Here is a 72,089-nt window from a genome sequence, read left to right on the forward strand (position 1 = left end):
AGTGGGATGCTTGTCCAAGTAAGGACAACACCCAAGTACCGGTCCACACACATATCAGATTATCAAAGTACCGAACGCGAATCATATGAACGTGATGAAAACTAGCTTGACGATAATTCCCATGTGTCCTCGGGAGCGCTTTACTTCATATAAGAGTTTGTCCAGGCTTGTCCTTTGCTACAAAAAGGATTGGGCCACCTTTCTGCACTTTATTTACTTTTGTTACTTGTTGCTCGTTACAAATTATCTTACCACAAAACTATCTATTACCTATAATTTCAGTGCTTGTAGAGAATACCTTGCTGAAAACCGCTTATCATTTCCTTTTGCTCCTTGTTGGGTTCGACACTCTTACTTATAGAAAGGACTACGATAGATCCCCTATACTTGTGGGTCATCAAGACTCTTTTATGGCGCCGTTGTCGGGGAGTGAAGCGCCTTTGGTAGTTGGAATTTGGTAAGGAAAAATTTATATAGTGTGCTAAAATTTACTGTCACTTGTTACTATGGAAAGTAATCCTCTGAGGGGCTTGTTCGGGGTATCTTCACCCCGACCAGTAGAGCAAAGAGTTGCTCCTCAACCTACTGAACCTACTGAAAATGAAAATGTCTCCATTGAAATTCCTTCGGTTATGATAGAAAAACTGCTAGCTAATCCTTTTGCAGGAGATGGAACATTACATCCTGATGAGCACCTAATATATGTGGATGAAGTTTGTGGATTATTTAAGCTTGCAGGTATGCCCGATGATGTTATCAAGAAGGTCTTGCCTTTATTTTTTAAGGGATATGCATTGACATGGTACAGGCGATGTGATAATATGGGATCATGGAACTACAAACGATTGAAATTGAAATTTCATCAGAAGCTTTATCCTATGCATCTTGTTCATCGTGATCGTAATTATATATATAATTTTTGGCCTCGCGAAGGAGAAAGCATCACTCAAGCTTGGGGGAGGCTTAAATCAATGTTATATTCATGCCCCAATCATGAGCTCTCAAGAGAAATGATTATTCAAAATCTTTATGCTCGGCTTTCTGACAACAATAGCACCATGCTCGATACTTCTTGTGCTAGCTCTTTTATGATGAAGACTATTGAATTCAAATGGGATTTATTGGAAAGAATTAAATTCAACTCTCAAGATTGGGATCCCGACAAAGGTAAGGAGTCAGGTATGACACCTAAGTTTGATTGCGTTAAATCTTTTATGGATACTGATGTTTTCCGTAAATTTAGCACTAAATATGGACTCGACTCTGAAATAGTAGCTTCTTTTTGTGAATCTTTTGCTACTCATGTTGATCTCCCTAAGGATAAGTGGTTTAAATATCATCCTCCCATAGAAGTAAAATTAGTTGCACCTATTAAAGTTGAAGAAAAGACTATCACTTATAATGATCTTATTATTCCTACTGCTTATGTTGAGAAACCACCTTTTCCTGTTAGGATAAAAGATCATGCTAAAGCTTCAACAGTGGTTCGTAAAATCAATATTAGAACCTATACACCTCATGAGCAAGTTAAAGTTGAACCTAATATTGCTATTATTAAGGATCTCTTGGCTGATAATATTGATGGGCATGTTATTTATTTCTGTGATGAAACTGCTAGAATTGCTAAACCCTATGCTAAAGATAAACATAGACCTGTAGTAGGCATGCCTGTTATTTCTGTTAAAATAGGAGATCATTTTTATCATGGCTTGTGTGATATGGGTGCTAGTGCTAGTGCAATACCTATTGACTTATACAAAGAAATTATGCATGATATTGCACCTGCTGAGTTAGAAGATATTGATGTCACAATTAAACTTGCCAATAGAGATACTATTTCACCAATTGGGATTGTTAGAGATGTTGAAGTCTTGTGTGGGAAAACTAAATATCCTGTTGATTTTCATGTTCTTGGTTCCCCACAAGATAGCTTTTGTCCCATTATATTTTGTAGACCCTTCTAAACACTGTTAATGCTAGGATAGACTACAAAAAGGACGTTGTTACTATTGGTTTAGGTGATATGTCTCATGAGTTCAACTTTTCTAAATTTCGTAGACAACACCGTGAAGAGGAATTGCCTAGTAAAGATGAAATTATTGGTCTTGCTTCTATTGCCGTACCTCCTAGTGATCCTTTAGAACAATATTTGCTAGACCATGAAAATGATATGTTTATGAATGAAAGAAGGGAAATAGATGAAGTGTTCTTTAAACAGGGACCTACTCTAAAACACAACTTGCCTCTTGAAATCTTAGGGGATCCTCCTCCACCTAAGGGTGATCCCGTGTTTGAGCTTAAACCATTGCCTGATACTCTTAAATATGCTTATCTTGATGAAAAGAAGATATATCCTGTTATTATTAGTGCTAACCTTTCAGAGAAGGAGGAAGAAAAATTATTGAAAACTCTGAAGAAGCACTGTGCTGCTATTGGATATACTCTTGATGATCTTAAGGGCATTAGTCCCACTCTATGTCAACACAAAATAAATTTGGAGAAAGATTCCAAACCAGTTATTGATCATCAACGACGGTTGAATCCTAAGATGAAAGAAGTGGTAAGAAAAGAAATACTAAAGCTCCTTGAGGCAGGTATAATTTATCCGTTGCTGATAGTTAGTGGGTAAGTCCTGTCCATTGTGTTCCTAAGAAGGGAGGTATTATTGTCGTTTCTAATGATAAAGACGAATTGATTCCGCAAAGAATTATTACAGGTTATAGGATGGTAGTTGATTCCCGCAAATTAAATAAGGCTACTAAAAAATATCATTACCCCTTACCTTTTATTGATCAAATGCTAGAAAGATTATCCAAACATACACATTTTTGCTTTCTAGATGGTTATTCCGGTTTCTCTCAAATACCCTGTCAGCTGATGATCAATCAAAGACCACTTTTACTTGCCCTTTCGATACTTTTGCTTATAGACTTATGCCTTTTGGTTTATGTAATGCACCTGATACCTTTCAAAGATGCATGATGGCTATATTCTATGACTTTTGTGAAAAGATTTGTGAGGTTTTCATGGACGATTTCTCTGTTTATGGATCCTCTTTTGATGATTGCTTAAGCAACCTTGATCGAGTATTGCAGAGATGTGAAGAAACTAACCTTGTCTTGAATTGGGAGAAGTGTCAATTTATGGTTAATGAAGGTATTGTCTTGGGGCATAAAATTTCTGAAAGGGGCATTGAAGTTGATAAAGCTAAAGTTGATGCTATTGAAAAGATGCCGTGTCCCAAGGACATCAAAGGTATAAGAAGTTTCCATGGTCATGTCGGCTTTTATAGGAGGTTCATTAAGGACTTCTCAAAAATTTCTCGGCCTCTGACTAATTTATTACAAAAAGATATACCATTCGTCTTTGATGATGATTGCGTAGAAGCATTTGAAATACTTAAGAAAGCATTGATCTCTGCACCTATTGTTCAGCCACCTAATTGGAATTTACCTTTTAAAATTATGTGTGATGCTAGTGATTATGTTGTAAGTGTTGTTCTAGGGCAAAGAGTTGATAAGAAGTTGAATGTTATCCAATATGCTAGTAAAACTCTAGACAATGCCTAGAGAAATTATGCTACTACTGAAAAAGAATTCTCAGCAGTTGTATCTCCTTGTGATAAGTTCAGACCTTATATTGTTTATTCTAAAGTAACTATTCACACAGATCATGCTGCTATTAAATATCTTATGGAAAAGAAAGATGCTAAACCTAGACTTATTAGATGGGTTCTCTTGCTACAAGAATTTGATTTGCATATTATTGATAGAAAGGGAGCTGAGAACCCTGTTGCAGATAACTTGTCTAGGTTAGAAAATGTTCTTGATGACCCACTACCTATTGATGATACCTTTCTTAATGAACAATTAAATGTCATAAATGCTTCTCATACTGCTCCATGGTATGCTGATTATGCTAATTACATTTTTTGCTAAATTTATACCACCTAGTTTCACATACCAGCAAAAGAAAAAGTTTTTCTATGATTTAAGACATTACTTTTGGGATGACCCACATCTCTATAAAGAAGGAGTAGATCGTGTTATTAGGCATTGTGTACCTGAGCATGAACAGGAACAGATCCTATGCAAGTGTCACTCCGAAGCTTATGGAGGACACCACGCTGGAGATAGAACTGCACATAAGGTATTGCAATCTAGTTTTTATTGCTACTCTCTTCAAGGATGCCCGTAAGTTTCTCTTATCTTGTGATGAATGTCAAAGAATTGGTAATATTAGTAGACGTCAAGAAATGCCTATGAATTATTCACTTGTTATTGAACCGTTTGATGTTTGGGGTTTTGATTATATGGGACCGTTTCCTGCCTCTAATGGATATACACATATTTTAGTTGCTGTTGATTACGTTACTAAGTGGGTAGAAGCTATTCCAACTAGTAGTGTTGATCATAACACCTCTATTAAGATGCTTAAAGAAATTATTTTTCCAAGGTTTGGAGTCCCTAGATATTTAATGACTGATGGTGGCTCACATTTTATGCATGATGCTTTCCGTAAAATGCTTGCTAAGTATGATGTTAATCATAGAATTGCATCTCCTTATCACCCACAGTCTAGTGGTCAAGTAGAATTGAGTAATAGAGAACTCAAATCAATTTTGCAAAAGACTGTTAATAGATCTAGAAAGAATTGGTCCAAGAAACTTGATGATGCATTATGGGCGTATAGAACTGCATATAAAAATCCTATGGGTATGTCTCCGTATAAAATGGTTTATGGAAAAGCATGTCACTTACCTCTCGAACTAGAACATAAGGCTTATTGGGCTATTAAAGAGCTGAATTATGATTTCAAACTTGATAGTGAGAAAAGGTTATTTGACATTATCTCACTTGATGAATGGAGAACCCAAGCCTATGAGAATGCCAAATTGTTTAAAGAAAAATTTAAAAGATGGCATGACAAAAGGATACAAAAGCGCGAGTTTAATGTAGGTGATTATGTATTGCTATACAACTCTCGTTTAAGATTTTTTGCAGGGAAACTTCTCTCTAAATGGGAAGGTCCTTACGTTATCGAGGAGGTCTATTGTTCCGGTGCTATAAAAATCAACAACTTCGAAGGCACAAATCCGAAGGTGGTGAACGGTCAAAGAATCAAACATTATATCTCAGGTAATCCTATAAATGTTGAAACCAATGTTATTGAAACCGTAACCCCGGAGGAATACATAGACACTGTCCGGGATGTTCCAGACTCCAAAAAGGAATAGGTATGTGGTACGGTAAGTAAACCGACTCCAAAACATTTCTAATGGCAATTTTTCTCCGTTTTGGAATATTTAGAAAAATAAGAAGCAGTCCGGGAAGGACACGAGGGCTCCACGAGGGTGGAGGGCGCGCCCCCTGCCTCGTGGGCACCTCGTGCACTCTCCGGGCTCCATTTTCTTGCACGTTACATATTTTGGTCGGTAAAAATTCATTATATAATCTCCCGGAGGTTTGGACTCCTGTATCACGCAAATATCTCTCGTCTTTGTTTCGAACTGTTTTTCCGACAGATCTAGGTCGTCTTGTCGTCTTCAAGTGCCCCCAAGGACAAGTTCTTCGAGAAGGTCATCAACCCCTACCTCGCGGAGGTGCTACAACACCCTCAAACCATTGAGATGTGTGAGGGGTTGTTGCACATCCGCGATGTTGAGGGACCAAGGAAGACCGGAAGCAGGAGGCAAGGCTCGAGGCATTGGAGCAACAAGTTTTCAAGTGTCAGGAGATGGCGGAGCGTGGACTCGACTCCAATCACATTATGATCACAGAGTTCACCAACAACCACAAGGTGGACGTCAAGGACATTGGGGAGGCTATCTTCAAGCTTCATGAGAAAATTTAGCACCTCCAAGCCCAGATCTATGACCTACAAAATCAAAACTGTGAGTATGAATATAGATTCAAAAGGATGAGTTTGGCTGCAGATTTGAGGACTCAGGAGACTTGATCATCCTTCTATGATGGTGAGCCTATGCCTTGGAAGAGGGACGACAAGCCTACATCATCAACAACTCCAACTCCTTCACCGGCAAAAGAGATATAATCACATGGGTATGGGCACTCCCCTTGGCAACTGCCAAGCTTGGGGGAGTGCCCCGGTATCGTATCATCATCACTTTTATCTTTACCGTTTTTCTTAGTTTGATCCTTTTAGCGATATCTTTATCTAGTAGAATAAATTTTTTGGTATGATCTAGTTTTGAGTTTTGCTTTATGATCCTTCTATGTAATTGAGCCCGTGAGCTATATAATAAAGATTAGTGTTGAGTGAAGGGTTTGATTATTTTGCCATGATCTTGAGTTAATAAAAGAAAAGAGAAAGAATAAAATAAATAAAAGAGATAATATGGATCTTATGGGGAGTAATAAGCTCACATATAAAGAGTATGATGAATAAACGTTGTTGAGAGTTGACAAACATAGTTTTGGTCATCGTTGCAATTAATAGGAAGTAATAAAGAAAGAGGGGCCTTCACATATAAATACACTATCTTGGACATCTTTTATGATTGTGAGCACTCATCAAAATATGACATGCTAAAGAGTTGACGTTGGACAAGGAAGACAAGTAATGGGTTATGTTTTCTTTCATCTGAGATAAATTATATTGTCATGGATCATCCAATATGATTGAGCTTGCCTTTCCCCCTCATTCTAGCCGAATTCTTTGCACCAAGTAGAGATACTACTTGTGCTTCCAAATACCCTTAAACCCAGTTTTGCCATGAGAGTCCACCATATCTACCTATGGATTGAGTAAGATCCTTCAAGTAAGTTGCCATCGATGCAAGCAATAAAAAATTGCTCTCTAAATATGTATGATTTATTAGTGTGGAGAAAATAAGCTTTATACGATCTTGTGATGTGGAAGAAATAAAAGCGACGGACTTCATAATAAAGGTCCATATCACAAGTGGCAATATAAAGTGACATTCTTTTGCATTAAGATTTTGTGCATCCAACCATAAAAGCGCATGACAACCTCTGCTTCCCTCTGCGAAGGGCCTATCTTTTACTTTTATCTCCCACCTTACATAAGAGTCATGGTGATCTTCACCTTTCCTTTTTACATTTTATCTTTTGGCAAGCACAATATGTTGGAAGGATCCTGGTATATATGGCTAATTGGATGTGAGTTTTCATGAACAATTATTGTTGACATTACCCTTGAGGTAAAACGTTGGGAGGCAAAACTATAAGCCCCTATCTTTCTCTGTGTCCGATTAAAACTTCATACCCATAAGTATTGCGTGAGTGTTAGAAATTGTGAAAGACTATATGATGGTTGAGTATGTAGACTTGCTGAAAAGCTCTTATATTGACTCTTTCCTATGTTATGATAAATTGCAATTGCCAAAATGACTGAGATTAGAGTTTGTTGGTTCTCAATGAAGTTTATGATTCACACTTGAAATTGTGATTGAATTGTTACTTTAGCATAAGAGATCATATGACAATAATTATATAAGCTGCCGTTCTAAGAATGATCATGATGCCCTCATGTCCGTATTTTATTTTTATCGACACCTCTATCTCTAAACATGTGGACATATTTTTTGATTTCGGCTTTCGCTTGAGGACAAGCGAGGTCTAAGCTTGGGGGAGTTGATACGTCCATTTTGCATCATGCTTTTATATCGATATTTATTGCATTATGGGCTGTTATTACACATTATGTCACAATACTTATACCTATTCTCTCTTATTTTACAAGGTTTACATAAAGAGGGAGAATGTCGACAGCTGGGATTCTGGGCTGGAAAAGGAGCAAATATTAGAGACCTATTCTGCACAGCTCCAAAAGTCCTGAAACTTCACGGAAGTTATTTTCAGAATATATAAAAAATATTGAGTGCAAGAAGTACCAGAGGGGGGCCACTCACCAGCCACGAGGGTGGGGGGCGCGCCCTACCCCCTGGGCGCGCCCCTACCTCGTGGCCCCCTGGTGGTCCTCCAATGCCCATCTTCTGCTATATGGGGTCTTTCGTTGAGGAAAAATGATAAGCAAGCTTTTAGGACGAGACTCCGCCGCCATGAGGCGGAACCTTCATGGAACCAATCTAGGTCTCCGGCGGAGTTGTTTTGCCGGGGAAACTTCCCTCCGAGAGGGGGAAATCATCACCATCGTCATCACTAATGATCCTCTCATCGGGAGGGGGTCAATCTCCATCAACATCTTCACCAGCACCATCTCCTCTCAAACCCTAGTTCATCTCTTGTATCCAATTCTTGTCTCTAAGTCTGGTATTGGTACCTGTAGGTTGCTACTAGTGTTGATTACTCCTTGTAGTTGATGCTAGCCGGTTTATTTGGTGGAAGATCATATGTTCAGATCCTATATGCATATTAATACCCATCTGATTATGAACATGAATATGCTTTGTGAGTAGTTACGTTTGTTCCTGAGGACATGGGAGAAGTCTTGTGATACATCCATTTTGCATCATGCTTTTATATCGATATTTATTGCATTATGGGCTGTTATTACACATTATGTCACAATACTTATGCCTATTCTCTCTTATTTTACAAGGTTTACATAAAGAGGGAGAATGCTGGCAGCTGGGATTCTGGGCTGGAAAAGGAGCAAATATTAGAGACCTATTCCGCACAGCTCCAAAAGTCCTAAAACTTCACGGAAGACGTTTTCAGAATATACAAAAAATACTCAGAGGAAGAGGTTCACCAGGGGGCCACACCCTGCCCACGAGGGTGGGGGGCGCGCCCTACCCCCTGGGCGCGCCCCCTACCTCGTGGGCCCCCTGGTGGCCCTCTGGTGGCCATCTTCTTCTGTATGAAGTCTTTCGATGGGAAAAAATAACAAGCCATCTTCTCGGACGAAACTCCGTCGCCACGAGGCGGAACCTTGGCAGAACCAATCTAGGGCTCTGGCGGAGCTGTTCTGCCGGGGAAACTTCCCTCCCGAAGGGGGAAATCATCGCCATCGTCATCACCAACGCTCCTCTCATCGGGAGAGGGAAATCTCCATCAATATCTTCATCAACACCATCTCCTCTCAAAACCTTAGTTCATCTCTTGTATCCAATTCTTGTCTCCAAGTCCGGGATTGGTGCTTGTGGGTTGCTAGTAGTGTTAATTACTCCTTGTAGTTGATGCTAGTTGTTTTAATTGGTGGAAGATCATATGTTCAGATCCTATATGCATATTAATACCCCTCTGATTATGAACATGTTTATGCTTTGTGAGTAGTTATGTTTGTTCCTGAGGACATGGGAGAAGTCTTGCTATTAGTAGTCATGTGAATTTGGTATTCGTTCGATATTTTGATGAGATGTATGTTGTCTCTCCTCTAGTGGTGTTATGTGAACGTCGACTACATGACACTTCACCATTATTTGGGCCTAGAGGATGGCATTGGGAAGTAATAAGTAGATGATGGGTTGCTAGAGTGACAGAAGCTTAAACCCTAATTTATGTGTTGCTTCGTAAGGGGCTGATTTGGATCCATATGTTTCATGCTATGGTTAGGTTTACCTTAATACTTCTGTTGTAGTTGTGGATGCTTGCAATGGAGGTTAATCATAAGTGGGATGCTTGTCCAAGTAAGGACAACACCCAAGTACCAGTCCACACACATATCAGATTGTCAAAGTACCGAATGCGAATCATATGAACGTGATGAAGACTAGCTTGACAATAATTCCCATGTGTCTTCGGGAGCGCTTTACTTCATATAAGAGTTTGTCCAGGCTTGTCCTTTGCTACAAAAAGGATTGGGCCACCTTGCTGCACTTTATTTACTTTTGTTACTTGTTGCTCGTTACAAATTATCTTACCACAAAACTATCTATTACCTATAATTTCAGTGCTTGCAGAGAATACCTTGCTGAAAACCACTTATCATTTCCTTCTGGTCCTTGTTGGGTTCGACACTCTTACTTATCGAAAGGACTATGATAGATCCCCTATACTTGTGGGTCATCAAGACTCTTTTATGGCGCCGTTGCCGGGGAGTGAAGCGCCTTTGGTAGGTGGAATTTGGTAAGGAAAAATTTATATAGTGTGCTGAAATTTACTGTCACTTGTTACTATGGAAAGTAATCCTCTGTGGGGCTTGTTCGGGGTATCTTCACCCCGACCAGTAGAGCAAAGAGTTGCTCCTCAACCTACTGAACCTACTGAAAATGAAAATGTCTCCATTGAAATTCCTTCGGTTATGATAGAAAAACTGCTAGCTAATCCTTTTGCAGGAGATGGAACATTACATCCTGATGAGCACCTAATATATGTGGATGAAGTTTGTGGATTATTGAAGCTTGCAGGTATGCCCGATGATGTTATCAAGAAGAAGGTCTTGCCTTTATCTTTTAAGGGAGATGCATTGACATGGTATAGGCTATGTGATGATATGGGGTCATGGAACTACAAATGATTGAAATTGAAATTTCATCAGAAGTTTTATCCTATGCATCTTGTTCATCGTGATCGCAATTATATATATATAATTTTTGGCCTCGCGAAGGAGAAAGTATATTTCAAGCTTGGGGGAGGCTTAAATCAATGTAATATTCATGCCCCAATCATGAGCTCTCAAGAAAAATGATTATTCAAAATTTTTATGCTCTGCTTTCCGATAACAATCGCACCATACTTGATACTTCTTGTGCTGGCTCTTTTATGATGAAGACTATTGAATTCAAATGGGATTTATTGGAAATAACTAAACGCAACTCTGAAGATTGGGACCTCGACAAAGGTAAGCAGTCAGGTATGACACCTAGGTTTGATTGTGTTAAATCTTTTATGGATACCGATGTTTTCCGTAAATTTAGCACTAAATATGGACTTGACTATGAGATAGTAGCTTCTTTCTGTGAATCTTTTGCTACTTATGTTGATATCCCCAAGGAGAAGTGGTTTAAATATCATCCTCCCATAGAAGTAAAAGTAGCTGCACCTATTAAAGTTGAAGAAAAGATTGTCACTTATAATGATCCTATTGTTCCTACTTCTTATGTTGAGAAACCACCTTTTCCTGTTAGGATAAAGGATCATGCTAAAGCTTCAACTGTGGTTCGTAAAAACAATATTAAAACTTATACACCTCATGAGCAAATTAAAGTTGAACCTGATATTGCTATTGTTAAAGATCTCTTGTCTGATAATATTGATGGGCATGTTATTCATTGCCTTGATGAGACTGCTAGAATTGCTAAACCTTGTGCTAAAGATAAAAACAGACTGGTGGTAGGCATGCCTGTTATTTCTGTTAAAATAGGAGATCATTGTTATCATGGCTTATGTGATATGGGTGCTAGTGCTAGCACAATACCTTATTCCTTATACAAAGAAATTATGCATGATATTGCACCTGCTGAGATAGAAGATATTGATGTCACAATTAAACTTGCAAATAGAGATACTATTTCACCAATGGGAATTGTTAGAGATGTTGAAGTCTTGTGTGAGAAAACTAAATATCCTGCTGATTTTCTTGTTCTTGGTTCCCCACAAGATAGCTTTTGTCCTATTATATTTGGTAGACCCTTCTTAAACACTGTTAACGCTACCATAGATTGCAAAAGGGATGTTGTTACTATCAGTTTAGATGATATGACTCATGAATTTAATTTCTCTAAATTTAGTAGACAACACCGTGAAGAAGAATTACCTAGTAAGGATGAAATTATTGGTCTTGCTTCTATTGCCGTACCTCCTAGTGATCCTTTAGATCAATATTTGCTAGACCATGAAAATGATATGTTTATGAATGAAAGAAGGGAAATAGACGAAGTATTCTTTAAATAGGAACCTATTCTGAAAAACAATTTGCCTGTTGAAATCCTAGGGGATCCTCCTCCACCCAAGGGTGATCCCGTGTTTGAGCTTAAACCATTATCTGATACTCTTAAATATGTTTATCTTGATGAGAAAAAGATATATCCTGTTATTATTAGTGCTAACCTTTCAGAGCATGAGGAGGAGAGATTATTGAAAACTCTGAAGAAGCACCGTGCTGCTATTGGGTATACTCTTGATGATCTTAAGGGCATTAGTCCCACTCTATGTCAACATAAAATTAATTTGGAAGAAGATGCTAAACCAGTTCGTGATCATCAACGACGGCTGAATCCTAAAATGAAAGAAGTGGTAAGAAAGAAAATACTAAAGCTCCTTGAGGCATGTATAATCTATCCCGTTGCTGATAGTCAGTGGGTAAGTCCTGTCCATTGTGTCCCTAAGAAGGGATGTATTACTGTCGTTCCTAATGATAAAGATGAATTGATTCCTCAAAGAATTATTACAGGTTATAGGATGGTAATTGATTTCCACAAATTAAATAAGGCTACTAAAAAGGATCATTACCCATTACCTTTTATCGATCAAATGCTAGAAATATTATCCAAACATACACATTTTTGCTTTCTAGATGGTTATTTTGGTTTCTCTCAAATACCTGTGTCAGCCAAAGATCAGTCAAAGACTACTTTTACTTGCCCTTTTGGTACTTTTGCTTATAGACGTATGCCTTTTGGTCTATGTAATGCACCTGCTACCTTTCAAAGATGCATGATGGCTATATTCTCTGACTTTTGTGAAAAGATTTGTGAGGTTTTCATGGACGATTTCTCCGTCTATGGATCTTCTTTTGATGATTGCTTGAGCAACCTTGATCGAGTTTTGCAGAGATGTGAAGAAACTAATCTTGTCTTGAATTGGGAAAAGTGCCACTTTTTGGTTAATCAAGGTATTGTCTTGGGGCACAAAGTTTCTAAAAGAGGTATTGAGGTTGATAAAGCCAAGGTTAATGCTATTGAAAAGATGACATGCCCCAAGGACATCAAAGGTATAAGAAGTTTCCTTGGTCACGCCGGATTTTATAGGAGGTTCATTATGGACTTCTCAAAAATTTCTCGGCCTCTGACTAATTTATTACAAAAAGATATACCATTTGTCTTTGATGATGATTGTGTAGAAGCATTTGAAATTCTTAAGAAAGCATTGATCTCTCCACCTATTGTTCAGCCACCTGATTGGAATTTACCCTTTGAAATTATGTGTGATGCTAGTGATTATGCTCTAGGTGCCGTTCTAGGGCGAAGAGTTGATAAGAAATTAAATGTTATTCAATATGCTCATAAAACCCTAGACAATGCTCAAAGAAATTATGCTATTACTGAAAAAGAATTCTTAGCAGTTGTATTTGCTTGTGATAAGTTCAGACCTTATATTGTTGATTCTAAAGTAACTATTCACACTGATCATGCTGCTATTAAATATCTTATGGAAAAGAAAGATGCTAAACCTAGATTTATTAGATGGGTTCTCTTGCTACAAGAATTTGACTTACATATTGTTGATAGAAAGGGAGCTGAGAACCTGCAGACAACTTGTCTTGGTTAGAAAATGTGCTTGATGACCCACTTCCTATTGATGATAGCTTTCCTGATGAGCAATTAAATATCATAAATGCTTCTCATACTGCTCCATGGTATGCTGATTATGCCAATTACATTGTTGCTAAGTTTATACCACCTAGTTTCACATACCACCAAAAGAAAAAGTTCTTCTATGATTTGAGGCATTACTTTTGGGATGACCCACATCTTTATAAAGAAGGAGTAGATGGTGTTATTAGACGTTGTGTACTTGAGCATGAACAGGAACGAATCCTACGCAAGTGTCACTCTGAAGCTTATGGAGGACACCATGCTGGAGATAGAACTGCACATAAGGTATTGCAATCTGGTTTTTATTGGCCTACTCTCTTCAAAGATGCCCGTAAGTTTGTCTTATCTTGTGATGAATGTCAAAGAATTGGTAATATTAGTAGACGTCAAGAAATGCCTATGAATTATTCACTTGTTATTGAACCATTTGATGTTTGGGGCTTTGACTATATGGGACCCTTTCCTTCCTCTAATGGATATACACATATTTTAGTTGCTGTTGATTACGTTACTAAGTGGGTAGAAGCTATTCCAACTAGTAGTGCTGATCATAACACTTATATTAAAATGCTTAAAGAAGTTATTTTTCCAAGATTTGGAGTCCCTAGATATTTAATGACTGATGGTGGTTCACATTTTATTCATGGTGCTTTCCGTAAAATGCTTGTTAAATATGATGTTAATCATAGAATTGCATCTCCTTATCACCCACAGTCTAGTGGTCAAGTAGAATTGAGTAATGGAGAGCTCAAATTAATTTTGCAAAAGACTGTTAATAGATCTAGAAAGAATTGGTCCAAGAAACTTGATGATGCATTATGGGCCTATAGAACTGCATATAAAAATCCTATGGGTATGTCTCCGTATAAAATGGTTTATGGAAAAGCATGTCACTTACCTCTCGAACTAGAACACAAGGCATATTGGGCTATTAAAGAGCTCAATTATGATTTTAAACTTGCCGGTGAGAAGAGGTTATTTGATATTAGCTCACTCGATGAATGGAGAACCCAAGCCTGTGAAAATGCCAAGTTGTTTAAGGAAAAAGTTAAAAGATGGCATGGTAAAAGGATACAAAAGTGTGAGTTTAATGTAGGTGATTATGTATTGCTATACAACTCTCGTTTAAGATTTTTTGCAGGAAAACTTCTCTCTAAATGGGAAGGTCCTTACGTTATCGAGGAGGTCTATCGTTCCGGTGCTATAAAAATCAACAACTTCGAAGGCACAAATCCGAAGGTGGTGAATGGTCAAAGAATCAAACATTATATCTCAGGTAATCCCATAAATGTTGAAACCAATGTTATTGAGACCGTAACCCAGGAGGAATACATAAGAGACACTTTCCGGAACGTTTCAGACTCCAAAAAGGAATAGGTATGTGGTACGGTAAGTAAACCGACTCCAAAACAGTTTTTAAGGCAATATTTCTCCGTTTTGGAATATTTAGAAAACTAGAAAAATAAGAAGCAGTCTGGGAAGGACACGAGGGCTCCACGAGGGTGGAGGGCGCGCCCCCTACTTCATGGGCACCTCGTGCACTTTCCGGACTCCGTTTTCTTACACGACACGTATTTTGGTCGGTAAAAATTCATTATATAATCTCCCGGGGGTTTCGACTCCCGTACCACACAATTATCTTCTGTTTGTGTTTCGAGCTGTTTCTGTTGCAGATTAGAGCAAGATGACTTCGCAAGAGTCAGTCGGGGAGAGCCGGGTGTCTCATCCGGCACTGAGATCAATGACAAACAACAATGTTGACCCCTTTGGGCTGGTAACAGAGGAAGAGATGGAGGTTGAATTGAAGAGGATAGATGCCATGGAAGAGGATCAAGAAGTCACTTCCCGCTTCCGAGCTGGATTCACAATGGGAGAACTTCAAAGCTCGGCTATTCCAAATTCGGTTATCCCTTCCAATGTTAGATTTCTTTCTTATGAGAATATGAAAAAGAGTGTCACTGGTTCTCCCGCAGCTATGCAGCACCCTTGGGTGGAGGGAGCTTTGGCTGTTACAAGAAAACTCCGAAAGGAAATAATGGACCTCAAGCAGCAAGTCAATAAGCTCGAGGAGGAGAATCGTATCCTGAGGGGCATCATCGCCAAGAATATCACATCACCATCCCCCAAAAGAGAAACATAATCACATGGGTATGGGCACTCCCCTTGGCAACTGCCAAGCTTGGGGGAGTGCCCCGGTATCGTATCACCATCACTTCTATTTTTACCGTTTTCCTTAGTTCGATCCTTTTGGTATTATCTTGATCTAGTATAATAAAGTTTATGGCATGATCTAGTTTTGAGTTTTGCTTTATAATTCCTCTATGTAGTCAAGTCCGTGAGCTATATAATAAAGATTAGTGTTGAGTCAAGGGCTTGATTATTTTGCCATGATCCTAAGGGAATAAAATAAAAGAGAAAGGAATAAAAAGAAATAAAGAGATCATGTGAGTCTTATGGAGAGTAATGAGCTCACATAGAAAAAAAGTATGATGAATAAAAGTTGTTGAGGGTTGAGAAACATAGTTTTGGTCATCGTTGCAATTAATAGGAAGTAATAAAGAAAGAGAGGTCTTCACATATAAATATACTATCCTGGACATCTTTTATGATTGTGAGCACTCATTAAAATATGACATGCTAATGAGTTGACGTTGGACAAGGAAGACAACGTAATGGGTTATGTTTTCTTACATCTGAGATAAATTATATTGTCATGGATCATCCAACATGGTTGAGCTTGCCTTTCTCCCTCATGCTAGCCAAATTCATCGCACCAAGTAGAGATACTACTTGTCTTCCAAATAGTCTTAAAACCAGTCTTGCCATGAGAGTCCACTATACCTACCTATGGATCGAGTAATATCCTCGAAGTAAGTTGTCATCGGTGCAAGCAATAAAAATTGCTCTCTAAATATGTATGACTTATTAGTGTGGGAGAAAATAAGCTTTATACGATCATGTGATATGGAAGAAATAAAAGCGACAGACTGCATAATAAAGGTCCATATCACAAGTGGCAATATAAAGTGCCATTCTTTCACACTAAGATTTTGTGCATCCAACCATAAAAGCACATGACAACCTCTGCTTCCCTCTGCGAAGGGCCTATATTTTACTTTTATCTCCCACCTTGCATAAGAGTCATGGTGATCTTCACCCTTCCTTTTTACATTTTATCCTTTGGCAAGCACAGTATATATGGCTAATTGGATGTGAGTTTTCATGAACTATTATTGTTGACATCACCCTTGAGGTAAATCGTTGGGAGGCAAAACTATAAGCCCCTATCTTTCTCTGTGTCCGATTAAAACTCCATACCCATAAGTGTTGCGTGAGTGTCAGCAATTGTGAAAGACTATATGATAGTTGAGTATGTGGACTTGCTGAAAAGCTCTTATTTATTGACTCTTTCCTATGTTATGATAAATTGCAATTACTCCAATGACTGAGATTATAGTTTGTTAGTTTTCAATGAAGTTTACGATTCATACTTGAAATTGTGATTGAATTATTACTCTAGCATAAGAAATCATATGACAAGAATTATATAAGTTGATGTTCTAAGAATGATCTTGATTCCCTCATGTCCGTTTTTTATTTTTATTGACACCTCTATCTCTAAACATGTGGACATATTTTTTGATTTTGGCTTTCGCTTGAGGACAAGCGAGGTCTAAGCTTAGGGGAGTTGATACGTCCATTTTGCATCATGCTTTTATATCGATATTTATTGCATTATGGGCTGTTATTACACATTATGTCACAATACTTATGCCTATTCTCTCTTATTTTACAAGGTTTACATAAAGAGGGAGAATGCCGGCAGCTGGGATTCTGGGCTGGAAAAGGAGCAAATATTAGAGACCTATTCTGCACAGCTCCAAAAGTCCTGAAACTTCACGGAAGATGTTTTCAGAATATACAAAAAATACTCAGCGGAAGAAGTTCACCAGGGGGGCCATACCTTGCCCATGAGGGTGGGGGGCGCGCCCTACCCCCTGGGCGCGCCCCCCTACCTCGTGGGCCCCCTGGTGGCCCTTTGGTGGCCATCTTCTGCTATATGAAGTCTTTCGATTGGAAAAAAATAACAAGCCATCTTCTCGGACGAAACTCCGCCGCCACGAGGCGGAACCTTGGCGGAACCAATCTAGGGGTCTCGCGGAGCTGTTCTGTTGGGGAAACTTCCCTCCTGGAGGGGGAAATCATCGCCATCATCATCACCAATGCTCCTCTCATTGGGAGAGGGCAATCTCCATCAACATCTTCATCAGCACCATCTCCTCTCAAAACCCTAGTTCATCTCTTGTATCCAATTCTTGTCTCCAAGTCCGGGATTGGTGCTAGTGGGTTGCTAGTAGTGTTAATTACTCCTTGTAGTTGATGCTAGTTGGTTTAATTGGTGGAAGATCATATGTTCAGATCCTATATGCATATTAATACCCCTCTGATTATGAACATGTTTATGCTTTGTGAGTAGTTATGTTTGTTCCTGAGGACATGGGAGAAGTCTTGCTATTAGTAGTCATGTGAATTTGGTATTCGTTTGATATTTTGATGAGATGTATGCTGTCTCTCCTATAGTGGTGTTATGTGAACGTCAACTACATGACACTTCACCATTATTTGGGCCTAGAGGAAGGCATTGGGAAGTAATAAGTAGATGATGGGTTGCTAGAGTGATAGAAGTTTAAGCCCTAGTTTATGCGTTGCTTCGTAAGGGGCTGATTTGGATCCATATGTTTCATGCTATGGTTAGGTTTACCTTAATACTTTTGTTGTAGTTGCAGATGCTTGCAATAGAGGTTAATCATAAGTGGGATGCTTGTCCAAGTAAGGACAGTACCCAAGCACCGGTCCACCCACATACCAAATTATCAAAGTACCGAACGCGAATCATATGAGCGTGATGAAAACTAGCTTGATGATATTCCCATGTGTCCTCGGGAGCGCTTTTCTCTATATAAGAGTTTGTCGAGGCTTGTCCTTTTCTACAAAAAGGATTTGGCCACCTTGCTACACTTTATTTACTTTTGTTACTTGTTGCTCGTTACAAATTATCCTATCACAAAACTATTTGTTACCACTTATTTCAGTACTTGCAGAGAATACCTTGCTGGAAACCGTTTATCATTTCCTTCTGCTCCTCGTTGGGTTCGACACTCTTACTTATCGAAAGGACTATGATAGATCCCCTATACTTGTGGGTCATCATCTTGCTATTAGTAGTCATGTGAATTTGGTATTCGTTCGATATTTTGATGAGATGTATGTTGTCTCTCCTCTAGTGATGTTATGTTAATGTTGACTACATGACACTTCACCATTATTTGGGCCTAGAGGAAGGAATTGGGAAGTAATAAGTAGATGATGGGTTGCTAGAGTGACAGAATCTTAAACCCTAGTTTATGCGTTGCTTTGTAAGGGGCTGATTTGGATCATTATGTTTCATGCTATGGTTCGGTTTACCTTAATACTTCTGTTGTAGTTGCGGATGCTTGCAATGGGGGTTAATCATAAGTGGGATGCTTGTCCAAGTAAGGACAGCACCCAAGCACCGGTCCACCCACATATCAAATTATCAAAGTACTGAACACGAATCATATGAACGTGATGAAAACTAGCTTGACGATAATTCCCATGTGTCCTCGGGAGCGCTTTACTTCATATACGAGTTTGTCCAGGCTTGTACTTTGCTACAAAAAGGATTGGGCCACCTTGCTGCACTTTATTTACTTTTGTTACTTGTTGCTCGTTACAAATTATCTTACCACAAAACTATCTGTTACCTATAATTTCAGTGCTTGCAGAGAATACCTTGCTGAAAACTGCTTATCATTTCCTTCCGCTCCTCGTTGGGTTCGACACTCTTACTTATCGAGAGGACTATGATAGACCCCCTATACTTGTGGGTCATCAATGCTCATGATCAAGTTGCTTAAAATTCATGATATCGTTTCTAAGAGAGATGATCTTAGCGGGAGGAAAATACTTAGAGATAAAAGCATCTTTGCACTTATTCCATGAATCAATACTATTTTTAGGCAAAGACGAAAACCAAGTTTTAGCACGATCTCTAAGCAAAAACAAAAATAGCTTCAATTTAACAATATCATTATCCACATCTTTCTTCTTTTGCATATCACATAAATCAACAAAGCTGTTTAGATGGGTAGCGGCATCTTCACTAGGAAGGCTAGAAAATGGATCTTTCATGACAAGATTCAGCGAAGCTGTATTAATTTCACAAGATTCAGCATCGGTAAGAGGAGCAATCGGAGTGCTAATAAAATCATTATTGTTGGTATTGGAGAAGTCACACAATTTAGTATTATCTTGAGCCATCGTGATAAACAATCAATCCAACACACAAGCAAACAAGAAGCAAGCAAAAAGAGACGGGCTGAAAAGAGGTGGACGGAAAAGAAGGTGAATAAAATGGCAAGGGTGAAGTGGGGGAGAGGAAAACGAGAGGCAAATGGCAAATAATGTAATGCGAGGGATAAGAGTTTGTGATGGGTACTTGGCATGTCTTGACTTGTGTGTAGATCTCCCCGGCAACGGCGCCAGAAATCACATGTTGGCGGGAGATCAAATCTTGACTTGACTTGGTGCAACCTCCCCAGCAACAGTGCCAGAAATCCTTCTTGCTACCTCTAGAGCTTGCATTGGTTTTCCCTTGAAGAGGAAAGGGTGATGCAACACAGTAGTGTAAGTATTTCCCTTAGTTTTTGAGAACCAAGGTATCAATCTAGTAGGAGACTACACGCAAGTCCCTCGTACCTGCACAAACAAACAAGAACCTCGCAACCAATGCAATAAAGGGGTTGTCAATCCCTTCACGGTCACTTACGAAAGTGAGATCTAATAGAGATAATAAGATAAATATTTTTGGTATTTTGTTGTATAGATTGGAAAATAAAGATTGCAAAATAGATATAGCAAGTTATAGGAAAATAATATGATGGAAGTAGACCCGGGGGCCATAGGTTTCACTAGTGGCTTCTCTCAAGATAGCAAATTCTACGGTGGGTGAACAAATTACTGTCGAGCAATTGATAGAAAAGCGCATAGTTATGAGAATATCTAGGCATGATCATGTATATAAGCATCACGTCCGCGACAAGTAGACCGAAACGATTCTGCATCTACTACTATTACTCCACACATCGACCGCTATCCAGCATGTATCTAGAGTATTAAGTTCATAAGAACAGAGTAATACATTAGGCAAGATGACATGGTGTAGAGGGATAAAATCAAGCAATATGATATAAACGCCATCTTTTTATCCTTGATGGCAACAATACAATACATGCCTTGCTGCCCCTGCTGTCACTAGGAAAGGACACCGCAAGATTGAACCCAAAGCTAAGCACTTCTCTCATTGCAAGAAATATTAGTCTAGTAGACCAAACCAAACAGATAATTCGAAGAGACTGCAAAGATATTTAAATCATTCACAAAAGATTTCAGAGAAGAATCAAATATTGTTCATAGATACTCTTGATCATAAACCCACAATTCATCAGATCTCGACAAACACACCGAAAAAATAATTACATCGAATAGATCTCCAAGAGAATCAAGGAGAACTTTGTATTGAGATCTAAAGAGAGAGAAGAAGCCATCTAGCTAATAAGTATGGACCCGAAGGTCTGTGGTAAACAACTCACACATCATCGGAGAGGCTATGTTGTTGATGTAGAAGCCCTCTGGCAGAGCGCCGGAAAAGGCCCCAAGATGGGATCTCATGGGTACAGAAGGTTGCGGTGATGAAAATAGGGTTTCGTGGTGCTCCTGGATGTTTTCGGGGTATTTGGGTATATATAGGAGGAAGAAGTATATCGGTGGAGCTGTGAGGGGCCCACGAGGGTGGCGGCGCGCCTACCCCCTAGGCACGCCTCCCTGCCTTGTGGCCTCCTATCTTATTTCTTGACGTCCACTCCAAGTCTCCTGGATCACGTTTGTTCCAAAAATAACTCTCCCAAAGGTTACATTCCGTTTGGATTCCGTTTGATATTCCTTTTCTTCGAAACACTGAAATAGGCAAAAAACAACAATTTGCACTAGGCCTTTGGTTAGTAGGTTAGTCCCAAAAATAATATAAAAAGGTATATTAAAGCCCATTAAACATCCAAAACAGATAATATAATAGCATGGAACAATCAAAAATTATAGATACGTTGGAGATGTATCAATGAGGTTGCAGGACGACATGAAAGCCTCTTTTGTCGGCGTCATCCGGCAACTAAATAAGAGAAATGCGAAGCTCCGGGCCGAGCGCGACCTACTGAGGGCCAAGATCGTCGGAAGTGCGGAGCAGCAGGAGGAGACCACTGCCTTGTTGACGAGGACCAACGTCATCGTCGAGAAACTTATGGACGAGAATGCCATGCTGCGCATCTGATACGTCTCTGACGTATCTATAATTTTTGATTGTTCCATGCTATTATATTATCTGTTTTGGATGTTTAATGGGCTTTAATATACCTTTTTATATTATTTTTGGGACTAACCTACTAAAGGCCCAGTGCAAATTGTTTTTTTGCCCATTTCAGTGTTTCGCAGTAAAGGAATATCAAACGGAATCCAAATGGAATGAAACCTTCGGGAGAGTTATTTTTAGAATAAACATGATCCAGGAGACTTGGAGTGGATGTCAAGAAAGAAGCAAGGAGGCCACGAGGCAGGAGGGCGCGCCCACCCTCGTGGGCCCCTCGCAGCTCCACCGACGTACTTCTTCCTCCTATATATACCCATATACCCCGAAAACATCCAGGAGCACCATGAAACCCTATTTCCACCGCCGCAACCTACTGTACCCATGAGATCCCATCTTGGGGCCTTTTTCGGCGCTCCGCCGGAGGGGGAATCGATCACGGAGGGCTTCTACATCAACACCATAGTCTCTCCGATGATGTGTGAGTAGTTTACCACAGACCTTCGGGTCCATACTTATTAGCTAGATGGCTTCTTCTCTCTCTTTGGATCTCAATAAAAAGTTCCCCTCGATTCTCTTGGAGATCTATTCGATGTAATTCTTTTTGAAGTGTGTTTGTCGAGGTCAGATGAATTGTGGGTTTATGATCAAGATTATCTATGAACAATATTTGGTTCTTCTCTTAAATCTTTTATGCATGATTTAATATCTTTTCAAGTCTCTTCGAATTATAAGTTTGGTTTGGCCTACTAGATTTATCTTTCTTGCAATGGGAGAAGTGCTTAGCTTTGGGTTCAATCTTGCGGTGTCCTTTCCCAATGACAGCAGGGGCAGCAAGGCATGTATTGTATTGTTGCCATCGAGGATAAAAGGATGGGTTTTATATCATATTGCTTGAGTTTATCCCTCTACATCATGTCATCTTGCTTAATGCGTTACTCTGTTCTTATGAACTTAATACTCTAGATGCATGCTGGATAGCGGTAGATGTGTAGTAGATGTAGAATCGTTTCGGTCTACTTGTCCCGGATGTGATGCCTATATACATGATCATGCCTAGATATTCTCATAACTATGCGCTTTTCTATCAATTGCTCGACAGTAATTTGTTCACCCACCATAGAATTTGCTATCTTGAGAGAAGCCACCAGTGAAACCTATGGCCCCTGGGTCTATTCTCCATTATATTATTCTCTCATCAACAAGCTATTTCTGTCGTCGTTTATTTTGCAATCTTTATTTTCCAATCTATACAACAAAAATACCAAAAATATTTATATTATTATCTCTATCAGATCTCACTTTCGTAAGTGACCATGAAGGGATTGACAACCCCTTTATCGCGTTGGTTGCGAGGTTCTTGTTTGTTTGTGCAGGTACGAGGGACTTGCGTGTAGTCTCCTACTGGATTGATACCTTGGTTCTCAAAAACTGAGGGAAATACTTACACTACTTTGTTGCATCACCCTTTCCTCTTCAAGGGAAAACCAACGCATGCTCAAGAGGTAGCAAGAAGGATTTCTGGCGCCGTTGCCGGGGAGATCTACGCACAAGTCAAGACATACCAAGTACCCATCACAAACTCTTATCCATCACATTACATTATTTGCCATTTGCCTCTCGTTTTCCTCTCCCCCACTTCACCCTTGTCTTTTTATTCGCCCTCTTTTCCATTCGCCCTTTTTCTTGCTTCTTGATTCCTGTGTGTCCGTGTGTTAGATCGTTGGTTTTGTTATCATGGCTAGTCCTTCTATCATTGTTAGTACTCCGATCATGAAGTTCTCAATTTTAAACAAAGGGAGGGAGAAAATTAAAAGATGCTCGGTATAGAATTTGCAATGCTCAGAATAGATCCACTAGGAAGCAATCCACTTCCGTTCTTCTTTGCAATTTTTATGTAGGCATCACCCCTTGGAATAGATATATTCTTGATACCATTATCGAAGGGAATTTCTTGGGTAGCCATACTTTTGATTCTTATAATTCTATGATAGATTTGTTTGGGCCACCACCTCTCTTGGTTAATGGAACTATTTTAACTTTGGAACATGTGATGCAAAGGCTTGAAATTATTGAAAATAAATTTGCCATCGTAGAGTTGATTGAGAATTTGGATAAAAGATCCACAACCAGATTACCCAATATGGATCTAAGGTAGGAGTTACTCTGAATTTTTTTAAAGAAAAAGAACCCATAGTTAATGAAAAGATAGATCAAGATTCCACAAGAATTGATAAACTTGAGGATATTATTACCAACTTAGGGTCTGACTTTTCTTCCGTGAAAAATACTCCAAATCCTCCTACTATTAGAGTTGCCAAGTTTATGTATGTGCCTAGAAATAAAAAGGGTGAATCTTCTAGTAAGGAAAATGCGGATCTCAAAGCAATAAGTGTTCATCCCAACTTTTTCGCTATCATTAAGGAACCTTTTGCTACAAATGAATTTGTTGATTTCTTACCTAGGAGTTTGATCATTAATAAAAATAAGGAAACTCCTAAGGGTTATAAGTGTTCTATTGAAGAATTGCCTCCCAAAGATGACAATACTTAGATCTATTCTTGTTTTTATGCCTAGCTAGGGGCGTTAAACGATAGCGCTTGTTGGGTGGCAACCCAATTTTATTTTCGTTTATTGTTTTTTGTTCCTGTTTAGTAATAAATAATTCATATAGCTTCTGATTATATGTGGTTTTATGTTTTTAATTAGTGTTTGTGCCAAGTAGAACCTTTGGGAAGACTTGGGGGAAGTCTTTGCGATCTTGCTGTAAAAAACAGAAACTTTAGCGCTCACGAGATTTGCTGCCATTTTTTACTGGAAAGTGCGATTAGGTTGATTCATTTTGTAGATGATTAATAGACAAAGTCCTCACGTCGACCAATTTATTTCAGAATTTTTGGGGTTACAGAAGTATTCGAAACCTATAGATTACTACAGACTGTTTTGTTTTTGACAGATTCTGTTTTTCGTGTGTTGTTTGCTTATTTTGTTGAATCTATGGCTAGTATCGGGGGTATGAACCATAGAAAAGTTGGAATACAGTAGGTTTAACACCAATATAAATAAAGAATGAGTTCATTACAGTACCTTGAAGTGGTGGTTTGTTTTCTTATACTGACGGTGCTCATGAGATTTTCTGTTGTAAAGTTTTCAAGTTTTGGGTAAAGATTTGATGGATTTTGGAATAAGGAGTGGCAAGGGCCTAAGCTTGGGGATTCCCAAGGAACCCCTAGGTAAAATTCAAGGACAACCAAAAGCCTAATAATGGGGATGCCCCGAAAGGCATCCCCTCTTTCGTCTTCGTCCATCGGTAACTTTACTTGATGCTATATTTTTATTCACCACATGATATGTGTTTTGCTTGGAGCGTCTTGTATGATTTGAGTCTTTGATTTTTAGTTTAACACAATCATCCTTGCTGTACACACCTGACACATATGAATCGGAATTTATTAGAATACTCTATGTGCTTCACTTATATCTTTTGAGCTAGAAAATTTTGCTCTAGTGCTTCACTTATATATCTTTAAGAGCACGGTGGTGGTTCTATTTTATATAAATTATTGATCTTTCATGCTTCACTTATATCATTTTGAGAGTCCTTTAGAACAGCATGGTAATTTGCTTTGGCTATAAAATTATTCCTAATATAATAGGCATCCAAGATGGGTATGATAAAAACTATCATAAAAGGTGCATTGAATACTATGAGAAGTTTGATACTTGATGATTGCTTTGAGATATGAAGATGGTGATATTAGAGTCATGCTAGTTGAGTAGTTGTGAATTTGAGAAATGCTTGTTCTAAAGTTTGTGATTCACGTAGCATGCACGTATGGTGAACCATTATGTGATGAAGTCGGAGCATGATTTATTTATTGATTGTCTTCCTTATGAGTGGCGGTCGGGGACGAGCGATGGTCTTTTCCTACCAATCTATCCCCCTAGGAGCATGTGCGTAGTACTTTGTTTCGATGACTAATATATTTTTGCAATAAGTATGTGAGTTCTTTATGACTAATGTTGAGTCCATGGATTATACGCACTCTCACCCTTCCACCATTGCTAGCCTCTCTAGTGCCGCACAACTTTCGCCGGTACCATAAACCCACCATAAACCTTCCTCAAAACAGCCACCATACCTACCTATTATGGCATTTCCATAGCCATTCCGAGATATATTGCCATCCAACTTACCGCCGTTCCGTTTGTTATGACACGCTTCATCATTGTCATATTGCTTGCATGATCATGTAGTTGACATCATATTTGTGGCAAAGCCACCTCTACAATTCTTTCATACATGTCACTCTTGATTCATTGCACATCCCGGTACACCGCCGGAGGCATTCACATAGAGTCATATTTTATTCTAGTATCAAGTTGTAATTTTTGAGTTGTAAGTAAATAAAAGTGTGACGATCATCATTATTAGAGCATTGTACCATGTGAGGAAAGGATGATGGAGACTATGATTCCCCCACAAGTCGGGATGAGACTCCGGATAAAAAGAAAAAAAAGAGGCCATAAAAAAGAGAGAGAAAAAGGCCCAAATAAAAAAATGAGAGAAAAAGAGAGACGGGAGAGAAAAAGAGAGAAGGGACAATGTTACTATCCTTTTACCACACTTGTGCTTCAAAGTAGCACCATGATCTTCATGATAGAGAGTCTCCTATGTTGTCACTTCCATATACTAGTGGGAATTTTACATTATAGAACTTGGCTTGTATATTCCAATGATGGGCTTCCTCAAAATGCCCTATGTCTTCGTGAGCAAGCGAGTTGGATGCACACCCACATAGTTTCTTTTGTTGAGCTTTCATACACTTATAGCTCTAGTGCATCCGTTGCATGGCAATCACTACTCACTCACATTGATATCTATTGATGGGCATCTCCATAGCCCGTTGATATGCCTAGTTGATGTGAGACTATCTTCTCCTTTTTGTCTTCTCCACAACCACCATTCTATTCCACCTATAGTGCTATATCCATGGCTCACGCTCATGTATTGCCTGAAGATTGGAAAAGTTTGAGAACATCAAAAGTATGTAACAATTGCTTGGCTTGTCATCGGGGTTGTGCATGATTAAATACTTTGTGTGATGAAGATAGATCATAGCCAGACTATATGATTTTGTAGGGATAACTTTCTTTGGCCATGTTATTTTGAGAAGACAAGATTGCTTTGTTAGTATGCTTGAAGTATTATTATTTTTATGTCCATATTAAACTTTCGTCTTGAATCTTTCAGATCTGAACATGCAAGCCACAATAAATAAAATTACATTGAGAATTATGCTAGGTAGCATTCCACATCAAAAATTCTGTTTTTATCATTTACCTACTCGAGGACGAGCAGGAATTAAGCTTGGGGATGCTTGATACGTCTCCAACGTATCTATAATTTTTGATTGTTCCATGATATTATATTATCTGTTTTGGATGTTTAATGGGCTTTAATATACCTTTTTATATTATTTTTGGGACTAACCTACTAACCAAAGGCCCAGTGCAAATTGTTGTTTTTTTGCCTATTTCAGTGTTTCGCAGAAAAGGAATATCAAACGGAATGAAACCTTCAGGAGAGTTATTTTTGGAACAAACGTGATCCAGGAGACTTGGAGTGGACATTAAGAAAGAAGCAAGGAGGCCACGAGGTAGGAGGGCGTGCCCAGGGGGGCCAGGCACGCCCCCACCCTCGTGGGCCCCTCATAGCTCCACCGACGTACTTCTTCCTCCTATATATACCCATATACCCCGAAAACATCCAGGAGCACCACGAAACACTATTTCCACCGCCACAACCTTCTGTACCCGTGAGATACCATCTTGGGGCCTTTTCCGGTGCTCCGCCGAAGGGGGAATCGATCACGGAGGGCTTCTACATCAACACCATAGCCTCTTTGATGATGTGTGAGTAGTTTACCACAGACCTTCGGGTCCATGCTTATTAGCTAGATGGCTTCTTCTCTCTCTTTGGATCTGAATACAAAGTTCTCCTCGATTCTCTTGGAGGTCTATTCAATGTAATTCTTTTTGCGGTGTGTTTGTCGAGATCCAATGAATTGTGGATTTATGATCAAGATTATCTATGAACAATATTTGATTCTTCTTTGAAATCTTTTATGCATGATTTAATATCTTTGCAAGTCTCTTCGAATTATCAGTTTGGTTTGGCCTACTAGATTGATCTTTTTTGCAATGGGAGAAGTGCTTAGCTTTGGGTTCAATCTTGCGGTGTCCTTTCCCAGTGACAGCAGGGGCAGCAAGGCAAGTATTGTATTGTTGCCATCGAGGATAAAAAGATGGGATTTATATCATATTGCTTGAGTTTATCCCTCTACATCATGTCATCTTGCCTAATGCGTTACTCTGTTCTTATGAACTTAATACTCTAGATGCATGCTGGATAGCGGTCGATGTGTGGAGTAATAGTAGTAGATGCAGAATTGTTTCGGTCTACTTGTCGCGGACGTGATGCCTATATACATGATTATGCCTAGATATTCTCATAACTATGCTCTTTTGTATCAATTGCTCGATAGTAATTTGTTCATCCACCATAGAATTTGCTATCTTGAGAGAAGCCACTAGTGAAACCTATGGCCCCCGGGTCTATTCTCTATTATTTTATTCTCCCATCAACAAGCTATTTCTGTCGCCGTTTATTTTTCAATCTTTATTTTCCAATCTATACAAAAAATACCAAAAATATTTATCTTATTATCTCTATCATATCTCACTTTCGTAAGTGACCGTGAAGGGATTGACAACCCCTTGATCGCGTTGGTTGCGAGGTTCTTGTTTGTTTGTGCAGGTACGAGGGACTTGCGTGTAGTCTCCTACTGGATTGATACCTTGGTTCTCAAAAACTGAGGGAAATACTTACACTATTTTGCTGCATCACCCTTTCCTCTTCAAGGGAAAACCAATGCATGCTCAAGAGGTAGCATCATCTAGTGCATAAGGCTAGTGGAGGAATCCGTGGATGCTCTCAAGCAGCATCTTGAGGACAAGAAAGAGCTCATCGCTGCTCACCGCCGAGACTAGTTCCCGCGGCCTGCAGCAACGTAGAGATCAGTGTGCCAGATCGTTGTCTTCCTTCTTCTTTTGCCCTTGTGTATTTCGGGTGTTGCCGCATGTGGCTTTTTTTAATTATGTTCCTAAATATGTAAGACAATTATTATCCACTGTCATCGTCCTTATATTCATCATGCTTGCTGAAAATCGCAGCCAATGCTATATAGGTCCATCAGATCTTACATCAAGATCCGTGGAAAACTTTCTTTTCAAATTTTCTTTTCTCTCTCTTAAATCTCAGTCCAGTGAGACATATAGCCACACCATAGAACAGGGGCCCGGGAGCCATTAATGGAGACGTTGGGAGGGAGGTGCGTGGCAGGTAGCGGTCAAAGGTCTCTCCTCCAGATGAGCACGCGCAGGGGTCTAATCGCACGCCTCCCGTACTCAAATAGCTACCCCGCACATCACCTCCTAGCCAATAAAAAAATGGGACGTGTGGCGGCACGTAATTGGTAAATAGAACGCCCACGTTTTCAATAATGCTTGTGTTTCCGATTTCTAACGTGACAGTGCTTGTTCCAAAACGACTTTGTTGATTGTTAATGTGTGTGCCTTCGCAAATCGGACAGAAAAATTACCACAACATGTTGGTGCCATGTCATGACAACATGCCAAGTTTCATGATTTTCAGGCATGTTTTGGATTTACAGGAATTAAAAAACCAAGTTTCTCAATCTTTCCGGCCGAGCCACGATGCCCAGATGTTTGAATTTCCTTCTCATTTCTGGTGTGGGACCTAGAAATTCACCCAAGGACACACATGCGATTTTTCAAACAACTTTGGTGCACTGGAGCCTGTGATTGTAGTTCAAATTTGAATTATGCACATTAAATGTGCAGAAACTCAATAAATGTATAAAAAAGGCCAAACGAATCCGGAATAATTCCAAAATTTAGCACGATACTTCTATTTGGTCTAATCTGCCTGTCTAAAATAATTAAGGCGGGAGAAGGCAGTGTACGTATGTCGTTTCACACACGGAGGTGACACGTTCCCTCTCGGAACCATGAGCCTTCTTGAGGAAAGCTTCGGTTTGCAAGAAGCTTACACCAAAGCTTGTCCCAATTCGGCCAAAAAATTACCGCAGCATGTTGGTGCCATGTCATGACACCATGCCAAGTTTCATGATTTTCAGGTGTGTTTTGGATCTACAGGAATTAAAAAACCAAGTTTTTCAATCTTTCCGACCGAGCCACGACGGCCAGATGTTTGAATTTCATTCCCATTTCTTGCATGGGACCTATAAATTCACCCAAGGACACACATGTGATTTTTCAACCAATTTTGGTGCACGGGAGCATGTGCTTGTAGTTCAAATTTGAATTATGCACATTAAATGCACATAAACTCAATTAATGTATAAAAAAGGCCAAACGAACCCGGAATAATTCCAAAATTTAGCACGATACTTCTATTTGGTCTAATATTCCTGTGTAAAAAAATTAAGGCGGGAGAAGGTAGTGTACGTATCTCGTTTCACACACGGAGGTGATATGATCCCTCTCAGAACCACGAGCCTTCTTGAGGGAAGCTCCGGTTTGCAAGAAGCTTACACCAAAGCTTGTCCCAATTCGGCCAAAAAATTTACTGTAGCATGTTGGTGCCATGTCATGACACCATGCCAAGTTTCATGATTTTCATGCGTATTTTTGATTTACAGGAATTAAAAAACCAAGTTTATCAATCTTTCCGCCCGAGCCACGACGCCCAGATGTTTAAATTTCATTCCCATTTCTTGCATGGGACCTAAAAATTTACCCAAGGACACACATGTGATTTTTCAACCAACTTTGGTGCACTGGAGCATGTGCTTGTAGTTCAAATTTGAATTATGCACATTAAATGTGCAGAAACTTAGTTAATGTATAAAAAAGGCCAAACGAACCCGGAATAATTCCAAAATTTAGCGCGATACTTCTATTTGGTCTAATCTGTCTGTCAAAAACTTAAGGCTGGAGAAGGCAGTGTACCTCTCTCGTTTTGCACACGGAGGTGACACGTTCCCTCTCGGAACCACGAGCCTTCTTGAGGGAAGCTCCGGTTTGCAAGAAGCTTACACCAAAGCTTGTCCCAACTCGGCCAAATTTTTTACCGCGGCATGTTGGTGCCATTTCATGACACCATGCCAAGTTTCATGATTTTCAGGCATGTTTTGGATTTACAGGAATTAAAAAACCAAGTTTTGGCCGAGCCACGATGCCAAGATGTTTGAATTTCATTCCCATTTCTTGCATGGGCCCTAGAAATTCACCCAAGGACACACATGTGATTTTTCAACCAACTTTGGTGCCCTAGAGCATGTGCTTGTAGTTCAAATTTGAATTATGCACATTAAATGCGTAGAAACTCAATTAACGTATAAAAAAGGCCAAACGAACCCGGAATAATTCCAAAATTTAGCACGATACTTCTATTTGGTCTAATCTGTCTGTGTAAAAAATTAAGGTGGGGGAAGGCAGTGTACGTATGTCGTTTTGCACACGGAGGTGACACGTTCCCTCTCGGAACCATGAGCCTTCTTGAAGGAAGCTCTGGTTTGCAAGAAGCTTACACCAAAGCTTGTCCCAATCCGGCCAAAAAAATTACCGCAACATGTTGGTGCAATGTCATGACACCATGCCAAGTTTCATGATTTTCAGGAGTGGTTTGGATTTATAGGAATTAAAAAAATCAAGTTTCTCAATCTTTCCCGCCGAGCCACGACGCCAAGATGTTTGAATTTAATTCCCATTTCTTGCATGGGACCTAGAAATTTATCCAAGGACACACATGTGATTTTTCAACCAACTTTGGTGCACTGGTGCATGTGCTTGTAGTTCAAATTTGAATTATGCACATTAAATGTGCAGAAACTCAGTTAATGTATAAAAAAGGCCAAACGAACCCGGAATAATTCCAAAATTTAGCATGATGCTTCTATTTGGTCTAATCTACCCGTGTAGAAAAATTAAGGCGGGAGAAGGCAGTGTACGTATATCGTTTCACACACAGAGGTGACATGTTCCCTCTCAGAACCACGAGCCTTGAGGGAAGCTCCAGTTTGCAAGAAGCTTACACCAAAGCTTGTCCCAATTTGGCCAAAAAATTTATCGCAACATGTTGTTGCCATGTCATGACACCATGCCAAATTTCATGATTTTCAGGCGTATTTTGGATTTACAGGAATTAAAAAACCAAGGTTCTCAATCTTTCCGGCCGAGCCATGATGCCCGGATGTTTGAATTTCATTCTCATTTCTTCCATGTGACCTATAAATTTAGCCATAGACACACATGTGATTTTTCAACAAACTTTGGTGCATTGGAGCATGTGCTTGTAGTTCAAATTTGAATTATGCACATTAAATGCCCAGAAACTCAATTAATGCATAAAAATGCCAAACGAATCCGGAATAATTCCAAATTTAAACACGACACTCATGTACTAGTTGCATGTTCACTGTACGTAAATGTCCTAGCAACTCAAACACCCTCCTTTCCCTCCATAACACCATTTTGTCTTTCAAAACATAATGAAAAAAATCAGGTATACCACAAACAATTTACTAGAAAGAATCGTGTGGGATGCGATATAAAATATCTTGGCGCACCGTCTTGTCTGGCTTACGCAGGAAGATTCGTCGTCTACAGTCCATCGCCCCCGCTTGAACCACACTTGCGCGCTAGTTTCTCGCGGCACCGAGCGAATTTTTTTGCCACCGCGGAAAATATCTATCTCCCCACCCACTCCCTCCTACCAAAAGCCACATTTCCACTGTTCCTCCTTGCTTTCCAAGTTCAAACCTTCACTACTGCCTACGGGCAGCTCAGCCTCCTCGCCGGCGACCCTTCCTCTTGCAGCGCTGCCTCCTCGCCGGCTACCCTTCTTCTTGCAGTGCTGCCTCCTCGCCGGCTACCCTTCTTCTTGCAGCGCCGCCTCCTCGCCGGCGACCCTTCTTCTTGCAGCGCCGCCTCCTCGCCGGCTACCTTCTTTTTGCAGCGCCGCCTCCTCGCCGGCGACCCTTCTTCCTGCAGCGTCGCCTCCTCGTCGGCGACCCTTCTTCTTGCTGCGCGGCCTCCTCGCCGCCGACCCTTCTTCTTGCTGTGCGGCCTTGTCGATATGGTCAGGTAATCCACACTCCACCCACACCATCCTCCTCCTTTCCCGTCCCACATGCCTCGACCGATGGCGCGACACCTTCCACCGAAATCACTGCCCCCTCCTCCAATTAAGCGCCGCCCACAACCATTTTGTGTTGGAAATATGCCCTAGAGGCAATAATAAAAGTATTATTATTATATTTCCTTGTTCATGATAATTGTCTTTTATTCATGCTATAACTGTATTATCCGGAAATCGTAATACACGTGTGAATACATAGACCACAATATGTCCCTAGTGAGCCTCTAGTTGACTAGCTCGTTGTGATCAACAGATAGTCATGGTTTCCTGGCTATGGACATTGGATGTCGTTGATAACGGGATCACATCATTAGGAGAATGATGTGATGGACAAGACCCAATCCTAAGACTAGCACAAAAGATCGTGTAGTTCATTTGCTAGAGCTTTGCCAATGTCAAGTATCTCTTCCTTTGACCATGAGATCGTGTAACTCCTGGATACCGTAGGAGTGCCTTGGGTGTATCAAACGTCACAACATAACTGGGTGACTATAAAGGTACACTACATGTATCTCCGAAAGTATCTATTGTTTTATGCGGATCGAGACTGGGATTTGTCACTCCGTGTAAACGGAGAGGTATCTCTGGGCCCACTCGGTAGGACATCATCATATGCGCAATGTGACCAAGGAGTTGATCACGGGATGATGTGTTACGGAACGAGTAAAGTGACTTGCCGGTAACGAGATTGAACAAGGTATCGGTATACCGACGATCGAATCTCGGGCAAGTAACATACCGCTAGACAAAGGGAATTGTATACGGGATCGATTGAGTCCTTGACATCGTGGTTCATCCGATGAGATCATCGTGGAACATGTGGGAGCCAACATGGGTATCCAGATCCCGCTGTTGGTTATTGACTGGAGAACGTCTCGGTCATGTCTGCATGTCTCCCGAACCCGTAGGGTCTACACACTTAAGGTTCGATGACGCTAGGGTTATAAAGGAAGCTTGTATGTGGTTACCGAATGTTGTTCGGAGTCCCAGATGAGATCCCGGACGTCACGAGGAGTTCCGGAATGGTCCGGAGGTAAAGATTTATATATAGGAAGTCCTGTTTCGGCCATCGGGACAAGTTTCGGGGTCATCGGTATTGTACCGGGACCACCGGAAGGGTCCCGGGGGCCCACCGGGTGGGGCCACCTGCCCCGGGGGGCCACATGGGCTGTAGGGGGTGCGCCTTGGCCTACATGGGCCAAGGGCACCAGCCCCTAGAGGCCCATGCGCCAAGATAAAGGAAAAAGGGGAGAGTCCTAAAGGGGGAAGGCACCTCCGAGGTGCCTTGGGGAGGATGGACTCCTCCCCCCTCCTTAGCCGCACCCCTTCCTTGGAGGAGGGGGCAAGGCTGCGCCTCCCCCCCTCTCCCCTGCCCCTATATATAGTGTAGGGGAGGGAGGGCATCCATACCTGAGCCTTTGGCGCCTCCCTCCCTCCCGTGACACCTCCTCCTCTCCCGTAGGTGCTTGGCGAAGCCCTGCAGGATTGCCACGCTCCTCCATCACCACCACGCCGTTGTGCTGCTGTTGGATGGAGTCTTCCTCAACCTCTCCCTCTCTCCTTGCTGGATCAAGGCGTGGGAGACGTCACCGGGCTGTACGTGTGTTGAACGCGGAGGTGCCGTCCGTTCGGCACTAGGATCATCGGTGATCTGAATCACGACGAGTACGACTCCATCAACCCCGTTCACTTGAACGCTTCCGCTTAGCAATCTACAAGGGTATGTAGATGCACTCTCCTTTCTACTCGTTGCTGGTCTCTCCATAGATAGATCTTGGTGTTACGTAGGAAAATTTTTGAATTTCTGCTACGTTCCCCAACATTTTGCACGCAGTATAACATGGAGCTCAGTAGCATGCGGCCGCACGCGTGCATGAGGACGCTATGGCTGCCATGCGTGTCGACCGCCAGATCTTGGAGGAGCACCTCGTCTTCGAGGCCACCGTCGACACCGCCACGTGGTTGTCTACTTTAAAATACAGTTCGTGTTGTTTTCTCGAGGCCACCGCCAGTGCCTTCTAGTGGTTTGTCCTCTGTAATATTAATACGCAATCTGATGTTCAGTTAACAGTTTGGTCCTCTGAAATGTAATGTTCAGTTAACACTTTGGTCCAACAATTGCTACATTTTGTAGTACTGTTCTCAAGCATTCTTTGTTTTGTTAACTGTCTTATATTCTAGTACATGTTTCTATTCTGCAATGTCGTGCTCAATTAACTATTTCGGTTCATTTGGTCTGCTGTCCATTTAACTATTTGGTTCGGTTCTCCAATTTGATTTTCATTTGCTGTGGGTACAATTTTGTATTGTTATGCATGTGACACCAATCGAATTTGGTTGTACTCAATACATATTCTACTGACAATATGACAACTCTCAGTTAACCTGATCAAGATCTTCCTTATGTGTGTTGCAGGGAAACAATGGGAGACACTGCGGTTTACCATCGAGGTTTGTTCAAGCAGGGTCCTTTGGCTAATAGCACATTATTGTGCAGTTGCAGGAATCATTCTAATATTTAGGTTTCTTACAATTTGGTCTTGCACATGTAGGTCCTGCTGTCAGAGGCTTAGACCCACTGTTTGACCCATTTTGCAAAATGAGATGTCCATGAATATCAGTCAAGTCAAGAAACTCAGAAAGATTGTTAGGATGAAGAAACTTGTGACGAATAACAACAAGATCTTTCTTTGCACAATGAAGAAGACATCAGTCCACTATAGGATGGTACCAACTCTTTTACCTTGTTTTTACCCCTTGCGCCATTTCAAAATTTACAACAGCGATTTATGCATAGCTTCATTTTCAGTACTTTTCAAAGCAGTTCACCGATGATTACCTCTCAAACCACCTGCATGGTCAAGAGGCGGTGAAGGTATTCATTCAACACCCACGGTACAATATTTAAGTCTTGCTAAAGAGGACGAAGGTTGGGCGGGCAATTATCCATAGCCACTGGCCTAAATTTGCAAGGACATTCAACATCATTGAAGGCTCAATATTTTCCTTCCGCTTCTGCAGTTTCCCAGATGAGATTCATCTATCTATTTACTGTGTATGATGCTACTTTCCAAAGGTTTTTGATGCTGCATGTGAAACTTGGTGCTGTTGTGTAATGGCGTAACTGAGTGCCAAAGCTATCTGATGTAATTCGATTATGAAATCCTGGTTGCTTTTATACGGATATGAAATATCTGGCGTGTTTTATAAGGAATATCAGTTTGATTAGTACATGGATTATCAATAATAGGCTAATTACCCTGCTTATTGGGGTTTTCTATTGCAGACGGTTACTGAGATAACACCGTGGGTGATGAACTCAAACAACCCGCACGGTTTCTCGAAAGCAGATGTGTTCGATCAACTAACAATCACACACGGCTTCCGGCAGCAAACTGTTTGCGTTAGGCCACCTTGCACAAACGTTTCCACACAAAGAACTGTGTGTGATATACATACCTACGGAAATGTTTTTCTAGGATTCACCATGTGGGATGTACATACCTACGGAAATGATTTTCTGGGATTCACCGTGTGGGATGTACATACCTATGAAAATGATTTTCTGGGATTCACCGTGTGGGATGTACATACCTATGGAAATATTTTTCTCAGATTACCATGTGGGATGTACATACCTATGAAAATGATTGTGTTTTGATGCCTCGCCCGATCGCACACAGCCCTAGCCTGTGTCCCAGGAGGGCCTATCCCCGACAATTTCTGGGTCCCATGGGAAGGACCGCCCTATCGCCCACACTCACTTGGCGACGGTTCCAAATGCCGTCGCGGAAAGGGGTTAAAAACCGTTTGTATAACATGTCGTTGTACTAGTGACTAGTAATATATGAAAGTGACAAAATAGGAGACTCTCTATCATGAAGAACATGGTGCTACTTTGAAGCACAAGTGTGGAAAAGGATAGCAACATTGTCCCTTCTCTCTTTTTCTCTCTTTTTTATTTTTTTTCTTTTTATTTTTGGTCTCTTTGGCCTCTTTTTTATGGGTTCTTTGGCCTCTCTTTTTTATCTTCATCCGGAGTCACATCCCGACTTCTGGGGGAATCATAGTCTCCATCATCCTTTCCTCACATGGGACAATGCTCTAATAATGATGATCATCACACTTTTATTTACTTACAACTCAAAAATTACAACTCGATACCAGAACAAAAATATGAGTCTATATGAATGCCTTTGGCAGTGTACCGGGATGTGCAATGATCTAGCGTGACATGTATAAAAAATATGAATGGTGTCCAAGCCACAAATACTATGCCAACTATATGATCATGCAAAGCAATATGACAATGATAGTATGTGTCATGATAAAACGGAATGGTGGAAGTTGCATGGCAATATATTTCGGAATGGCTATGGAAATGCCATAATGGGTAGGTATGGTGGCTGTTTTGAGGAAGATATAAGGTGGCTTATGTGTGAAAGAGTGTATCATATCACGTGGTTTGGATGCACCGGCGAAGTTTGCACCACAACTCAAGGTGAGAAAGGGCAATGCACGATACCGAGGAGGCTAGTAAAATGCGAAAGGGTGAGAGTGCATATCATCCATGGAATCACATTAGTTATAAAGAACTCACATACTTATTGCAAAAGTTTATTATCCCTTGAAGCAAAGTACTACCATGCATGCTCCTAGGGGGTAGATTGGTAGGAAAAGATTGTCGCTCGTCCCCGGCTGCCACTCATAAGGAAGACAATCAATAACAAATCATGCTCCAATATCATCGAATAATGAGAGACCATACGTGCATGCTTCGGGAATCACAAACCTTAACACAAATATTCTTACTAAACCACAATTACCCACTAGCATGACTCTAATATCACCATCTTTATATCTCAAAAAATGCAAGGAGTGTAACATCCCATATATTCAATGATCTTCATGAAAGTTTTTATTGTATCCCTCTTGAATACCCATCATATTAGGACTGAATTCGTAACCCAAGCAAATTTCCATACTATTTATAAGACTCTCAAAATAATATAAGTGAAGCATGAGAGTTAATCAATTTCTTTAAAATATAACCACCGCCGTTCTATAGAAAGATACAAGTGAAGCACTAGAGCAACTACCTAGCTCAAAAAATATAAGTGAAGCACATAGAGTATTCTAACAAATTCACGATTAATGTGTGTCCATCTCAAAAGGTGTGTCCAGCAAGGATGATTGTGGCAAACTAAAAAGCAAATGAAGCAAAGACTCATATAATAAAAGACGCTCCAAGCAAAACACATATCATGTAATGAATAACAATATAGCCTCAAGTGATTTACCGATAGATTGTAGAAAAAAGAGGGGATGCCATCTGGGGCATCCCCAAGCTTAGATACTTGGTTGTACTTGAATATTACCTTGGGGTGCCTTGGGCATCCAAAAGATTAGGCTCTTGCCATTCCTTATTCCGTGGTCCATCGAAACTTCACCCAAAACTTGAAAACTTCACAACACAAAACTCAACAGAAAACTCATGAGATTCGTTAGTATAATAAAGCAAATCACCAACTTTAGGTACTGTTGTGAACTCATTCCAATTCTATATTTGCATTATATCTACTATATTATAACTTCACCATGGTTCATACCCACCGATACTACCCATAGATTCATCAAAATAAGTGAACAACACAATGAAAATAGAATCTGTCAAAAACAGAACAGTGTGTAGTAATCTGAATTTTGACATTACTTCTGTAACTCCAAAAATTCTAAAAAATTAGGAAAACATGGGAAATTTGTATATAAATCTTGTATAAAAACTTCAAAGCAAGAACATGTTTATGTGAATTTACAAAATTCCAGAACTAAGCGCAAAAGTTTCTGTTTTTTCACAGATCAAATCAACAATCTTCCAAATCATCCCAAAGGTCTTACTTGTCACAAACACTAATTAAAACACCACAACACAATCATAAAATAAGTATAATTGCATATACTCATAAAAACAGAAAATAAAAATATTGGGTTGTTTCCCAACAAGTGCTTTTCTTTATAGCCATTAAGCTAAGCTTTGAGATTTTGATGATGCTCACATGAAAGATAATAATTGAAACACAAAGAGAGCATCATGTATCATATGAAAAACAAGTATAAGTCTAACATACTTCCTATGCATAGGCATTTTATAAGCAAAGAAATTATGAAGACAAGCAGAAACTAGCATATGCAAGGAAGAAGAAAGAAACAATAGCAGTCTCAACATACCGAGAGGTAATTTAGTGACATAAAAATTTCTACAACCATATTTTCCTATCTCATAATAATTAAATGTAGTATAATAATCATATTCAACAATATAGCTATCATATAAAATTTTCTCTTCATGACCCACTACTACTTATTGAGCTTGTGTTGGTTTTTTCCTTGAAGAGGAAAGGGTGATGCAGCAAAGTAGAGTAAGTATTTCCCTCAGTTTTGAGAACCAAGGTATCAATCCAGTAGGAGACTGAAGGAAATATGCCCTAGAGGCAATAATAAAGTTGTTATTTTATATTTCCTTATATCATGATAAATGTTTATTATTCATGCTAGAATTGTATTAACCGGAAACTTGATATATGTGTGGATGCATAGACAAAACACTGTGTCCCTAGTAAGCCTCTACTAGACTAGCTCATTAATCAAAGATGGTTAAGTTTCCTAACCATAGACATGTGTTATCATTTGATGAATGGGATCACATCATTATGAGAATGATGTGATGGACAAGACCCATCCGTTAGCATAGCATATTGATCGTTCAGTTTTATTGATATTGCTTTCTTCATGTCAAATACATATTCCTTTGACTATGAGATTATGCAACTCCCGGATACCGGAGGGATACCTTGTGTGCTATCAAACGTCACAACGTAACTGTGTGATTATAAATATGCTCTAGAGGTATCTCCAAAGGTGTTTGTTGGGTTGGCATAGATTGATATTAGGATTTGTCACTCCGAGTATCGGAGAGGTATCTCTGGGCCCTCTCGGTAATACACATCATAAGAAGCCTTGCAAGCAAAGTGACTAATGAGTTAGTTGCGAGATGATGTATTATGGAACGAGTAAAGAGACTTGCCAGTAATGATATTGAACTAGGTATGAAGATGCCGACGATCGAATCTCGGGCAAGTAACATACCGATGACAAAGGGAATAACGTATGCTGTCATTATTTTTCGACCGATAAAGATCTTCATAGGATATGTAGGAGCCAAAATGAGAATCCAGGTTCCGCTATTGGTTATTGACCGGAGAGGTGTCTCGGTCATGTCTACATAGTTCTCGAACCCGTAGGGTCCGCACGCTTAAAATTCGATGACAATTTAGTTTTATATGAGTTATGTGATTTGGTGACCGAATGTTGTTCAGAGTCCCGGATGAGATAGGGACATTACGAGGAGTCTCGAAATGGTTGAGAGGCAAAGATTGATATATAGGACGATGGTATTCGGAAACCGGAAGTGTTCCGGAGGGTATCGGGTCACCGGAAGGTGTTTCGGGTACCCCCAGCAATCCTATGGGCCATATATGCCTTGTGAAGGAATACACCAGTCCACAAGGGGCTGGTGCGCCCTACAAGGCTACAGGAGGAGGAGAAGGAAAGGGGGAAGGGAAAGGAAAGTGTGGATTAGGATTCCCACTTCCTTCCCTCACCCCCTCTTTCTGTCCCCTTGATGCATACATGGAAAGGGGGGGCATGATACGTCTCCGTCATATCTATAATTTTTGATTGTTTCATGCCAATATTATACAACTTTCACATACTTTTGGCAACATTTTATATGATTTATTTGGACTAACCTATTGATCCAATGCCCAGTGTCAGTTCCCATTTGTTGCATGTTTTTGTTTTGCAGAAAATACATATCAAACAAAGTCCAAATGCAATAAAATTTTACAGAGAATTATTTTGGAATATATGTGATTTTTGGGAGCTGGAATCATCACAAATGGGGGCCCATAGTGCCCACAAGACACCAGGGCGTGCCCCAGGGGCCAGGCGCGTGGTGGTGGGTTGTGCTCACCTCGTACGTCGGTTGGAGCTCTACTTCGGACGCAAGGAAGCTTATATCCGGGAAAAACCGTGTTAAAATCTCAGCGCAATCAGAGTTACGGATCTCCTGGAATATAAGAAACGGTTTTTGGCCATATCTAGGGAGCGCGAAACAGAAGAGAATAGAGAGGGAGATCCAATCTTGGAGGGGCTCCCGCCCCTCCGCCACCATGGAGGCCATGCACCAGAGGGGAACTCTCCTCCCATCTAGGGGGAGGCCAAGGAAGAAGAAGAAGGAGGGGGGCTCTCTCCCCCTCTCCCCGGGCGGCGCTGGAGTGCCGCCGGGGCAAGGATCGGGACGGTGATCTACATCAACAATCTTGCTACCATCGATACCAACTCTCCCCCTCTATGAAGCGGTGTAACACCTCTTCTCCCCACTATAATCTCTACTTAAACATGGTGTTCAACTCCATATATTATTTCCCAATGATATTTGGCTATCCTATGATGTTTGAGTAGATCCGTTTTGTCTTGTGGGTTAACCGCGATCTTGGTTGGTATGATTGTATATTTTATTTATGGTGTTGTCCTACGGTGCCCTCCATCTCGCGCAAATGGAGGGATCCTCACTGTAGGGTGTTGCAATACGTTCATGATTCGCTTATGGTGGGTTGTGAGAGTGAGAAAAGCTTAAACCCGAGTAGGTGGGTTGTTGCGTATGGGATAAGGAGGATGAGGGAGTCCTGGATTAGGGAGTCTCCGGAAAGCCGGACTATCTCCATTGGCCGGACTATTAGACTATGAAGATACAAGATTGAAGACTTCGTCTCGTGCCCAGATGGGACTCTACTTGGCGTGGAAGGCAAGCTAGGCAATACGTATATGGATATCTCCTCCTTTGTAACCGACCTTGTGTAACCCTAACCCTCTCCGGTATCTATATAAACCGAAGGGTTTTAGTCCGTAGGACAACGACTATAACATACAATCATACCATAGGCTAGCTTCTAGGGTTTAGCCTCTCTGATCTCATGGTAGATCTACTCTTGTACTACCCATATCATTAATATTAATCAAGCAGGACGTAGGGTTTTACCTCCATCAAGAGGGCCTGAACCTGGGTAAAACATCGTGTCCCCTGCCTCCTGTTACCATCCGGCCTAGACGCACAGTTCATGACCCCCTACCCGAGATCCGCCGGTTTTGACACCGACATTGGTGCTTTCATTGAGAGTTCCTCTGTGTCGTCGCCGTTAGGCTTGATGGCTCCTACTATCATCAATAGCGATGCGGTCCAGGGTGAGCCTTTTCTCCCTAGACAAATCTTCGTATTCGGCGGCTTTGCACTGCGGGCTAATTCGCTTGGCCATCTGGAGCAGATTGAAAGCTACGCCCCTGGCCATCGGGTCAGATTTGGAAGTTTGAACTACACAACGGACATCCACGGAGATTTGATCTTCGACGGATTCAAGCCATAGCCGGGCGCGCCGCACTATCGCGATGGGTATGACCTAGCTCTGCCGCCGAACAGTACCCCAGAGGTCGCGCCTGCATCAGCTCCGACCCTTAGTTCGGAGCCAACTGCGCCAATCAAGGACGGGTGGATAGACACCGCCTCAGGGGCTGCAGTCTCAACGATGATCGAGCCGAACACCTGCCTAACCCTCTGCGCAGCCTGTGACTCCCAGGTGCCGGACTCTTTCCCGGACTCCGAACCATCCGCGCCTCTGCCAATCGAATACGATTGGACGCCGATCATGGAATTCACCACCACGGATATCTTTTAGCACTCGCCCTTTGTGACGCCCCGAGACCGTTCCGCAAGGTGTCTTCCAATTATTCGCTGTCTTTGCCATGTCTTTGCTTGCGTGTTGCATCTTGCCATGTCATCATGTGCATTGCATCATCATGTTTTCAAAACTTGCATTCGCCCGGGTTCTCCCAGTTCCTTCCGTCGTCCGTTCTGAGCCCAGACACACTTGCACGCGCCCGCGGCACGTTCGAAATAGTATTTTATAAGTGGCCGGAAAAGGTCGGAATGGGATGAAAGTTGGCGTGTGGTCTTATTATAGTGTAGATAGACCGCCTGTCAAGTTTCATCGCATTCGGAGTTCGTTTATGCCCCAACGATTAATTATAGCGGCAATATAGTCGGTCTATCGTCGGACGTTTTCGGTCTCCGGAAACAGTCGCCGGGCCTCCCTCTCTTCTCTTCTCTCGGCTCGAGACCATCTACACAGCCCACTACCTACTGCCAGGTCCAACATAACCTCTCTCGTCAGCCCGCGGCCCTCCTCGCGCGCGCGTCCGATAGCTGTCCCGGACCCGAACCGGACTTTCGTCACCGCTGGATCCGGAACATCCCCAAACATCTACAAAACGTCACCATTTTCGTAGTTGGACTCCCTAGCTATTTTATTCGCGATCGTCCGATTGCGATTGGAGGGTCCTTTTAGCCCCTGACCAAAAATCCTTGCTATATATTGAGCCTACCTAACCCGAAAACCTAGCCGTCCCATCCATCCTTTCCCGCAGCCGCCGCCGCCACTCTCTCGCTTCCCCTTGGGATCTCCTCCCGATTCAATCCCCCCGACCACTTCCCTGGGTTTCAACGCCGCCTATCACAACAGCCTACCACCATCCTCCGCCCGAGACCCTGGTCGTCGCTCCCTAGCTCCTCTGCCTGCGCTCTCTCCGCAACCGCCCGAGGACGCGCCTCCTCGTCCCAGCACAGCCCGTGAGGCACCGGCCTCCTTATCTCCTCCGGCTCCGCAAGCATCTCGCCGGAGCACCGAATCAGGCGTGCCTTCGCCCTTCCCTCTCGTTTCCCTTTCTCCTTCTGTAGCTCTCTCTCACAGCTTCTCCCCCTCGTGCTCTTCTTGCTGCAGGAGTAGCCGTGGATGCCGTGTCGCAAGCAGCAGCCGCCGCCGGCTTCCTCCGTCCCGTCCCAAATACTGAACCTGGAGCCCCGACGCCCGCCTCTCTGCCTCGCAGGAGTCACCACCGTGTTGTGTTGCTGGACAGGATCCGAGCCGTCACCGTCCCGTCGTCAGACCCCCATCCCTGCTGCTCCTCGCCATTGTCAACTTCCAGCGCCCCGCCAACGAGAGTTCCGGCCTCTGCCTTGAGCAGAGGAGGATGCCCGCGTCTCGCCACAGCTTGACGCCGGCGCGCCTACATAGCTACACCGGCCGGATCCTTTCCTGGGAGCCCCGTCCCTGATCCCTTCTTCAAGCATGGCCGCCGCCCGTCTTCTCCAGGCACGAGCTCCATCGGGTCCGCCTCCCTGCTGCCGGAGCCCCACGACCCCAGCGCCTCGCCTCTTCGGACGAACCTGGGAAGAACGCCTCGTCGGAGCTCCGTAGGTCGCCGTGCGCCCCTGCTCCTTCTTCTCTTTCCCTCTCTTCCTCCCTGACCCTTTTCTCGTGCCCGTGTCCTGCAGGGGCTCATCGCGCGCCGACCGTCCCGAGCTCCAATCCGCGACCCCCTTGCCGGATTTGAACCCAGGCACCTCCCCGCGCTCAGTTCCGCCCGTTCCGGCCGGTTCCCGTCGACCCTGTCGCCAAGACCCTTGCCGTTGTCTTCTCCATTGCCATGGCTCTGCTCCTGTTCTGTTTCTTCAGGAACGAGAACAGCAGCAGCTCGTCTCGCGAGCGTCGACTGAGGAGAGGGCTAGCAGGCCCAGCCGCGCCCCCTGCCGCCCCCCCTCTCCACCAGCCGGGCCTTGGCCCATGTGTGCAGTGCCCAGCCCCTATCCTATATTTGTTGGGCTAGGTGGTTTCAGCCCGTGGACATATTTTTTTCCCCTGAACGAATTTGTCTTTTATTCCAGAGAACCCTGTTTTGTAGAAAAGTCCCTCAACAACATGCATATAATAACTCACAATTCGTGCATCGGTTTAAAACAATTTATATATGAAATATGCTTAGTTTTCCATCTAGTTTCATAATATGTCATTTTCATCCATGTTTAAAATGCTTAAAATGATGTTTGTTTAAATTTGCTTAAATAACTTACTAAAATGCTTTAATTCATAACTAAATAACCGTAGCTCGGTTTTAAATAAACTTTATATGTAAATCGGGTAGAAAAATGCCTAATTTAACATGGTGGCATCACTTTACATGTTTAACAACTCTAAAATTATGTTTAGGGCAGATCAGTACCAAACCTAAAATATGGACATGAGGAATTTCCGGACTTGTTGTTTTGTTGTTCCGGCCTCATTTAAACTTGCCTAGATAGGTAGTTTCATTATGCTTCACCTCTTGCCATGCTAACAACATTTAATCTTGTTGGGTATATAAATGGGAGAGAACTAAATAAGTCATGTGGCATTTTCTTCAATATGCATCTCCGTTGCATATTGAGCTCCACTTAATTTGTAGTGTTGTTTGTTGCATTTTGCCATGTCACGCTTCGTTAAACCGGACAAGCATCATACTTGATTGTGCATCATGCCATGTTTTATGTGATGGTTGTTTACTATGTTGTTTGCTTTCTTTCTGGTGTACTTCTTCCTGGTATTCCGGTAATGTCGTGTTGTGAGGATTCGTTTCGACTACGTCTGTTTGTCTTCTTCATGGACCCGTTCTTCTTCCTTGCGGGATTTCAGGAAAGATGACCATACCCTCGAAATCACTTCTATCTTTGCTTGCTAGTTGCTCGCTCTTTTGCTATGCCTATGCTGCGATACCTACCACTTGCTTATCATGCCCCCATATTGTTAAACCAAGCCTCTAACCCACCTTGTCCTAGCAAACCGTTGTTTGGCTATGTTACCGCTTTGCTCAGCCCCTCTTATAGCGTTGTTAGTTGCAGGTGAAGATTGGAGCTTGTTCCATGTTTGGAACATGGATATATTTTTTTGGGATATCACAATATCTCTTATTTAGTTAATGCATCTATATACTTGGTAAAGGGTGGAAGGCTCGGCCTTATGCCTGGTGTTTTGTTCCACTCTTGTCACCCTAGTTTCCGTCATATCGGTGTTATGTTCCCGGATTTTGCGTTCCTTACGCGGTTGGGTTATAATGGGAACCCCTTGACAGTTCGCCTTGAATAAAACTCCTCCAGCAATGCCCAACATTGGTTTTACCATTCACCACCTAGCCTTTTCTTTCCCTTGGGTTCTGCAGACTCAAGGGTCATCTTTATTTAAACCCCCCTGGGCCAGTGCTCCTTTGAGTGTTGGTCCAACCGAGTAGACTGCGGGGCCACCTCGGGGCAACTTGAGGGTTGGTTTTACTTGTAGGATGTCTCATCTGATTGTGCCCTGAGAACGAGATATGTGCAGCTCCTATCAGGATTTGTCGGCACATTCGGGCGGTGTTGCTGGACTTATTTTAGCATTGTCGAGGATGTCTTGTAACCTGGATGCCAAGTCTGATCGGATTGTCTTGGGAGAAGGAATATCCTTTGTTGACCGTGAGAGCTTGTGATGCGCTAAGTTGGGACACCCCTGCAGGGATTTGAACTTTCGGAAGACGTGCCCGCGGTTATGGGCAGATGGGAATTTGTTAATGTCTGGTTGTAGAAAACCTGAAGTTGACCTTAATTAAAATACATCAACCGCGTGTGTAACCGTGATGGACTCTTCTCGGTGGAGTCCGGGAAGTGAACACGGTGTTGGAGTTATGCTTGACGTAGGTTGTTCTAGGATCACTTCTTGATCATATATTTCTCGAACATGCTTTGCCTTCTCTTCTCGCTCTCATTTGCGTATGTTTAGCCACCATATATGCTAGTCGCTTGCTGCAGCTCCACCTCATACCTTTTACCCTTCCTATAAGCTTAAATAGTCTTGATCGCGAGGGTGTGAGATTGCTGAGTCCCCGTGACTCACAAATACTTCCAAAACCAGTTTGCAGGTGCCGATGATACCGTGCAGATGACGCAACCAAGCTCAAGGAGGAGCTCATTAAAGATCTTGTCCTTTATGTTGTTTCGTACTAGTTGATCAGTAGTGGAGCCCAGTTGGTGTCGATCGGGGATCTGTGTAGCATTTGGGGTAGTCTTCTTTTATTTTGGTTCCGTAGTCGGACCTTGATTGTATCTGGATGATGTAATGCTTTATTCCTATAATTGTGCGAAGTGGCGATTGTAAGCCAACTATGTATCTCTTTCCCTTATTGCATTACATGGGTTGTGTGAAGATTACCTCACTTGCGACATTGCTTTCAATGCGGTTATGCCTCTAAGTCGTGCTTCGACACATGGGAGATATAGCCGCATCGAGGGCGTAACAAATTGGTAATCAGAGCCTTCCCCGACTTTAGGAACCCCCTGCTTGATCGAATAGCTGGCGTTGTTGAGTCTAGAAAAATGTTTTGAGTCATTTAGGAATTATATATCGGAGAGTTAGGAATTCTTTTTACTCCTCAGTCCCTTCATCGCTCTAGTAAGGCATCCTGACATAGAGTTTTGACTCTTCTCCTCTTAATTTCACTAAAAAAAATTAGGATCATGCGGGTATCTTGGAATCGTTCCGATCGATTTGTGATGAGAACATTATTCTTGGTGCCTCCTTACATTTAGGGGTTGTGGCAGTGTCCCGGGGAGTTGAGCTCCGAGGTGTTGTCGTCACAATTTTATCGTTGCAGTTCTGGAATACCTGAGTTTAGTTTCGCCGACATCGAAAATCTCTTTTATGCAGTTGTTGGTGAGATAACCTCGACGCCACCCAGTACTGGGGTGGGAGTTCGGGAGTATTGCCATAACTCGTATAACGGATGCTTTTCGAAGGTTGAGGTAGATGATTTCCGAAGGTTTCTTGGTTATGTGTTGAAGGATGGATACAGCTTGATGTAGGATTTGCTAGTTTTGGGTGAGATATTATGCTTCCCCTGTATCCCCAACACCTGATTGCATAACCGGAAAATTTCGGGAGTTTATAAGTGGGAATTCAAGTAGCTCTTAGGATTTCTTTCCGACAGATGTATGATATGAAATTGGGGTTCGACGTCTAGTGGTCCGCCTATCCACGGTTGGTTTTACAGTGGTCTCCTTGTGTCCTAAAGAGTCCTTGGCTATGCCGACTCGGGGACGCTTCGTATGTCATGTGCACTTCCTTGTACATGATGGTGCTGTACAATCGAGCCCGTGTAGGTCCCACCATGAAAACTTCGGACGAAATCTCTATCATATGTTTGTTCCGGCTTATTTTCCAAGCCAATCCTTTGTTTTTGTTTTGAGTTGTGGTATTCGAGTTGCTTCCATGTCAAGTGTTGATTCCATACCTTCCCCAAATGGTGTTCGCATACTCCGATGTGAATACTAATCCTTCTTGATCATCGAGATTGTGTTGTCAATTCTTTTCAAACGGCGTGTCTCTCTTCAAGTGGGTCCGATCATCTCAACATCTACAAGATCAAGTATCAGTTCTTCTCAACGGTGTTTGTTTCATCCGTCTCCAAGTTGCCTTTGTTTTTCCCGCCCACCCACCCTTTTTCTTCAAGGACTAAGATTTCTTTATCAAGCATCCATCTTATGGATATGAAGTCTCTCCATTCTTTTCCGTCAATGTTCTTACCTGGTGATTTTCATGAAGATCCAACGGAACCTCAAGTACATCTTTACCCATTCTCTTTCTTCTCCGGTGGTTTCAATTCAAGTTTTCGGTGTTGATCATATTCTTTTCCGTATTTTAATGCTTTCTCATGCCGGTGCAATTCTTAATCATTCCCCACTTGCTATTCAATTGTTCCAGAGTGCTCAAGATAGCTCAGAAGATTCATGTTTCCACTCTGCTTTCGTTCAAACTCTTTCGAGGATGTTATCTCATTCAAGCCTTTTAATTCAACCGGCACAATATATCTTTTAAATCATTCAACGGTGCTTCTTTTGAGTGGGCCCTAACCCACAGGTTTTTTTCCAGGATCTTACCTGACTCTTCTTATTCTCCCGGAGATATTCTCAAATCTTCTAAAGTTTGACGTAAGAATGAATTATCATCAGTCAAATGTTTTTCTCCTAAATCTTTCAAATTCTTTTCATCGTTGGCTAAATCTCTTCACTTCTGATTCTTTTGGAGCGTCTAAATAATTCATGGTGGTGTTTCTCGTCATCATTCTCAGATTTGAAGACCGAAGAAGTTTTTTTCTATCAATATTGCTCCATTCTCTTCAAGAGTCGTGATGCTAGCTTGATGCCATCCTCTCATAATTGTTTTCGATTGTGAGAATTCTTTGCTCTCATCCGGAGCTATTCAGGAGTCTTTTCAGTTTGATTCTCTGAAGCCCATCATTTCAGAAGACTTATTCATTCTCAGCTTTTAGCTATCATTCTCTAAATCTTACTGGTGCATCATTCAAGTATTCTCTTATCAGCTCGTGATCTCTTCGTTCTCATGTATCTAAATTCTCTCAATCATCTTCGTTCATTTGCTAAATTCTTCCCGGTGTCTTCCTTATCTTTTCTTTGTTCATTTTTAATCCTTACGGTGATTAGTTCAAGAGTTCTCTTCCTTGGTTATCATATCAATTCATTCGTTGTTTTGATTCCACCGGTGTTTCGTTGAAGACCTTCTCAAGTTGGTGCGATATCTCTCTTAATCTTTTCTACGAGAATAAGTAATATGCCAAATCCGTTGTTTGTCATCAATTTAATTGTTGAAGGATAAGCATAATGTAATTCTTATTCTTGTTTCATCGAGTGAACTCAATTCCCTATTCCGGAGGCTCATCAAATTCTCGGTTAAATTTGTTTCATCTTTCTTTTCCGGACTTCCAAGCTTTTCCGCATTATCTCGTCGCGAAGCTCCTTCTAAATCATCACAAGGCTTCACCTTGTGTTTATAATTTCTCCTTCCTTTCGTTTGATCATCCTTTTGTACCGGAATTCTTCATGGAGGCTCTACATGATGGCTCATCAAGGATTTAGTTCCTTATCGAAGTGTTCATCGAGATTCTTTTCTAAGGAGCTCAAGTTTCTTCATCTTGCAATCCGGGGTGCAATTCTTTCTTCCATATTATTGGAGGTGGCATTATGTCATTCTTGATAATTCGAGTTCATGTTTCATGATTCACATGTTATTAAGAATGAGGTATTTTAAATCCAACAATCTCGTCATTGGAGTTATTTAGGGTTATATTTCACCTAAAGCTTTCCCTAAGGATTAATGCTATTAATGGTGATAATATATGATCCAAGTTCTTCATTTATCCTCCCGGTGAAATAAGTTTCTTGTCTCCTTGTTCATATCAATCCAATCTTGTTTCCATTTATGGCAGGTTTTCACCTCAAGTTCTTGAGATGTTTTCCATAAGCCCTCAACAAGCCTGTTCTTTTCGTTGTTGATTTCTCAACAACTCCGTTAAATCCTTCTTTTAAGGATGCTCTCTCAAATTCATTTGAGGTAGAACATGTTGTTTTCTTCTCCGTTCTTTTCATTGCATTCTTTCATTTGTTCCGGAGGCATCGCGAAGCTGCTCTCTTCGACCCATCATCTTGTTTTGTCAAGATCATGTCCAATTCCTTCCATTTACAGTCGGAGTGCTGCCCAAATTACATCATTCTTATTCCTTCTCTATCTTGTTTTAATCGGAGTGTTGTCATAATTGATCCTTATCGTTCCTTGTTTCTCTTTTTCTACCGGAGTGCTAGCATGTACTTCTTGTCCATTGCAACCTTTTTTCTTATGTCTTTCAACCTACAAAGTTCTAGTGATGTTCATTGTTCCTTTTTACTAACGGAGTGTCTTCAGCTTCGTTCATCTTTGTTGTATACTTTGTTTCAATTTGTTCAACCTTTCAAGGTTCTTTGGTTTCACTGAATTGTCAAAGAAGCAACTTAGTTTAACCTCTTCTCTTTCTCTTCCGTTTTTCCCTCTGGTGCCATTCTAGATCTCGGGACGAGATCCTCTCGTAGTGGTGGAGTGTTGTGATGCCCCGAGACCGTTGCGCCAGGTCTCTTCCAATTATTCGCTGTCTTTGCGATGTCTTTGCTTGCGTGTTGCATCTTGCCATGTCATCATGTGCATTGCATCATCATGTTTTCAAAACTTGCATTTGCCCGGGTTCTCCCAGTTCCTTCCGTCGTCCGTTCTGAGCCCAGACACACTTGCACGCGCCCCCGGCACGTCCGAAATAGTATTTTATAAGTGGCTGGAAAAGGTTCTCGGAATGGGATGAAAGTTGGCGTGTGGTCTTATTATAGTGTAGATAGACCGCCTGTCAAGTTTCATCGCATTCGGAGTTCGTTTGACGCCCCAACGATTAATTATAGCGGCAATATAGTCGGTCTATCGTCGGATGTTTTCGGTCTCCGGAAACAGTCGCCGGGCCTCCCTCTCTTCTCTTCTCTCAGCTCGAGACCGTCTACACAGCCCACTACCTACTACCAGGTCCAACCTAACCTCTCTCGTCAGCCCGCGGCCCTCCTCGCGCGTGTGTCCGATAGCTTTCCCAGACCCGAACCAGACTTCCATCACCGTTGGATCCGGAACATCCCCAAACATCTACAAAACGTCACCATTTTCGTATTTGGACTCCCTAGCTATTTTATTCGCGATCGTCCGATTGCGATCGGAGGATCCTTTTAGCCCCTGACCAAAAATCCTTGCTATATATTGAGCCTACCTAACCCTAAAACCTAGCCGTCCCATCCATCCTTTCCCGCAGCCGCCGCCGCCACTCTCTCGCTTCCCCTTGGGATCTCCTCCCGATTTAATCCCCCAACCACTTCCCTGGGTTTCAGCGTCGCCTATCACAACAGCCTACCACCATCCTCCGCCCGAGACCCTGGTCGTCGCTCCCAAGCTCCTCTGCCTGCGCTCTCTCCGCAGCCGCCCGAGGACGCGCCTCCTCGTCCCCGCACAGCCCGTGAGGCACCGTCCTCCTTAGCTCCTCCGGCTCCGCAAGCATCTCGCCGGAGCACCAAATCAGGCGTGCCTTCGCCCTTCCCTCTCGTTTCCCTTTCTCCTTCTGTAGCTCTCTCTCACGGCTTCTCTCCCTCGTGCTCTTCTTGCTGCAGGAGCAGCCGTGGACGCCGTGTCACAAGCAGCAGCCGCCACCGGTTCCTCCATCCCGTCCCAAATACTGAACCTGGAGCCCCGACGCCCGCCTCTCTGCCTTGCAGGAGTCACCACCGTGTTGTGTTGCTGGACAGGAGCCAAGCCGTCACCGTCCCGTCGTCAGACCCCCATCCCTGCTGCTCCTCGCCATTGTCAACTTCTGGCGCGCCGCCAACGAGAGTTCTGGCCTCTGCTTTGAGCAGAGGAGGACGCCCGCGTCTCGCCACACCTCGACGCCGGCGCGCCTCCACAGCTACACCGACCGGATCCTTACCTGGGAGCCCCGTCCCCGATCCCTTCTTCAAGCATGGCCGCCGCCCGTCTTCTTCAGGCACGAGCTCCATCGGGTCCGCCTCCCTACTGTCGGAGCCCCACGACCCCAGCGCCTCGCCTCTTCGAACGAACCAGGGACGAACGCCTCGCCGGAGCTCCGCAGGTCGCCGTGCGCCCCTGCTCCTTCTTATCTTTCCCTCTCTTCCTCCCTGACCCTTTTCTCATGCCCATGTCCTGCAGGGGCTCATCGCGCGCCGACCGTCCCGAGCTCCAATACATGACTCCCCTTGCCGGATTTGAACCCAGGCACCTCCCCGCGCTCAGTTCCGCCCGTTCCGGCCGGTTCCCGTCGACCCTGTTGCCAAGACCCTGGCGGTTGTCTTCTCCATTGCCATGGCTCTGCTCCTGTTCTGTTTCTTCAGGAACGAGAATAGCAGCAGCTCGTCTCGCAAGCGTCGACCGAGGAGAGGGCTAGCAGGCCCAGCTGCGCCCCCCTGCCGGCCTCCCCTCTCCACCAGGCGGGCCTTGGCCCGTGTGTGCAGCGCCCAGCCCCTATCCTGTATTTGTTGGGCAAGGTGGTTTCAGCCCATGGACATATTCATCCATCTTTAAAATGCTTAAAATGATGTTTGTTTAAATTTGCTTAAATAACTTGCTAAAATGCTTTAATTCATAACTAAATAACCATAGCTCGGTTTTAAATAAACTTGATATGTAAATCGGGTAGAAAAATGCCTAATTTAACATGGTGGCATCACTTTACATGTTTAACAACTCTAAAATTGTGTTTAGGGCAGATCAGTACCAAACCTAAAATATGCACATGAGGAGTTTCCAGACTTGTTGTTTTGTTGTTCCGGCCTCATTTAAACTTGCCTAGATAGGTAGTTTCATTATGCTTCACCTCTTGCCATGCTAACAACATTTAATCTTGTTGGGTATATAAACGGGAGAGAACTAAATAAGTCATGTGGTGTTTTCTTCAATATGCAACTCCGTTGCATATTGAGCTCCACTTAATTTGTAGTGTTGTTTGTTGCATTTTGCCATGTCACGCTTCATTAAACTGAACATGCATCATACTTGATTGTGCATCATGCCATGTTTTATGTGATGGTTGTTTACTATGTTGTTTGCTTTCTTTCCGGTGTACTTCTTCCCGGTAATCCGGTAACATCGTGTTGTGAGGATTGGTTTCGACTACGTCCGTTTGTCTTCTTCATGGACTCGTTCTTCTTCCTTGCGGGATTTCAGGAAAGATTACCATACCCTCAAAATCACTTCTATCTTTGCTTGCTAGTTGCTTGCTCTTTTGCTATGCCTATGCTGTGATACCTACCACTTGCTTATCATGCCCCCATATTGTTAAACCAAGCCTCTAACCCACCTTGTCCTAGCAAATCGTTGTTTGGCTATGTTACCACTTTGCTCAGCCCCTCTTATAGCGTTGTTAGTTGCAGGTGAAGATTGGAGCTTGTTCCATGTTTGGAACATGGATATTTGGTTGGGATATCACAATATCTCTTATTTAATTAATGCATCTATATACTTGGTAAAGGGTGGAAGGCTCGGCCTTATGCGTGGTGTTTTGTTCCACTCTTGTCGCCCTAGTTTCCATCATATCGGTGTTATGTTCCTGGATTTTGTGTTCCTTATGCGGTTGGGTTATAATGGGAACCCCTTGACAGTTCGCCTTGAATAAAACTCCTCCAGCAATGCCCAACATTGGTTTCACCATTAGCCACCTAGCCTTTTCTTTCCCTTGGGTTCTGCAGACTCAAGGGTCATCTTTATTTAAGCCCCCTGGGCCAGTGCTCCTCTGAGTGTTGGTCCGACCGAGTAGACTGCAGGGCCACCTCGGGGCAACTTGTGGGTTGGTTTTACTCGTAGGATGTCTCATCTGAGTGTGCCCTAAGAACGAGATATGTGCAGCTCCTATCGGGATTTGTCGGCACATTCAGGCGGTGTTGCTGGACTTGTTTTACCATTGTCGAGGATGTCTTGTAACCTGGATGCCGAGTCAGATCGGATTGTCTTGGGTGAAGGAATATCCTTCATTGACCGTGAGAGCTTGTGATGGGCTAAGTTGGGACACCCCTGCAGGGATTTGAACTTTCAAAAGCCGTGCTCGCGGTTATGGGCAGATGGGAATTTGTTAATGTCTGGTTGTAGAAAACCTAAAGTTGACCTTAATTAAAATACATCAACCGCGTGTGTAACCGTGATGGTCTCTTCTCGGCGGAGTCCGGGAAGTGAACATGGTGTTGGAGTTATGCTTTACGTTGGTTGTTCTAGGATCACTTCTTGATCATATATTTCTCGAATGTGCTTTGCCTTCTCTTCTCGCTCTCATTTGCGTATGTTTAGCCACCATATATGCTAGTCGCTTGCTGCAGCTCAACCTCATACCTTTTACCCTTCCTATAAGCTTAAATAGTCTTGATCGCGAGGGTGTGAGATTGCTAAGTCCCCGTGACTCGGAGATACTTCCAAAACCAGTTTGCAAGTGCCGATGATACCGTGCAGATGACGCAACCAAGCTCAAGGAGGAGCTCATTGAAGATCTTGTCCTTTATGTTGTTTCGTACTAGTTGATCAGTAGTGGAGCCCAGTTGGGGTCGATCGGGGATCTGTGTAGCATTTGGGGTAGTCTTCTTTTATTTTGGTTCCGTAGTCGGACCTTGATTGTATCTGGATGATGTAATGCTTTATTCCTGTAATTGTGTGAAGTGGCGATTGTAAGCCAACTATGTATCTCTTTCCCTTATTGCATTACATGGGTTGTGTGAAGATTACCTCACTTGCGACATTGCTTTCAATGCGGTTATGCCTCTAAGTCGTGCTTCGACACGTGGGAGATATAGCCGCATCGAGGGCGTAACACCCTTCGGCGACATTCTGAATTCACTAAGGTCTCTCTCTCTTTGTCAGGAGAGCCCTGGCCGGATTATGGCCAACAGGATTGGGATGCGGACGACGAAGAAATTCGACACCCACCCACCACCCACTTAATAGCCACTGTCGATGACTCAACCGACATTCTCGACTTCGACTCCGAAGACATTGACAGTATGGACGACGATGCGGGAGGCGAAGAGGAACCACCACCCACAGGGCGCTGCACGTCCACTTCATCATATGACGTTTACATGGTGGACACACCAAAAGAAGACGATGACGAGGAAAGGAAGGACGCACCGAAGGCTTGTTCCCTCGAGAAGCAGTCAAAGCGGCGGCGCAAGCGCCTCCCCAAATCCCGCCTCGGCAGAAATAACGATCATACAGACCCAGCGTTGGAGCAGGGCGAACCACTGCCGGACCATGGCAATACGGGGAATCAAAACGAACAAACCAATTCTGTCAAAGATAATAGTCCGGACAACATAACGCCGGACAGGCACCCGGAGTAGCAGAATGCCCGTCAAAGGCTTGTTGCCACCGCGAGGAGTCTGAAAAAGCAGAAGCAAAGGCTCAAGGCTGCGCAGGACACACTCCAAATTAGATGGAGTAAAGTACTCAACACAGCAGCGAAGTACGGCGACAATCGCCCCACCAAGAGCTACCCAAAGCGGAAGTTGCTACCTGAATTCGATGAGGAGGCCTCAGACCCCCCACAGCCAAAAGTCAAAATAGCCACCTGGCCGGATAGACGACCTCACGGCCAACATAGAGCGGCAAACAATGCCACTCACAAGACAATACGCGATCCACGCGAGGGCTCGCACCAAAAGGACGGTGCAACCAGATCCATCTATGGACCACGCAAGCGTGCCCCAGCATACAATGTAACACAACAAACATCCGAACAACGCGGTACACCCAGATACAGGGGTGCCGCACACCCCCTATGTTTCACCAATGAGGTGCTGGACCATGAATTTCGAGAGGGATTCAAACCCATAAACATAGAGGCATACGACGGAACAACAGACCCTGGGGTCTGGATTGAGGACTATATCCTCCATGTCCATATGGCTCGAGGAGATGATCTCCACGCCATCAAGTACTTACCCCTCAAGCTCAAAGGGCCAGCTCGTCACTGGCTCAAAAGCCTCCCCGAAAACTCCATTGGAAGCTGGGAAGAGCTCGAAGACGCGTTTCAGGCAAATTTTCAAGGGACTTATGTCCGACCTCCGGACACGGACGATTAGAGTCATATAACTCAACAGCCCGAAGAGTCAGCCCGAAAACTTTGGAAAAGATTTCTTACTAAAAAGAACCAAATTGTCGACTGTCTGGACGCGAAGCCTTGGAAGATTTTAAGCATAGCGTCCGTGACGAATGGCTTGCCAGACACCTCGGCCAAGAAAAGACGAGAACAATGGCAGCATTAACAAGCCTCATGACTCGCTTTTGCACGGGTGAGGACAGCTGGCTAGCCAGATGCAGCACCAGCGACCCCAGTACATCTGAAGTTAGAGATGGAAACGGAAAATCACGGTGCAACAGCAATAACAAACACCAGGATAAAGAAGACAACACGAAGAGCACGACAGTAAACGCCGGATTCAAAAGCTCTCGGCCAGGTCAGCAAAAGCCGCCCCCTAAAGGTGCTAGAGACGAACTATCCAGCCTAAACAAAATTCTGGACCAAATATGTTAGATCCATAGCACCCCTAGTAAACCTGCTAATCATACCCATAGAGAATGTTGGGTCTTCAAGCTCAACGCCGTACACAAGGAGGAGGATACACCAAGCGAAGATGAGGATGAGCCTCTCAAGCAAGACACTGGGGAACAAAAGAAATTTCTACCAGAAGTCAAAATAGTAAACGTGTTACACGTGATCAAGGGAAGAAACAAAACGGCACTCCCAGAAAAATATGCCCAAGGGCCTATCACCGCGGAGTCCTGCCACTGGTCGTCTCAACCGATCACTTTCGACCATCATGCTTACTCAGCAAGTATCCGGCATGCAGGATGGGCTGCCCTGGTATTAGACCCAATAATTGATGGATACCACTTCACACGAGTCCTGATGGACGGCGGCAGCAGTCTAAACCTGATATATCAGGATACAATCCGTGAAATGGGGATAGACCCAACAAAAATTTGCCATAGCAATACTACCTTTAAAGGAGTAACGCCAGGCCCAGGGGCACATTGCACGGGCTCCCTACTACTAAAAGTTATATTTGGCTTCCCCGATAACTTCCGTAGCGAACATTTAACCTTCCACATCGCTCCATTCCAAAGTGGCTATCAAGCACTACTTGGACGCGAAGCTTTCGCTCGCTTTAATGCAATACCACACTACGCTTCCCTCACACTCAAGATGCCCGGCCCACGTGGCATCATTACAGTAAACGGAAGTATTAAGCGATCTTTGCGCGCCGAAGAGAGTGCGGCTGCCTTGGCAGCCGCACACTAAAAACGGCCTCACCAACTAAAGCATTTAACAGGTCGTCAAGACCTCGGACACGGTTAGTCGAGTCCGGCGCTACTATATGTAATTTATACCGGATCAATGGTCACACCCCTATTACAAATACAAGGGGCTCAACACGCGCAGACAAGTGACAATTTTTACTCATCTTGAATTATATATGGTTTCTTTAAAAACTATCTTTTCGCAGAACAACTTTTTCACCTAAGTTCCTCTCTTTTACAGATGATCATCGTGCAACACCCGTCCAGGATACGGCACAACAAAGACACAGGCGCAGACATGCAATAGGGACCCGCTCCAAGGATTCTTTTTAGATTAAGACCCTGCGTAAACCTTTTTTACTGTCTCTTGTTGATACATATCCACCAAATTCTCAGCACAGTTGAGAAGGATGCTGATGTCTGGGCATGTGGCCATGTCAGAATAATGCACATACCTAGACACAAGGGGCTTCCTACGAAGGGCACTATTTAGGCCCGGTTTATACCATAAAGACCGAATACCTTAGGGAGTGTTCGGCGTCGCGAGTTTGGCCTTATATGCATCAGCCCCGAATCATTGTCTTTGGTCAAATGTTGGGTTTGCCCGGCTCCTGTGTTTTGGTGCCTTACGTTCCGCTTTACCGGCTAAGGTAGCACCAGGAGAACTACTGCGATTGTGCCCTGGTTCATCCGGACGAGCACCTCAATAGAGAAAGCCGAAAACTGACTGTCATGATATAGCGTGAGACTGGTCAACCACTCGATGACCTATCGGAATGTTAGAATTCCTCTGCCTTAATGAAGGGCCGTTTTCCGGCCAGGCATGTACGCACCCCACGATCAGGAGAGTGCGGAGCCACCAGGGGATATCTAGTAGCCCCACTGTGAAACTCCTATGGCTAAGTGAAAGTGTTAAAGCATTATAGTCCAGTTGCCTCGCTCGCTATGCTATCACCTCCTTAATAGGACCAAGACATTGGGTTAAGTGTGAACACGCGTTTTTTGCGAGCACCTCCGCATTATATGCATGGGGGTTGAAGCCGACGACTGCAATATTTCAGGTTATACATATGTATACATAAACGGCCGCCCAGGAGGCATCATACTACTTTCAAGCAAAAGTATAAACATAGCCTTATAAAAACTTCATAAAAGCAGTGTGTTTACAATGGGAATACATATCACTCAAACATAATATTCTTCGAGCACTAGGCCTCTATCAAACGAGCACCCTCGAGAACCTCCTCGAAATAATGCTCGACAGCCACTCGGCCTATGGCCGAACCCTGCGCCGCAACAGTGGTAGCGTCCATCTCCGCCCAGTATGCTTTAACACGGGCAAGGGCCATCCGCGAGCCTTCTATGCACGCCGACCTCTTCATCGCATTAATGCGCGGCACCACACCAAGGAACTGCTGCACTAAGCTGAAATAGCTGTTCGGCTTTGGCTTTTCCGGCCATAGCTGATCCACAACAGACCTCATGGCGAGTCCGGACAACCTATTCAGTTCGGCCCATTCGGCTAGCTGGTCAGTCAATGAAAGCGGACGCTCTGGAACGTGGAATTGCGTCCAGAACAGCTTGTCCACTTCACGATCTATCTAACCTTAGAAGTACTTGGCCGCATTGGCAGCGCTCGCCGCCAAATCCATATACGCATCTGCCGAACTCCACAGCCGATCTAGAGGGGCATACCGTGGATCTCCGAACTTCCTCCGTAACATGAAGGGTTTCCCAGCCGCAATATCCCCGGCTTCCCGCAGCTCCTCCTTCTTCGCTCTCATAACAGAACAGGTGTCTTTGTCTGCCGCCGCGGCCTTCTCAAGGTTCGTTGCCTTCGCTCGGTTTTCTTTTTCAAGGACCCAACAATGGTCGACAGTGTCTTTTAATTCTACGACCATCTTGGCCATCTTCTCTTGGCTCTCGCAATGTGCGGCCTTCTCGGCTTTCAACTCTTCGGCCACCTTCAAAGCAGCCGCATTACTAATCCTCGCTTGTTCCTTGGCTCGGGCAAGTTCTGCCCGCAAGGCTTCCATGGTGGCAGCTCCATCTGCAGTCACAACATATTAAAGATACTGGCATCATGCTGCTCTTACTATGTGGCGTTCATCAGATAATAACACTTACCCTGTGCCTTGTCAAGCCTCTTGTTAACAAGCTCGATGTCAGCGTCTACCACATCCAGTTGCCGTTTTAATTTGGCAAACTCACTAGTCCGGCTAGCCACCGGAGTTTCCACCACCTGCACATAGGCGCAGTCTGGTTATTGCCTGGGAATATGATCCTCTGTTCGCCGCTGTTCTCGACGACAACCAGAGTCTCAGGGGCTACTATCTACACACGGCCCACCTAACATGTGCAGTACTATCACATATTATCTCACGTACCTCAAAGCCTGTTAGTAGACTCATAAAGGCTTCATGTAATCCTCTTTCGGCGGACGAGATTCTCTCCATCACCGTACCCATCAGCATACGGTGTTCTTCTGAGATGGCCGCTCGCCCCACCAACTCCCTCAGAACGTCCGACCGCACACTAGACGGTGCCGGACTCTTTTGTCTGCACTCTTCGGGAGCCGGACGCTGGGGACTTCGGGGGTCTATGGGATTATCTTCTGGCCTCACCGGATCCGGAGAGGCCCTCCGTGACGACACTTCGGGGTCGCCCGCTTCTTGAGCGGAGGAGTCCGGTGGAGGCGTTTCGCTCTCCATCATCTCTGGAAGAAGAACCCCCAAAGATGAGCTCATCTGAGAGGGGCTAAGGCCCGAACTGCAAGATATATGCGGTGGTTATTTTCTCAGAAAAAAGATAGCATACATTTACTATTAAAGTATTTTTGATCACTTACGACTCGTTGGAGGGCTGATCCCCCCGCGGACTTTGTGCGGCAAAAGCACCCCCTGAGGCATGACCCTCTGTGGGAGAATTCTTCTCCCGTTTGGAGGCTTCGGCTTCTGGATCCTCGGAAGCAGTCCTTTTCCTCCCCCAGTTGTCCTCCTTCGTGGAGATGCTCATTCCCTCGGTTGGAACTTGCAGCGATGGGGGCCCGCATCCGCCCATATTATCCCCCCCCGGTATCTTCCTTCGAGGGCTCCGGGCAAGGTGCGACCTCGAGCATCTTTTCCAATACCGGATTTTCCAAACCCTCAGGGAGGGGGGCCAAACACCGAATCATCTTAGCCTTTGTTAGTCAGTCCTGGTCAAAAAGCGAACTCTCAGAAATAACTTCGTGATGAATAAAAGATAGTGTGTTTGGCCAGAGGTTTTCTTACTTGTTCGGCGGCACAGTTACTGCTCAGACCCACGTCCTCGGTAATATCCGGACACTCTACTTGAGGTCCGAAGAATGACTTGTACATCTCCTCGTGTGTCAGGCCGAGGAAACTTTGAATGGCACGCGGTCCCTCTGGGTTGAACTCCCACAAGCGAAGGGGCCGGCGTCTGTAAGGCTGGACTTGACAAGCCAGCATAACTTGTATTACCACAGCCAAATTAAAATCTCCCTCGAAGAGATCTCGTATGCGGCTTTGCCGTATAGGCACGTCCTTGGCTGGACCCCAGCTCAGACCTCTACTAATCCATGACATCAGTTGTGGTGGGGGGCCCGAGAGGAAAGCGGGGGCAGCCGCCCACTTGGCACTTCTGGGAGACGTGACATAAAACCACTCCCGTTGCCATAATTCGGACACCTCTGGAAAAGGAACCTTTCAGCCATTGAGCTCCTGCCATCTTGCCTATTGATGCACCTTCGCACGCTGCATGTTGCCCCTCGATCATCTTTGGCTTTACTTCAAAGGTCTTGAGCCACAGGCCGAAGTGAGGGGTAACACGGAGGAAGGCCTCACACACGACAATAAATGTCGAGATGTGGAGAAAGGAGTCCGGAGCTAGATCGTGGAAATCTAGCCCATAATAGAACATCAAACCCCTGATGAAAGGATCCAGAGTGAGGCCTAGACCTCGGAGGAAGTGGGAGACAAACACAACATTCTCGTTGGGTTCGGGAGTAGGGACGATCTTCCCTCGAGCAGGCAGCCGATGCAAAACCTCGGCGGTCAGGTATCTGGTCTCCCTCAACTTCTTAATGTCCTCTTTCATAACGGAGGAGGGCATCCATCAGCCTTGAAGGCTGGATCCGGGCATGATTGAAGATATGGAGCACCTAACCTGGGCTTTGGGTGTTAGAACTCGAGGCGGGGGAAGGGTTCGATTGAGCACGAGAGAGGAAAAGCGAAAACCTTGTCCCTTTATAAAGAGGGTGAATATCAAGCGTCCTCTCCGTAGCTGTTTAGGACTTGCCTATAATCTAGGAGTCCTAGACACGGTTGGGTTACCCACGACCGCACTAATGAGAATCCCGTAATTGAGGGAACACGATCTCCGCTTCGACAAGACGTGTCAAGAAACCGCCTCGCATTATGTGTGGAGCTGGTTAAAGGAAACGGTTCAAATAATCACCGGGCCATGACATAACGTCGTGCTGCCAAAACAAGCCAGCAAATTAGATCCGCGAAAATATTATTCTCTCTGCGGTGGAATGTGGAACTTATTTTGCAGGGTCGGACACTATCCTCGTATTCAAATTCTTCTGTGATGTATTCGGAGAAGGAACCCGCCTTGCAATGCCGAAGACAATACTGCGCGCCGGACTCATCGTCATTGAAGCCTGGTTCAGGGGCTACTGAGGGTGTCCTGGATTAGGGGGTCTCCGAACAGCCGGACTATCTCCATTGGCCGGACTGTTAGACTATGAAGATACAAGATTGAAGACTTCGTCTCGTGTCGGGATGGGACTCTACTTGGCGTGGAAGGCAATCTAGGCAATACGTATATGGATACCTCCTCCTTTGTAACCGACCTTGTGTAACCCTAACCCTCTCCGGTGTCTATATAAACCGAAGGGTTTTAGTCCGTAGGAGAACAACCATAACATACAATCATACCATAGGCTAGCTTCTAGGGTTTAGCCTCTCTGATCTCGTGGTAGATCTACTCTTGTACTACCCATATCATCAATATTAATCAAGCAGGACGTAGGGTTTTACCTCCATCAAGAGGGCCCGAACCTGGGTAAAACATCGTGTCCCCTGCCTCCTGTTCCATCCGTCCTAGACGCACAGTTCAGGACCCCCTACCCGAGATCCACCGGTTTTGACACCGACAGAGGACTTGATACTTAATGCTATGTTTGGATTTCACGACCTTAATGATCTTTAGTATTTGCGGATGCTTTCTAGAGTTCCAATCATAAGTGCATATGATCCAAGTAGAGAAAGTATTTTAGCTCACGCCTCTCCCCCGTATAAAATTGCAAGAATGATTACCGGTACTTGTTATCGATTGCCTAGGAACAAATGACTTTCTTGTTGACAAAAGCTATCTACTTTTATTACCTTGCAATTTATTCGTAATTTTATTATAGCAAAGTACTCGTAGTTTTATTCTTGCCAAATAGTTTCATACTCGTTTCCGGTAAAGCAAACGTCAAGTATGCGTAGAGTTGTATCAGTGGTCGATAGAACTTGAGGGAATATTTTTTCTACCTTTAGCTACTTGTTGGGTTTGACACTCTTATTTATCAAAGAAGGCTACAAATGATCCCCTATACTTGTGGGTTATTAAGACCTTTCTCTAGCGCCGTTGCCGGGGAGCAATAGCATGGGATGAATATTCTCATGTGTGCTTGTTTGCTTTATCACTAAGTAGTTTTTATTTTCTGTTCTGAGTTGTTCTCTATCTTTAGTTATGGATATGGAACACGAAAGACCAAAAAAAGTAGTGATAGTTGCTACTCATGGAGATGGGGAACCTCCTAAGACCCTCGATGCTCATTATGTGAAAAATATTATGCTGTACTTTGATAATCCTGAGAAAACCCCATTCAACTTGATAATGGGAGTAACATTGGATCAATGTGAATACTTTAGGGATTATTGCTTGACACAAAAAGGGAAATTATTATGGGATCAAATTCATATGTTGCATTGGTATGCTCAGGAGCTATGCTTGAGATATGTATGCTTGTTGCTCTAGGATGAAAGCTCCACACCTTCCCTTTTCATGCAAATTTAATGATAATGAAACCTAGGCTTCTTATGCTAATGGTATATATGATTACTATGATGTGGAAAAATTAGAAGAATTTGTTGCTTTTTAGGGTGCTTATGAAATTGAATCTTTGTTTGACAAGTTTGAAGATTTTGATGATTCAATCTATAGACCTAAAAGTTTTGCTATGATAGTTATAAATACAATTCCGACATTGATGAATTTATTGAGAAAGTCTCTGTTGTCCAAGAAGAGAGTAATATTTTGCAGGAGTCTACTGAAGAAGGAATTGATGAAACTGTGAGCTCATTGGATGAAAAACATGATGAGGAGAGCGAAGAACAAAAGGAGTAAGAGTGGATTAGCTACCCGTGCCCACCTTCTAATGAGAGTAACCCTCCAACTCATACATTATTTAATATCTCTTCATGCTTACCGAAGGATGAATGCTATGATAATTGCTATGATCCCGTTGATTCATTTGAAATATCCCTTTTTGATGAACTTTATGCTTGCTATGCTTGTGTCCATGATGCGAATTTGAATTATGCTTATGGAGATGAACTTTCTATAGTTCCTTATGTTAAGAATGACAATGTTGTTGCACCCACACATGATAGTACTATTATATTTTTGAATTCTCCAAACTACACTATATCGGAGAAGTTTGCACTTATTAAGTGTAACAGCCCAGATGTGATTTACCCAATATGTAATCCAACTCTTGCCGTTTCCGGCCTTAAGTTATTTTATTTTCTCGGGTTCGGGTTTTTGTCTCCGTGTGTTGTTCTTGTTGTCATGCATCTCATATCATGTCATCATGTGCACTGCATTTGCATATGTGTTCATCTCATGCATTCAAGCATTTTCCCCGTTGTCCGTTTTGCATTCCGGCGCTTCGTTCTCCTCCGGTGGTCATTTCTACCTTTTTTCGTGTGTGGGGATTAAACATTTCCGGATTGGACCGAGACTTGCCAAGCGGCCTTGGTTTACTACCGGTAGACCGCCTGTCAAGTTTCGTACCATTTGGACTTCGTTTGATACTCCAACGGTTAACCGAGGGACCGAAAAGGCCTTGTGTGTGTTGCAGCCCAAAACCCCTCCAAGTTGGCCCAAAACCCACCAAAAACCTCTCCATCATATAGAGCATTCAATCACGATTGCGTGGCCGAAACCGCACCTCATTTGGACACTCCTAGCTCCCTCTATACCTATAAATAGCCCCCTTCCGAAATTCTCGATTCTTCCCTCTCCAAAACCCTAAAATCGCTCCCGCCGCCACCGGACATGTCCGCCGTCCGTCGGACGTCTTTGTGCCGCCGCCCGCAGCCAATGGACATGTGACACGTGTCCCGCGCCAGCCTCCCCGCCGCCGGCCCGAGCCGGGCCCTCCTCGCCGCAAGCCGGGCCGCGCCCCGCGCCCGACCCTACGCCGCCAGCGTCCTCAACTCCGGCTCGCCGCGCCGCCGTGAGACTGCGCCGGCCGCAGCCCTCATCGCCGGCCGGAGCAAGCCCGCCGCGCCTCCTCGCCGGTCCGGCTCCGGCGACCCGCCGCCCGCCGCCGGCTCCGCACGCCGCCCACGCCACCATCTCCGGCGTCGTCCGCACCCACCGGCGCCGCCCTCCGCCACCTCGCCGTCCGATTGGCCACCCCCCTTCTCCGGCGAGCCCACGCCGCCGACCTCGGTTCGCGTGCCGACGAACTCCAGATCTGGATCCGGTTGACCTCTTTTCCCCGAAACCCTAATCTTAGTATTTTTTTGCATATTTTGACGCATCGTAACTCCTGATCCGTAGCTCCATTTTGGGCGTATAGCATATCAAAATGTTCGTCTCAGAGATTACATCATTTCATATCATTGCATCATTTTCATTTGAGTTCATCTTGATGCCCGAAATGCTGTTGGAAGAGTGCTACTAGAGATAATTGTCAGATCTGCTGCTCCATTTAGATATTTGTCATTTTTGCCATGATTATTGTGTGCATGATATGCCCATGAGCTCTACATATGTTTTGTTTAGGGTTTTGCCATCTTTCCAGAGGTGTAACCCATGTATTTTTGTGACGTGTGTGGTGACTAGCACAAGCTTGCAAAGTGGTGCATTTGTTAATGCTGATTTCAGGGACTTAACATTTCCACTAAGTCCTTGAGTTGGTTATCTCATATGGCCATATGTTCATGTTGTTTCCTAGTGATCTGTGCCTCTTTTGAGGATGATCAGTAAGGATGTTTTGTTAATCTTGTAGTGCTCTATCCATCCATGTCTTTGTTTGTAATTATGGAGCACCCTAGCTTGAGTCAATCGAGCTCTACTTTTGTCATTTCGTGAATCTAGGCAGATTGTCTACTTGTTAGCGATTTTGCCGATGATGTTGTAGTTGATCCGCGCATGCTATGCTATTGTTCTTGCCATGTCTTGCTTGCATTTTGTGTATTCTTGATGGGTGTATGCTTAGATTGTCATGACATGCTGTGTAGTGAGTGCATCGAGCTCGTAAACATGCCTACTTGATATCTGTTTCAGCATGCTCCAGTTTTCACTAAGTCTGAGAACTGATTATGTTTTTGCCATGTTCACATGCTTGCAAATGTATTTTCAGTTCCATTTTGGCTCAAGGTCACTAAGGGACTTTTGTTAAGCTCTTTGAGTAGCTCCATGCCATGCTTTACTTTGCCATGTTAAGGTCCTGTAGCATGTAGTTTTGTTGCTCCAAAGAGTGCTATCTGATCTGAAATTCCAGACAAGTGTTAATTTCACTAAGTCTGAGATCTGTTTGTCAAATGCATTTTTTCCATGCTTGTTTGAACCTGTTAATGAATGAATTGGCCGTTGCTCAGTGCTAGACTTTTGTTAAGATTCTTGAATAGATTCCTGCCATGTATTTTGATGCCATGTTTGGGTGCTGTAACATGTTCATCTTGTTGCATTTAGATGGCTACTTGCTGTAAATCGCAGAACGTGGTCATATTTGAATTGCTTGCCATTTCCAAACCGTAACTCCGATTCCGGCGTTCTTTATATCGTTTTCAAGCGATTTCATCTCATCTTTCCAGTGGCACACTTGGTTTTCCAAGTTGAGGCCAGGTCCATGCATTCCTTGTAACATCTTGCATATGCATCCCGCATCGCATCCCGCATAGCATACCATCCTTGCATCATATTGTTTGAGCCTTGCACGTGGTTGATTGTGTTCCGTTTGCTTGTTTGTCTTGTTTGGGTAGATCCGAGAGACGAGTTCGCTAACGAGGAGCCCGTTGAGTTTTCTTTCGAGGACCCAGTCAACTCTGACAACTTTGCAGGCAAGAGGATCATACCCTCGAAATCACTACTATCTTTGCTTTGCTAGATGCTCGCTCTTTTGCTATGCCATGCCATGATGCCTACCACTTGCTTATCATGCCTCCCAAATTGCCATGTCAAACCTCTAACCCACCATGTCCTAGCAAACCGTTGATTGGCTATGTTACCGCTTTGCTCAGCCCCTCTTATAGCGTTGCTAGTTGCAGGTGAAGATTGGAGACTGTTCCTTGTTGGAACATTATTTACTTGTTGGGATATCATTATATTATCTTGTTATCTTAATGCATCTATATACTTGGTAAAGGGTGGAAGGCTCGGCCTCTCGCCTAGTGTTTTGTTCCACTCTTGCCGCCCTAGTTTCCGTCATATCGGTGTTATGTTCCCGGATTTTGCGTTCCTTATGCGGTTGGGTTATAATGGGAACCCCTTGATAGTTCGCCTTGATTAAAGCTTTTCCAGCAATGCCCAACCTTGGTTTTACCATTTGCCACCTAGCCTCTTTTTCCCTTGGGTTTCCAGAGCCCGAGGGTCATCTTATTTAAACCCCCCCGGGCCAGTGCTCCTCTGAGTGTTGGTCCGACCTAGAGCCCCTTGCAGCGCCACCTCGGGGAAACTAGAGGGCTGGTTTTAGTTGTACGGATTGCTTATCCGATTGTGCCCTGAGAACGAGATATGTTCAGTTCCTATCAGGATTTGTCGACACATTCGGGCGGTGTTGCTGGATTTGTTTTAACCTGTCGAAGTGTCTTGAAGAACCGAGATACCGAGTCTGATCGGAACGTCTCGGGAGGAGGTCTATTCCTTCGTTGACCGTGAGAGCTTGTCATGGGCTAAGTTGGGACTCCCCTGTAGGGATTTGAACTTTCGAAAGCCGTGCCCGCGGTTATGGGCAGATGGGAATTTGTTAATGTCCAGTTGTAGATAACTTGAACCTTAACTTAATTAAAAATGAATCAACAGTGTGAGTTACCGTGATGGTCTCTTCTCGGCGGAGTCCGGGAAGTGGACACGGTGTTGGAGTAATGCTTGTGCAGGTTGCTCTCTAGTTTCTCGCTCGCGCTTTGCCTCCTCTTCTCGCTCTCTTTTGCGAACAGGATAGCCACCATATATGCTAGTCGCTTGCTGCAGCTCCACACATTTACCTTGCCTTTCCTATTAAGCTTAAACATCCTTGATCGCGAGGGTGCGAGATTGCTGAGTCCCTGTGGCTCACAGATTACTTCCAAACCAGATGCAGGGCCTGATGTTTCCGCTCCAGGTGATGCGCTTGAGCTCAAGTGGGAGTTCGACGAGGACTCTCAACAATACTACATGTCTTTCCCTGATGATCAGTAGTGGTGCCCAGTTGGGGGTGATCGGGACCGTGTCGCATGTTGGGTTATCTTTTATTTTGGCGCCGTAGTCGGGCCATGAGTGTTTGAATGTTGTAATGCTATTTATGTACTTGATTGACGTGGCGAGTGTAAGCCAACTATGTTTCTCCCCTTTATTATTTATATTACATGGGTTGTTGTGAAGATTGCCTAACTTGCGACATTGCTTTCAATGTGGTTATGTCTCTAAGTCGTGCCTCGACACGTGGGAGCTATAGCCGCATCGAGGGCGTTACATTAAGGATTATATTGATGGGTTGCATTCTACCATTATACGTGATGATTTTGATGAATATAATATGAATGTGCTTGCTGATCCTACTTGCAATTATTATGAGAGAGGAACGATATCTCCGCCTCTCTATGTTTCCAACACGATAAAATTGCAAGAAACTGCTTATACTATGTGTTGGCCTGTACTTGATGTGCATGGATTGTCCTTGTATGACATGCCGATGCATAGGAAGAGATTTAGACTTCGTCATTGCATGATATATGTCTCTTTGTGCTCACTACTAAATTATAAATAATTGTTAATTAAAATTGGCTTTGATATACCTTGGGATCTGGGTGGATATGCCTAGCTTAACGGCTTTAAAGAAAGCACTACCAGGGAGACAACCCGAAAGTTTTAGAGAGTCATTTATTTCTGTTGAGTGCTTTTATAAAGTTTTAAAACAAAAAATATATAGAGGGGAACTTAAAACTTTTCGACAAAAGAGAAGCGATTGGAAGTTATGCATTGGAGAAGTGAGGGTCGACCTTGAACACTTGTGTTCATGCTCACGGAAACAATGTAGAATTTTTCATGAAGATTCTCACAAAAATAATTATCCCCTTGTACAATTCCATTGTATTATAAAAATAATGTGCCAAGATTTGCCTTTAGGACGAGTAGATTGCTTGTTGGTATGTGTGATGCAAAAACATAAACTTTGGTTGTAGTGCGCGATTTTACATTTTTTACTGGAACATCAAAAGTTTCTCAAACTTTTTGCGCAGTATTGCTATACAATGTTTTTATTTTGTCCTATTTTCAGAATTTTGGGAGTACCATAAGCATGGTGAATGTTCAGATTGCTACAGACTGTCCAGTTTAAGACAGATTCTGTTTTTGATGCATTGTTTGCTTGTTTTGATGAAACTATCAATTTTTATCGATGGTATAAGCCATGGAAAAGTTATATTACAGTAGCTACAATGAAAAAACAAAATATGAATTGGTTTGCAACAGTACAGTACTTAGAGTAGTGATTTGCTTTATTATACTAACGGATCTTATCGAGTTTTTTTGTTGAGTTTTGTGTGGATGAAGTGATCAAAGATCGAGGAGGTCTTGATATGAGGAGAAGGAGGAGAGGCAAGAGCTCAAGCTTGGCAATTCCCAAGGCACCCCAAGTAAATATTCAAGGAGACTAAAGCATCTAAGCTTGGGGATGCCCCGGAAGGCATCCCATCTTTCTTCAACAAGTATCGGTATGTTTTCGTCTTCGTTTCGTTCATGTGATATGTGCAAATCTTGGAGTGTCTTTTTCGTTTAGTTTTCATTTTTGTTTTATGCACCATGCTGGTATGAGAAAGTCCATGGTTGATTTATAGAATGATCATTGCACTTCACTTATATCTTTTGAGTATGGCTTTATCGAATGCTTCATGTGCTTCACCTATATCATTTGAAGTGTGGATTGCCTGTTTCTGTTCACATAGAAAACCGTTGTTTGTAGAATGCTCTTTTGCTTCACTTATATTTGTTAGAGCATGATATTTTCTAAGAATAATTAAACTCTCATGCTTCACTTATACCTATTTAGAGAGTCAAAAGGAATTGGTCATTTGCATGGTTAGTCATAAAATCCTACATAAAACTTATGGATCACTGAATATGATATGTTTGATCCCTTGCAATAATTTTGCGATATAGAGATGGAATATGTGGGAGGTACTAGTAAACGGTTGTGGTTAGTAAGAATATTGGTGTTAAGGTTTGTGATTCCCGAAGCATGCACGTATAGTCTCTCGTTATGCTATGAAGTTGGAGCATGATTTATTATATTGATTGTCTTCCTTATGAGTGGCGGTCAAGGATGAGCGATGGTCTTCTACTACCAATCTACCCCCTAGGGGCATGCATAGTAGTACTTTTCTTCGAGGGCTAGTAAACTTTTGCAATAAGTATATGAGTTCTTTATGACTAATGTGAGTCCATGGATTCTACGGTACCATGCATTGCCCTTTCTCACCTCGAGAGTCGGTGCAAACTTCGCCGGTGCGTCCAAACCCCGTGATATGATATGATCTATCACACATAAGCCTTATTATATCTTCCTCAAAACAGCCACCATACCTACCTATTATGGCCTTTCCATAGCCATTCTGAGATATATTGACATGCAACTTCCGCGGCTTCCGTTTTGATGAGCATTCATTGTCATATTGCTTTGCATGATCATATAGCTAACATAGTATTTGTGGCTCAGCCATCGTTCATCATTTTCATACATGTTACGCTAGATCATTGCACACCCTGGTATTGCCAGAGGCATTCATATAGATTCATATTTTGTTATAGGTATCGAGTTGTAATATTGAGTTATAAGTAAATAGAAGTGTGATGATCATCATTATTCATTTTTAGAGCATTGCCCCAGTGAGGAAAGGATGATGGAGACTATGATTCCCCCACAAGTCGGGATGAGACTCCGGAAAATGAGAGAAAAAATATAAAAAGAAGAAGAAAAAAAGAAACAAAAGAAAGAAAAAAAATAAAGAGAGAAGGAGCATGCTAGTTCCACACTTGTGCTTCAAAGTAGCACCATGTTTTTCATATGAAGAGTCTCCTATGTTGTCACTTTCATATACTGGTGGGAATTTTCCATTTTAGGATTAGATGCACACCCACTTAGTTTCATATTGAGCTTTCATACACTTATAGCTCTTAGTGCATTCGTTGCATGGAAATCCCCACTCCTCGCATTGATATCGATTGATGGGCATCTCCATAGCCTGTTGGTTAGCCACGTCGGTGTGAGACTTACTTACTTTTTGTCTTCTCTATATTTACCCCTATCATCATACTCTATTCCACCCGTAGTGCTATATCCATGGCTTGCGCTCATGTATTGCGTGAGGGTTGAAAAAGCCGAAGCGCGTTAAAAAGTATGAACCAATTGCTTGGCTTGTCATCGGGGTTGTGCATGACAAATACTTTGTATTAAGAAGACAGAGCATGACAAGACTATATGATTTTGTAGGGGTAGCTTTCTTTAGTGTTGATATTTTGAAAGACATGATTGTTTATTGGGATGCCTGAGTATTGATGTCTTTATGTCAAATTATAGACTATTGCTGTGAATCACTTATGTCTTAATATTCATGCCATGATTAGATATATTACCAAGATTATGCTAGATAGAATTCCACATCAAACATTATCTTTTTTATCATTTACCTACTCGAGGACGAGTAGAAATTAAGCTTGGGGATGCTGATACGTCTCCGTCGTATACATAATTTTTTATTGTTTCATGCCAATATTATACAACATTCACATACTTTTAGCAACATTTTATACGATTTATTTGGACTAACCTATTGA

The sequence above is a fragment of the Triticum dicoccoides genome, chromosome 4A (genome assembly GCF_002162155.2).
Source record: "Triticum dicoccoides isolate Atlit2015 ecotype Zavitan chromosome 4A, WEW_v2.0, whole genome shotgun sequence".
NCBI classification, from domain to species: Eukaryota; Viridiplantae; Streptophyta; class Magnoliopsida; order Poales; family Poaceae; genus Triticum; species Triticum dicoccoides.